Source organism: Phoenix dactylifera, unplaced genomic scaffold (assembly GCF_009389715.1).
Source record: "Phoenix dactylifera cultivar Barhee BC4 unplaced genomic scaffold, palm_55x_up_171113_PBpolish2nd_filt_p 000771F, whole genome shotgun sequence".
NCBI lineage: Eukaryota > Viridiplantae > Streptophyta > Magnoliopsida > Arecales > Arecaceae > Phoenix > Phoenix dactylifera.
This window is the reverse complement of record NW_024068142.1, coordinates 62933-133452: the sequence shown is the minus strand read 5'-3', so window position 1 is coordinate 133452 and position 70520 is coordinate 62933. Positions and strand designations below refer to the sequence as shown.

The window sequence follows — 70520 nt, the reverse complement described above, 5'->3', positions numbered from 1 at the left end:
GGGTACAAAAGGAAAGGTAATTCTGGATCTCTTCACAATATAAGAGCTAAAAGGTGCCGTCCGGTGAGCCGAAGTCCCGTTGACCAGATTGGCATTTATTATCGTAAGAAATGAATGCTCATTATCAAGATTTGTGCTTAGTAAAATATCTAGGGTGTTCATATATATGTGAGTTGAAGAAAAAGTGCTTATGCTCCAAGCATAATCTTTCTGTGTCCTCGTGTCCGTGTGCGCGCGCGTGAGAGAGAGACAACAGCTTGTGATGTATGGCAAGCAAAACATGCACGAGGTCGTTAAGAGTTTTACCCTCTGGAATTGCTGGTCTTCAACCGACATACTGTAAGCCAAGTCGAGAGGGGTGAAGCCGTCGTGGTTGATAACGTTGATGCATACGGTTTTGTCCCGGAGAAGAAAATGCACGCTCCCTTGGTCATTGTATTTAACAGCCGTGTGTAACGGCGTATTTCCCTTGTTATCCTGGTCATTTAACAGCTTCTTGAGATCCGGTCTCTTGGAGATAATTTTTCTGACCACATCTAACTTTCCACTTTCGAAAGCGACATGAAGAAAATTTTTTCCGTCCTGGTCTAATAATTCGTCTGCATCCGGACACTGTTTTAAAATCTGATCAACTATAGTAATGTTGCCCATCATAGCTGCAATGTGGATGGGAAATAAGCCATTGGCATCTGAAAGGAAGGCTGTAGAAGGGTCGTGCTTTAATAATAGCTTCGCCATATCATGATGACCATCTGAAGCTACATAATGAAGAGGAATTCTTCCTGAGCAATCCACACCTTTGGCGAGCATCGGTTTCCATTGCAATATGTCTTCAGTAATTTCTATCACATAAGTATAATGAAAGGTATCGTGAGCACTTGTGTTATACAATGCTCATGGTGCTTTCACAAATTAAAAGGCGGAGCATTGTCTTCCATGCATATGCTTGCTTAATACTATGTTTAGTGCATCTATTAGGATATTTAGTCCAATGGTGAATCATCACAAAAACACTAAAAAAAGAAAAATCAAAGTTTGTTAATTATTTGTTACGAGGGAAGTTACACATGGTGACCGTCAAGGAAACTTGCCAACTGAACCTCGATAAGCCTAAATGGGCAGGCACAACAGAAAAGAAGGAGGCCAAGCTGATTCACTCGATCACATCTGGTCCCGACAATATCTCGGCTATTTTATTTTTGGGCCGATCCCCTAATTTCAACAAAAGCCAGTTGGCAATCTTGCCTCCCTTATCATCACAAAAAAAAGGGCCAATCTCTTAAGGCCTGGGTTCTTTCCAGTGAATAATTGCGGTTCCTAGTTGCTTGATTCCCACTTTCTGGATCTTCTGAGGTTGAGGGAAAGATTCCTAGGTGGCCGTGCTTTTCTTTTTCTGTAGGTAATGTTGCTCTGTTTTGCTAGGTGTGTACAGCGGTTTTCCGTACGTTCCCGAATGGCCTTGTTTTGCTGTATTGGTTGATATAGCTTTCTTATTTCTTTTATATTATGATCATTTGACAAATGAAATAGTGGTTTCACACTTCATATGAAATGGTAGTGATCTACTCACCTTTTCTTCAAAAAAAAAAAAAAAAAAGAGAAGAAAAGAGTGGGAACAATATGTAAGTCTAGCGCTCAATTACCTCGACTCAGAAGGACAGCTGCATGCAACGCCGTTTTCTTGTTAGGGCCTCCGTAAGATGCTGGAGAAGCCTTCTCCGAGGAGGAAGACCGTAGCAAGGCTTTGGCTACATCGAGGGATCCTGCCGCAATGGCCAGATAGAGTGGAGACATGCCAATACTATTTGGCATTGACGCTAGTCCAGCATCTTCCTCCATCAATACTTTGGCCACACTCCTATGGTTATATTTGGCAGCCTCGTGCAAAGCATTTGCCTCATCCCTATTCTTGGCCCTCAGGACTCTTTTTTTTTCGATCTCGCCCTCCCTTGCAAACTGGATGATGAGGGAGACCATCTTGTCATCTCCAGCCCTTGCAGCGCAATATAATGGAGTGTCGAGTCTCGTGTTTGCTGCTACCAAGAGAGAGATCTCTTTACGACAAATCTTCTTGGCAATCTCGAGATGTCCTCGGTTAGCAACTATATGGAGGACCGTGTTCCCCTCCAATGTAACTGAAAGGAGGCAGCTGGTATCTTCTTATATTGGAGCATTCTCTGGTACTGTTATTGTGATCCCCCCACCGAAGCTTCAGAAGAAAAATCTTCTAGTCGTAGTAACTCATCCAGGATTCTTTTGTCTCCTGATCTTGCCGATTTGAGCAATTTAGGATTCATGGGTATGCGACTGGGCTGGATTTCACCTGGAGGAACTTCAAGATCGAAATCTATTTGTGTTGTTTGGCTAGTCATGCTCTTTTCGACCATAGATTCAGCAGCGTTGTGTACTCCAAGAACCGCTCTTTTTCTCTTAATTGAAGGGGCTCGACTATAGTTTCAGCACTTTTGTGTGCTCCAAGAATCTCTCTCTCTCTCTCTCTCTCGGTTGGAGGGGAGGTGAGAAACCCACCCAAATTTATGAGGATAAGTTATCTGCCTTTTTTTTGTATGGTCCCAATATTTTGGCCCCATGTGGCCTAAATTTTCTTGGCCACCATACAGGAAGAGATGCATGGAAGTCTAGCTGGGGCCCGCAACGGAGGAGAGCAGGAAGTTTCGTGGGGGATGACACCACCAACGTGTGCCGCACGTTTCGCGATCTCGCCGTAAGAAACACGGTCTCTCGAGGGGGGTTTCTTGTGTTAGGTGGGTTGGGGGGAGACCTTGACCCCTCTCGGGCCGGAGGCTTTCTTTATTGCTACCGCGGGCCCAGCTGTGAGTGGTGTCACTTATCACCGTAATAGTGATTTTGAATGGAAACGGAGTATCACCTGGTCCGCACCCAGGCCGGAGAAACGCGGTCTCTTTTGTTTCACTTACATAAGGTGGGGTTGGTTATTTTAAGGAGACGTTGACCCCTCTAGAAACCTTGACCCCTCTGTTGCTACTGCAGGCCCGAGTGGTGTCACTTATCAGCATGATAATAATTTTGGATGGAAATGGGTTATGACCCAAACTTGACTCAAATTTTTTGAATTGGATCCATATATATATATATATAGCATCCAAATTTTTAAAATTAGATCTGGATTATACATAAACTCAATCCGATCCGACTCAAATGATCTATTGGATCAAAAATTGTAGCCGTGGCCCTGATCCGGCTAAATCTGATTTTTTATTGGATTGCATCTAGGTTTAAAATTAGGATCGAACAAAGAACTAGGTTGGATTGAGATGATTCGGTCCAACCATTTGCACTTCTAATAAAAAGTACGTTTTGAAAATGAAGGAGAAAGAGACGGAATAGCGAGTGAAAAGGCATTGGGTAAAGTGAAAGGGCATTGGAATTAGCGAGTGCAAGGAAGAGACGAAATAGGTTTTAATTAGCCGGTGCAGGTAAAAGGTTGAAACCAGGGCGCCTGGGAGTTAGGGACTTGGGTAGACGTACGAGCAAAGGAGACATGTGGGGCCGAGTTTAGATACGAAACCCAATTGAGTGGGTTTTGAGGGTGTTTAATTCGCTTGCGATCACTGGTTATCCAACTTGTGGGTGTAAGAAATTAAAGCTAGTGATTCACTGGTTAGCACGCCAGACGAATATAAGGCCGTTTAGAGTTTACCATCCGTCAGTGCAGGAGGCCCTTCTTATCCAACTTTGCGGAAGCCAAGTCGAGTGGGGTGAAGCCGTTGTGGTTGATAACGTTGACGTACACGGTTTTGTCCCGCAGAAGAAAATGCACGCTCTGTAGGTCACTGTTTTCAATAGCTGTGTGCATTATCCTCGTCATTTAACAGCTTCCTGAGGTCCGGTCTCTTGGAGATAATTTTCTTCACCACATCTAACTTTCCCCTTTTGAAAGCAACGTGAAGAAAATTCCTACCCCATTCGTCTAATAATTCATCTGTACCCGGGCACTGTTTTAAAATCTGATCAATTATAGGAACGTTTCCCCTACTAGCTGCAATGTGTATGGGAAATGAGCCATTGGCATCTGGTTGGTAGGCTGTAGAGGGATCGTGCTTCAATAATAGCTTCACCGTATCATGATGACCATATAAAGCTGCATAATGAAGAGGAATTCTTCCAGAGGAATCGACACCTTTGGCGAGCATCGGCTTCCGCTGCAATATGTCTTTAGTAATTTCTATCACGTAAGTATAATGTAAGGTATCGTGAGTACTTGTGTTATACAATGTTCATGGTGCTTTCACAAATTAAAAGACGGAGCATTGTCTTCCATGCATATGCTTGCTTTATACTCTGCTTAATACATCCATTAAGATATTTAGTCAGATGGTGAATCATCACAAGAACACTAAAAGAAGAAAAATCAAAGTTTGTTGTTTGTTACGAGAGAAGTTACACATGGGGACCATCAAGGAAACTTCCCAACTGAACATTAATAAGCCTAAATAGGCAGGCACAACACCAGCAGAGAAGAGGCCCAGCTGATCCACTCGATCACGTCTGCCCCGACAACATCCCGGCTACTTTATTTTTTGGGACGATCCCTTAATTTCAATAAAAGTCGGTTGACAATCTTGCCTCCCTTAACATAAAAAAAAAACAAAGGCCAATCTCTTAAGGCCTGGGTTCTTCCCAGTGAATAATTGCGGTTCCTAGTTGCTTAATTCCCACTTTCTGGATCTTCTGAGGTTGAGGGAAAGATTCCTAGGTGGCCGTGTTTTTTTTTTCTTTGTTTCATTAATTTTTCTGGAGGTAATGTTAATCTATTTTACTAGGTGTGTACAGTGGTTGCCTGTACGCTCCCGAATGGCCTTGTTTTGCTGCATTATTTGATATAGCTTTCTTATTTCTTTTATATTATGATCATTTAACAAATGAAACGGTGGTTTCACACTTCTAAATGGTACTGATCTACTCACTTTTTCTTCAAAAAAAAAAAAAAAAAAAAGAAGAAAAGAGTGGGAACAATATATAAGTCTAGCGCTCGATTACCTCGACTCAGAAGGACTGTTGCATGCAATGCTGTTTTCTTGTCAGGGCCTGCGTAAGATGCTGGAGAAGCCTTCTCCCAGGAGGAAGACCGTAGCAAGGTTTTGGCTGCATCAAGGGATCTCGTCGCGATGGCCAGATAGAGCGGAGGCATGCCAATACTATTCAGCATTGACGCCAGTCCAGCATCCTCCTCCATCAGTACTTTGGCCACGCTCGCATGGTTATATTTGGCGGCCTCGTGCAAAGCATTCGCCTCGTCCCTGTTTTTGGCCCTCAGGACTCTCCTTTCTTCGATCTCACCCTCTCTTGCAAACTGGATGATAAGGGAGACCATCTCGTCATACCCAGCCCCCAGCCCTTGCAGCGCAATGCAATGGAGTGTTGAGCCTCGTGTTTGGTGCTGCCAAAAGAGAGATCTCTCTATGACGGATCTCCTCGGCAATCTCGAGATGTCCTCGGCTAGCAACTATATGGAGGACCGTATTCCCCTCCATTGTAACTCCAAGGAGGCAGCTGATATCTTTTTGTGTTGGAGCATCCTCTGGTACTATTATTGTAATCTCCCCCACCGAAGCTCCAGAAGAAATATCTACTGGTCGTAGTAACTTATCCAGAATTCTTTTATCTCCTGATATTGCTGATTTGAGCAATTTAGGATTCATGGGTATGCGATCGGGCTGGACTTCGCCCGAAGGAACTTCAAGATCGAAATCTATTTGTGCTGTTTGGCTAGTCATGCTCTCTTCAACCATAGCTTCAGCAGCGTTGTGTGCTCCAAGGATTGCTATCTCGCTCTCTCTCTCTTAATTGAAGGGTCTTGGCTATAGTTTCAGCACCTTTGTGTGCTCCAAGGACTTCTCTCTCTCTCTTTCTGTTGGAGGGGAGGTGAGAAACCCACCCAAATTTATGAGGATGTTATCTGCCTTTTTTTTTTTTTGTATGGTCCCAATATTTTGGCCCCATGTGGCCTAAATTTTCTTGGCCACCATACAGGAAGAGATGCATGGAAGTCTAGCTGGGGCCCGCAACGGAGCAGAGCAGGAAGTTTCGTGGGGGATGACACCACCAACGTGTGCCGCACGTTTCGCGATCTCGCCATAAGAAACACGGTCTCTCGAGGGGGGTTTCTTGTGTAAGGTGGGTTGGGGGGGAGACCTTGGCCCCTCTCGGGCCGGAGGCTTTCTTTATTGATAAAAATTTTGGATGGAAATAGGGTATGACCCAAACTCGATCCAAATTTTTTAAATTGGATCCATGTAGCACCCAAATTTTTTAAATTAGATCTAGATTATACAAAAACCCAATCCGATCCGATCCGAATGATCTATTAGATCAAAAATTGTAGCCATAGTCCTGACCCGATCAAATCTGATTTTTTATTGAGTTGTGACTAGGTCTAAAATTAGGACCGAACAAAGAACTAGGTTGGATTGAGGTCACTCATGATTCGGTCCAATCAGATCCATTTGTACTCCTAACAAAAAGTACATTTTGAAAATGAAGAAGAAAAAAAGATACCATACTTTTTTTTTAATTATAGAACAGACAGCCTTTTTTTTTTTTAATTATAGAACATACAGCTTCGTTAGTAAGAGTAGTCTTCAATTTTTAAATTTATTTTTTTAAATTGAGTACTAGAAAAAATATAATAAAAAAGAAGCGCACTCTTTTTTTTTTTCAGTGGATGCCCCATATGATTTTTTTTTCTCGGATGGATGGAAAAACTGAAGCGGCTTTGGAATAGGTAACAGGGGGGTTGATAATTGAAAAGGCATTGGAATTAGCGAGTGCAAGGAAGAGACGGAATCGGTTTTAATTAGCCGGTGCAGGTAAAAGGTTGAAACTGGGGCGCCTGGGAGTTAGGGAATTGGGTAGACATACGAGCAAAGGAGACGTGGGGCCGAGTTTAGATGCGAAACCAATTAAGTGGGTTTTGAGGGTGTTTAATTTGCTTGCGATCTTAGTATTTTCTTCCAAATTTATTCCATCACTAATTGCATGATGAGACAGAAAATGGATAGATGATTTATTTTCCATCTATTAACATTGGTTTTTTTTTTAAACGACCGGCACTTTTTTTCAAAAAATTGGGAGCAAAGAACGAAACAAGCAAGACTCGGTATTTCTTTACAAGAACTTATAAAACAATACGATATAGAAGTTTTTATTTGTTTTATTCCTGTAATTATGCATCGTAATTAAGGCATTGATTTATTCCTTGGGGACGACAAAGAGGCACACGTGACTCTATAAATTCTTAACACCCAAAATATTTTCATATAGCGAATTTTATTTCTTAACACCCAATTCAAGAGGCATAGGTTTTGGTTCAGCGATTGGAATTAATGCTTAGCTCAAAACCGATGTCCGCACGATGCGCGATCACCTGAAGTGCGGATGGACACCACGTAGCAGTCAACTGCGCTAGCAAGGCACAATTCCAACGGTTTTTGGTCTAATCGCATGTCTCACCATGATTTGTTGGTCCTGAATCTGAGAAAACCGTTCTAGTCTAGCTCAAAATCTCTTATTATAGCGTGGAGAAAGAGTTATGATTGGCTATACAAGATTATACTGTCTGATACCTTTTCTCAAATTGCAAAATTGCAAACTTTAGTATGGTTTAATTCTTTCTCAAATCCAGTGAAGCTGTGATCTCTGCTTTGCCGAATAAGGTAGAAAAGGAACTTTTCGTATCCTTTCTATTCACGAGAGAGAAAAAGAACAAGCAATCATTGCCACCTCCATGAAAGCTTCTAAGATATTCTTCTTCCAATAGTTTTAATTAATTTTTCCTCACCAAGAGCATCGGTAATGGCAGAAAGATAGCAGAAGAGACCAATGCTCGAAGCAGTGAAAGAATGATAGCTGGACGGGTAGCAATGCAGAATGAAGAGTTTTTTCAGCGTCCGGGTATATGCATGGTGGTTGGGCAAATCGAACGTCTATAGCCTTGGCTAATTCCTACTGTTTTCAGCAAACTAGTGACGTTATAATCTGGCACTACACCAACTAAAAGAGGGGTTCCGAGAGCAATGATGCATAAAAGAATGCTAGTACTCTTGCAGCTGCGAGCTTACATTGCACATATACCCATCGAGAATGCAGTGGACATGCCACTAAATGCCACCCGTAGACACCACAAAGTGAATGAACGGGCTCGCCTGCGAGTGTGTTTACCAACCATGCATGTTCCTGCGAAGATGAAAAATAATGTGGCTAAGATGGAGCAGACGAACGCGAGGGCATCTGAGACCAGGAACACCTTGAAAGGACACTCTCTCGCTAGAACTGCTGTGCCGCGGTCTGGATGATCATCAGCTACGTACCCCTCGGAGACTATGAAACCAGCAGCAAACGTGACCGTGGCAACCACCGCAGCGTCACAAAATATTAGGGTATATTTAGCTGTTTCTTCAATATTTCTTCATTTCTTTTTCCTCGCCGCTGGATGAATTTTCTTGACCTTACCATCGCCATATGGCTTCCTTTTGTCCTCATCGCGCGGGGTACAACCCTTTCGAAATCATGGATGCGATTCGCTTGGTGAACCAAACAAAACCTTTGTAATTAAAGCCACGCAGTTAAGAATGCACCTTGTTGCATTCTACGGTCCAAGAAAAATTTTAGAAGGGAGGAGGAAAAAAAAAAAAAAAACAGAAAAAGATCGGTTGAAAGATTGAGAACCGTACATGTTCGGTAACATTAACGTCACACCTCTTATGAGTGGGCATCTAGGCTAGTTGATGATAATATTTACTTATATATTAAAAATTCTGATTTTTAGTACAAAAGGAAAAAAGTAATTCTAAAGCTCCCGAAAACATAAGAGCTGAAAGGTGTCGACCAGAGACCAAAGTCTCGTTAACAATTAGCATTTAGGCCTCGTTTGAAAGAGCTCTTGACAGTATAGCTTTTGAAAGTAGAACTTTGAAAGTAGAGATTTTATAAAAAACTGTTTGCTGTTTGGTAACTAGATTTCTAAAATGTTGTGTCACTTTAACATATGTTTGTTAAACAAACTCAGAAAGTACTTTTAGTATGACAAAATAACCATAAAGGACATTGCATATAAGGAAGGCCTAGCTAGTAGAATGCCAACGGCTAGTGAGAGAAGCTCTGGCGTAGTGCGAGAAAGCCTAACGGCTAGTAGTGCGGCGGTGCCCGAGAGGCATCCGGCGGGGAAGTTGGTGCTCCGGCCGGTCGGCGTGGTACTCACAGCAGTCGGGGCTGAGGGAAAGCGCTGGTATACACCCTCTGAGTTTCCTCGGCACCTTCGGCGTCCAGACTGGAGGGCTTGGGGAGGCAGCAAGGGGCGACAACGGGATTCTCGATTGGTCCACTAGGGCCATCGCTCCCGGCGAAGGAAGCAGCCTCCAAGGAGATCTTTGAAGGAGGTCGTCTTGAGCCTGGGGCGAGGTGATCGGGCTTTAGGTAGCCTGCGGTCCGATTCGGCAAACGACAGCGATCACCATGGATCGGAAGGGAAAGCAGCCGGTGGGGAAGGCGACGGAGGGAGCGGCGAGAGGCCACGGTAAGGCATACGGGCTTGGGGAGGGCTCTAGCGCCTGGTCAAGGCCGGGGCCGTGGGTTACTCAGTGGCCTACGGCTGCGGAGGTGGAGCGGCTGAGCCATCGCTTTCCGGACGTCTTGAGACTTCCGGAGGAACCGATAGCAGCGGCTCGGTTGGAGTGGGGAGGGCGGGCGGTGGAAGCTCGCAGTTTTGGCCGCCGTGTTCCAACAGAATGGGTGGCTAAGGATGTGGCTGCCCGTGCCAAACTGAAGGATGTGGTGGTCGTCCCGCTCGCGAACGACTACCTCGCCTTGAGATTCCAGTCGACGGAGGACCGAGATCGGGCCCTTAGCGAGGGCCTGTGGGTGGTGGCGGGGCAGCTCCTCGCCATGAGCCCGTGGATCCCGAACTTCGAGCCCGGGGACGACACCGTGAAAATGGCGATGGTGTGGCTCCGCCTGCCTTGCCTGCCGCCGAAGTACTGGTCGACATCAACCATCCTCCACATTGCAGCCCGGGCGGGCCAGCCGATTGCAGTGGATGGGGTCACCGAGCAACAGCTGGCGATGGGATTCGCCCAGGTGAAGGTGGCGATCGACGCCACCGAACCCCTTCTGCCGGAGGTCTTGATACGGGGGAAGACGAAAGTGCGATGGTAGCCCTTCGTCTTTGAAAACATTCCGGTTCTCTGCCCCGCTGTGGGCAGATGGGGCACTTGGAAGCGGCATGCCGTCTTCTGGCGGCTACCCCAACGACTAGCATCTGCCTCGGTGGTGGAGGAGATGGGGGGCGGGTCTGATCTACCGCCTCCGGGTATCGGGGAGGAGGTCCAAGGGCCAGTCTATGGCCCCTGGATGGTGGCAACGTGGAGGAAACTCCCGCGGGAGGGTCAGCCGCCGCGGCTGAGGGAGACGACCAGGCCCGAACCGGGGCCTAGGTCGTCCTCGACTCAGCCGTCATCTCCAGCAGCTCGCCCGACCTTGTCGGTGTCCTCGGCGGACACGGACGGCTGGCAAAAGACAGCGAAGGTCGCGCGCCGCCGGTCGCCGCTGGTGGGTGGGTGGGACGGGCAATACCCGGAACCCCCCTTCGGCCCTCTCCGGGTTGACTCGGCCAGCGAGCCAGGGGATGACCTGCTCGAGTCAGAGGACTCGGGGCCGAGCCGGGGAATCGCCTTTCTGCAGGCTGACCCGGGGCCCAGCGGTGCGGCTGAGGCTCGAGCCCAATCCCAAAAGCGGCCCAGGCCGCTCGCGGGACTCGACTTGCAAGGGGGCCCAGGTTGGGTGGCCCAGCCGGCCCGCGCAACCCCCGTGGTGGGCCAGCGGGCCACTACTGTGCCGGCCCAACGCATCTGGGCCCAAAGGGCGGGGCGCCGGGTTCGTGGGCCAGCAGGTGTGGCCGAGTGCGCGCCCGCGCCGCGGCAGCGCCACGCGCCAAGATTGTACCGGGCCCACGGGCCCCCAGTCTTGGGATATTGTCCGCGATGCGTGGCGTATTTCGGTGCAAGAGGATGCAATGCAATGGGTCTCGCACAAACTAGAGTTGACCAAAAGGCGTCTTCGTCATTGGAACCACGAGATTGTGGGCAACATCTTCCGGAGATTGGAAGGGGTGGAGGCTACGATTGCTGAGTTGCAAAGGAAGGAAGACCTAGGAGGAGCGCTCCCGGCAGATGATATGGTCGATCTTCGGGGGCTTCTAGCGACTCACCACTCACTGTTACGACAGCATGAGATCTTCTGGCGATAGAAATATTGGGTTCAGTGGGTTAGTGAGGGGGATCGTAATACTAGGTTCTTTCATCGGATGATGGTTATTTGGAGACAGCGGAGCATGATCCACTCCTTGTGAGATGGTTCTGGCCATCGGGTGGACGGTTAGCCTGCCGTCAGATAGGTCTTACTTGACTTTTTCCATGCCAGATGGATGGAGGATGTGGATTCTAGTGATGGAGACCCCTCCCAAGGGTGGATGTGGGTATTGATGACGATAAGAACGCAATCCTAGTCCGGCCGGTGTCGACACGGGAGGTGCAGGAGGCAGTCTGGGCTCTGGTAGCAGACAAGGCCCCGGGACCTGACGGTTTTTCTCCATTCTTTTTTCGACAATATTGGGGTATTATTCGGGGAGCTGTGGTAGAGGCTGTTCAGTGCTTCTTCTCCCGGGCATTAATGCCTGAGGATTGGAAAGCCACCTTTATCACGCTCATATTGAAGCGTCAGGAGGCGGCATAGCCTTGTCACTTCAGGCCCATTAGTTTATGCACAACCTTATACAAGGTTGTGGCGAGAATAATGGTGGGCAGGATGAAGCCCCTTTTGCCTGGCATCATCAGCCAAGAGCGGGGAACTTTTGTAGCCGGTGGAAACATCTCCCACAACGTTATGTTGGCTCAGGAGATGATGTGGGATCTTCAGCAAGCACCGAAGCAGCGAAGCTTGATGGCAGTCAAGCTGGATATGGAGAGGGCTTACGACAGGATCAGGTGGAGTTTTCTTTAGCGGGCACTAGAGGTGTACGACTTCCACAGGCAGTGGATTGGATGGGTTCTGGGGTGTGTCTGGGAGCCAAAGTTCTCTATCTTGGTCAACGACACACCGTCATCTTTCTTCAAGTCCACCATGAGGCTGCATCAGGGATGTCCGTTATCTCCATATTTATTTATTATCTGTGCTAACATTTTGTCTCGTGCCTTGTAGAGTGTGTGTGCCAGCCGAGAGCTGGAGGCCTATGTTCTAGCACCGGGGGCTGGACCTATTTTTCATTTACTTTTCGCTGACGATTGTCTCTTCCTGGCCAGGGCACGGGTTTCTGTTGCACGGGTCCTCCGCAGGGTGTTGGCGGGCTACTGCACAGCATCCGGTGAGAAGGTGAACTTCTTGAAGTCAGCCATTCACTTCAGCCCTAGCATGGAGAGTAGAGTCAGATAGGAGAACCGGAGGATTCTGCAGATACCAGAGCGGGAGGGCATACTGACCTACTTGGGTGTCTCCATCATCGGCCGGAGACTATGAGTGGCAGAGTGTTCGGGCTTGGTGCAGCGTGTCCAGAACAGGTTGGAGGAAAGGAGGGCGGCATCCCTATCCATAATGGGGAGATTGACATTGGTCAGATCGGTATCGGAATCCATGCCGGTATATCTCATGGCCAACACTGTGGTGCCGAAGGTGACTCTGTTGAGGATCGAGCGACTTCTTCGGAGCTTCTTGTGGGGGTCACATGGTGGAGGCCATAGGGTGCATCTATTGACTTGGGAGCAGGCCTGCCGTCCCACTAGTGAGGGTGGTCTAGGGGTGCAGTCCCTCCTAGAGAGGTGCGAGGCTTTCATTGCTCGACACGCAGTTCAGTTCATGTTATAGCCACATAGGCTTTGGAGTCAGGTGATAGCAGCTAGATATGATCGAGGGGGCTCAGAGGTGGCACAGAGCAGGCGCCTAGTCCCCTTCATGTGGTGTGAGATTGGGAGGTACTTACCGACTGTGTCAGCAAACACCAGATGGCTGATAGGCAATGGAAGGAGTATCGATGTGACTGGTGATTTGTGGGTGGATACCCTTCTCCTGAGGAGCTGGCCGACCATGGTTGACACTGAGGCAGTGGAGGGGTTGTGAGTGTGCGATCTCCTAGCGTCAGGTGGGGCAGAGTGGGATGAGGCCAGTCTACGACGGTTGTTTGGTGTACACCTAGCTGAGAGGATCCGGTCTCTTCCGGTACCAGGATATGCGGGGCCAGATGTCAGGGTTTGGGGTACCTCGTGCAGGACCAGTGTTAGATTGGGAGATCTCTCCCGTGTTATCTAGCAGGAGCATGAGCCGGGGCCGGACTGTTCTTGGATCTGGAGGTCCGGGTTGCAACCGAGGGCAGCACTCTTCTTATGGAAGGTGATGTGGAACCGCCTTACGATGAGAGCAGTGCTGAGTAAGCGTGGCTAGGGGATCCCCGCGGAGTGCGGGACATGTGGTGCTGAGGAGTCGATGGACCATGTGCTATTCCAGTGTACATGGGCGAGGTCGACATGGTAGTGGACAAGGATCCCATAGGAGGCATGGAGTGAGAGGCTACGGTTTCTACAGGTAATACGCCAGTGGTTGGCCAGTTCGTGGACATGTCGAGAGGCCATTAGAGCGACTTGCATAGCGCATCGGATCTGGCTGGCAAGAAACGTTCGTACTTTTGGTGCTTTTTAGAAAAGTTAAAACAATTTTCTGAAATTTTTAGCAAACACCCCTATTTCATCTAAAAGTACTTTTCGAGGGCCAGAAAGTGCTTTTTGGCCCTCCAAAAGCTCCCCAAAATGGGGCCTTATTATCATAAGAAATGAATGTTCATTATTCAGATTTGTCTTTAGGATTCATAGCTATGTGGAGGGGTTCGGACTTTGCTCCGAGGAACTTCAAGATTGGAATCTATCTGTGCTGTACTCATGCTCTTCTTGGCCATAGTTTCAGCAACTCACGTGCTTTAAGGACTACTCTCTCTCTCTTTCTCTAATTGAAAGGGTGGCAAAAGCTACCCAAATTTATTGATGGAGGAGTATTTACTTTAGAAGAGGTTACAAAAAAAAGGAAATACAAAAGGTACGCAAAGGAAATTAGCCAAGAGGAAATCTTTTCGATATAAGAGGAGGAAGGAAAGAGCTTCCACCAATTTATTAAAAAAGAATAAAAAATAAAATGTTTACAAGAGGAAGAAAAAGAGGAAATGTAGAGTGATACAAGAACAAAGTTTAAACTCCACCATGGATATATTCTTTCTCATTGCTCTTTAGCAAACCTCTTTATAAAAGTGGTGTTATTTGCTTTTAGGGTTTTTTGCATGGATACCCTTCTAGCTATCGAATTTTGCGTGAATACCCTTTCAAAATTGATATTTGCATGTATGCCCTCGTAAAACTCTGTTATTGTACAAATACCCTTAATAGAATAGTTATTCTAAAGGCGTTAAAAAAAATATATTTATATTAATTAAAAATAAAATAAAAATTTAAAATGATGTTATTATCCTCCCCCTCCCCCCGGTGCCCGGCTTTAGCACACCCGTGCCCGGCCTCCCCTCCCCTCCCCTCCCCACCCCACCCCACCCCACCCCCCACGCGCACCCCCGCCCCTGGTGCCTGGCTTCAGCACCCCCCCGGTGCCCGGCTTCCCCCCGCCCCCCGGGTATCGAGATCCCGATGGCGGGCGTTCCACACAGCTTTTCTTATGCCAGAAGAAGAAGAAGAAGAAGACAGGAGCTCCACACAGCTGTGCCCTGCTTCAGAATCTCTTGGGCCCAGAAGAGAGAGAGAGAGAGAGAGAGAGAGAGAGAGAGAGAGAGAGAGAGAGAGAGAGAGAGAGAGGACTGCTGGTTTGAGTTGGAAAGAAGGTGGCTTGTCTAAGGACCAGAAATAATGCTAAGTAGGTGGCTTTAACAGCACTGAGTTGGTGGTAATGGAAACAGAAAAAGAGAAACAAAATCAGGATAAAGGCTTCACAAAGCCACCTAAAATCCAGCAAAACTCAGAGAAATGAGTTTGCTTTGTGATAACAAGTAAGAGAGTCTCTTCTTTTTTGTGTGTGTGGGTGGTGGTACCATTGGTCGTTTTTAAGTGAATTTATGGCGGGTTTTCAAGGCAGACAGGAAGGAGATATGGGTTTCTTAGGAGCTTGTTAGCTTGCTCCCATGGCCTTATTATTCTCCAAAGGGATGGGAAATGCCAGCCAATGAGGAGGAAAAGCCCTAAGGGGAGTAGGGTTCAAGTGTGGAAGGATAGCAACAAGCATAGGTTCACAGAATCCAAAGGAACCTCGGCCCGTCAGGATTCTCTCTCGATCTATTACACTGTTGATACCTCTGGTGTCTCGGTAGCTGGCTCCGGGTCAGGGAACTCGGCACGTAAAAATTCAAGAGCACTCCATCGCTGCTGCTGCCGCAACTGTCCCTGTTGTTCCTCCGCTTCTTTCTCTCCTTAACAGCTGATGACGCTCGGTTGGTTTCTCCTCCTGGGGAAGTCTTCTTCTCCTCCGCAGCTGAGTTGCCGGCAGCCGATCCTTTCTCGACGAGGTCGGTGAGCGAGAGCTCGTACTCCGACTCCGGGAGGTCTCGCAGGAACCCGAGGAGGTCTTCTCGACCCTTGGCTATCTCCCGCGCCCTCGCTGATAGAGGAGCCACCCCAAAGCCCTCCATCTTTCTCCCTGGGAACCAGAGAGCCGCTGGGCTTGCAGCTGTGGGAGGGTAAGGCACCCGCGGGGGGGGGGGGGGGGGGGGGGGGGTGTGCTGAAGCCGGGCACCGGGGGGAGGGGGAGGAAGGGTGGGAGGGAAGAGTAAGAATAATAAGGTCATTTTAAATTTTTATTTTATTTTTAATTAATATAAATATAATTTTTTTAACGCCGTTAAAATAACTGTTCTATTAAGGGTATTTGTACAATAACAGAGTTTGACGAGGATATACATGCAAATATCAATTTTGAAAGGGTATTCACGTAAAATTTGATATTTAGAAGGGTATCCATGCAAAAAACCCTTGCTTTTATTATGGTTTCAAAGGCATGCGGTCATTTTTTTCTCTTCTTTTCTTTTTTACCATGGTGATGAACTTTTTCATCATTGGTCCACTATTGGAGGCGCCAATTATTTTTAAAGTTAAACCAACAAGAGGTTGGTCTTTTCTTAGTGCTTAATGCATGATACCATGATTATATGGCGTATTGGTGGGATTTTCTCTTATTATGGTTTCATATGCATGTAATTGTTCTTTTTATCTCTAGTAAGAAGTGCCAATTATGTTTAAACTTAAATTAACAAACTAGCAAGTGGCTGATCATTTGTAGTGCTTAGTGCACGATACTATGATTATATAATGAATTGATTTGAATTAGAAGCATTTATGCTCGATGCATTTGACATTGAGGCGGCGACATGGGTACTTTTTTATTATCGAGATAGTATCAAAATTTGGGGCGCCCTTTAACAACTTGACCGCACAATCTCTCTCTCTCTCTCTCTCTCTCTCTCTCTCGGGATGGAGAGAAAGCATCTATGAAGGATAATCGACTACAGTTATATGTTGAATTTAGGGTTGCAACTGGGCTGAGCTTTCATACAACTCGAGCTTCGCCGGGATGTTTTTTCGGGCTTCAGGCTAGGACCAAGCTCAAAAGTTTTTAGATCAACTCAAGGGCAAACTCATGCCTGGCCTGGAGCCCAAATAAGCTTGACCCAAGTCTGCCCCAGTATGCCTAACAAGATGTGGCGCATGAGGGATGACGATGGGCAATTGAGAGAGGAGGATGGGTGGGAGCGAGAAGGAGAAAGAGGAGGGCTATGGGGGGGGGGGGGGGGCACGGTGGGGAGGGGGAGGGGGAGAGAGAGAGAGGGAGAGAGAGAAGAAGGGAGGGTAGAGTGGAGAGGGAAGGGGATAGGCAGGAGGAGGGAAGGGAAGGCTAGGGTAGGCTAGATTGGGGAGAGAGAGAGGGAGGGAGGAAGGGAAGGGGGAAGAGGATTAGAAATGGGGCGTTGGTTAGGGTGGAGCATGGGGTGGGGCCAAGTGGAGTGGGCTTAGCTGAATAGGTCCTCAATTTGCTAGTTCTTGGGTCAAGCCTGATATATATTTGGTTCTACAACCAAAATCCAAGCCCAAGCTACTTTCTCGGACCGACCGCAGCCCAATCCGAAATTGCCCCAAACCGATAGATCTTAGGCTGGACCATGCCCAAATTTCAACCCTAGCTAGATTTGAGAATGATCAAGCGTAAAGTTTGATAGAGGTTGGGAAACATGGGTTAAGTGTTTGGCATATGTGGAGAATTCTAAAGATCTGGATTAGGCATAAAAACAGTCCTTAATCTAGAAGAAACTTTGAATACTTTGCCATTGATAACGAATTCGTAAGCGCTACATCCCGCAACTCAAAGAATACATGGGGATATCTCAGCCATACCTTTTAAAAATGGATGGTTATGAAAAAGAAATTGTACGAAACAAAACTAAAAATAGATAGATAGATAAATTGTTATTATTATTTAAAAAGAAAATTCTAGCTTCTACATGTCTTTAAGACTTACAAACATTCATTGCCACTCAAAGAGAAAATTTTACATGCAAAAAATCCTTGCACGATACACAAACTATTCTTCGGACATCTATTAGCCATGCATGTTGAGTTTTAATTTTTGCTCACCTAGAGCACCGCTAATAGGAAAAAGATAGCATAACAGCCCGGTATTGGAAGCAGTGAACCAATGATAATTCCAAAGTGCAGCAATTCAGGACCAAGACGTTCCTCAACATACGGGTGTATCGTTGGCCAAATCAAACATCTATACCCTTGCCTGATTGCTATTGTTTTCATCAAACCAAACATGTTATGATGTATCACCAAATGTGTTAAAAGAGGGGCTCCAAGAGAAATGATGCAAAAAAGAATGCCGATTTGGTTGCAGCTGGGAGCCAATGCTACATATATACCTCTCGCGAACGCAGCGGACACGCCTACAAATGCCACCGATAGACAAAAGCATAGCCCCCAAAGGGGCTCGTCTGCGAGTATGTTATCAAGTGTCAATGTTCCTGCATTCATGAACCAGAATGTGGCTAGGATGGAGCAGACCAACGCGAAGGCATCTGAGACTAAGAACACCTAAAACTGTACTCTCTAATTGCTAGAACAGCTATTTCTGGATAATTTTAGCTCGTTCTTGATATCTTCCGCCATGACGCTGGATGAGTTTTCTTTGAACTTGTTATCGCCGGATGGTTTTTCCTTGGCCTCATAGCTGGATAAATCTCCTGGACCGAACAGAGTCTTTGTTAAAGCCAAACAGCTAGCAATACAATCATCTGCATTCTAGAGTACAAGAAAAATGTTAGAACAAAAAAAGAGAGATGAGTTGACAGATTGGGAACTATACATGTTTAGTTAACATTTACATTACATTTCTTATGATAGGATGTGATAGATCACATCTACTGGCATGCCCTACATGGCATGTCGTATTTGGATGTTTCACAACCATTTCTCTCCTTGATCGGATGACGTGATGGTTGTCGATATGTATGCAGTTCTATGCGGCATAAAACATGCACCATAGCAGATCCTGACTCCCAAAAAGCGACCTTTAAATAATTTTCTTTCTTCCTCTTACTCAAATAAAATCTGTTATTCTGTCAAAGTTTTAGAGTTGCTTCAGCAAAAAATTATTATATTTTTTATTATTTTGCTTGCAAGTGATGCTTCTATAATATCATGGTCATCTTTGACAAGTCAATTACTCGTAATTTTTGGATCTGTATTTTTGCACTATTGATAGACTGGCATATTTGAATGGGTGACATCTCTCCATCTCTAAAGTAGACGGTTCTCTGAAATAGACTATTGTCATTATTGCACCGTCATGTCTAATGCGGTGGGTATATTTGGATGGATGACATGTCGCCATCTCGATGATTATTAGTTATTGCATCTTCGTGGTTAAGAGATTGATGACCGCTATAAATCTCCAAAATGGACAACATATTGCCTCATTTTATCCTTCATGAGAAGGAATGACACACCTTTCGTACACATTTAACTGTCGGACCATCTCCATTTTGCTTTGAGATCTATGCAGGTAGATGAGTGATGGAGATCAAAGCAGTTTGAAATTCGTGCAGTGGATGATCCTATAGCCGACCGATGGAACGGAAGGATATAACCGCGACTTTCCATGCAAACCACATCGGGGTAGAAATGTGTGCAAACGAGAGATGTTCAAGTTAGAGGTGATCACGGGCCTTCTGGCCCGCCCGGCCCACCCAGCCCGGCCCGAAATTTTTCGGGCTTGGGCATTGAAAAAGAGCCCATTGGTCGGGCCTGGGCAGGAAAAACGGCCCGATCAAAAAAATCGGGCCGGGCCTGGAAACTTTTAAAAATGGCCCGGTTCAGCCCAACCCGACTATAAAACAGTAAAATATAATATATTAAAAAAAATTAAGAAACAAAACTAAAGCCCTAATTCCTAAACCCCCCCTCCCCCTTCCCTCGTTGAGACCCCCCCCCCTTTTCCCTCACTGAGTGCCGCCGCCCCCTTCCCTCGCCTGAGAGCCCCCCCTTCCCTCGCGGAGAACCACCGCCCCCTGTAGCCGGTTTCTACCGGTTTCCCTGTAGCCGCCGCCTCCTCTCGGTTTCTGTCGGTGTCGTCGCCGCCGCCTCCTCTCGATGTCCTTCTCCCCCGGACGGCAACCTCCGCGGCTCCGGTCACCGACTCACAGTCGCCAGTAAGATTTTTCTCCTCCTCCTCCTCCTCTTCGAGCTCGATTCCGGATGAATTTTGCCCAAGCTCGGAAGTAAAGCCCCATATAGCTTCAAGCCCGGATGGAAGAGAGAGAGAGAAAGAGAGAGAGAGAGGTGGGGGGAGCGAGAGAGCTCAGAACTCGGAGGTGGGACTCTGGAGCTTCCCCATCGGGCCGGTTTTTTAGGTGGGGGGGGAGGGGAGAGGGAGGTGGCTACGAGTCTTCCCGTGGGTGGACCGGTGGAGACTGGAGAGAAAGAGGGAGGAGGGATTTGGTTGGCTTGATGCCTTGATGCCTTGATCTTTCATCCCGTGACCCAGTCGAAACTCTGAGGAAGAAAGATCGGGGGATTGGAGATGGACGAGGGATCTTTCATCCCTTCTCTTTTTCGGTTTTGGTCTTCGGACTCCTCCCCTCACATTGCTCCAGTTCCACTGTTCCAGGCTTCCAGCTATAGTTCTCCCTTGACCTGAGATGGGCTCCTGATTTTTTTTTTTTTTTGCCGGTTGGATGGGGCTTTATTTTTATTATGATAAATGCTACTATCCCAACTTCCAAGTAATGAAGGGATGGTTTGTTCATTGTTGATAGGATAATTCTTATGAACTAAATTTTTTGTATAATTAGTTGTATAATTTTTTGATAGGCTTATGTCAATGGCAAGCGAAAGTTCACCTATTCCTGTGGCGGATAATGAGCATGAGGATTGTTATGTCAAGGATGGTAAAGCAAAATCAAAGGTATGGATGCACATGGTCAAGCTTCCAACTGAAGATAAGGACATATTGAAAGCACAATGCAAGTATTGCAAGGAGATTTTTTCAGCTGCTTCTAAGAATGGTACGTCTCATATATGGCGCCACTTAAAAAGATGTTCTAAACGTTTTCATCATGACATAAGGAATTACACTATGTCAACTGAAACCACAACTTCTGGAAGCACATCTTTGCATTTGAAAAATCCCAAGTTTGATCAGGAAGAAGTTCGTAGAGCTATTTGTATGTATTGTTGCTGGTGCACATCCTTTTAGAACTTGTGAGGAACCTGGTTTTAAATATATGGTATCTGTTATGTGTCCTCAATACAAAACCATGAGTAGGCATACTATTAGGAGAGATGCATTGAAATATTACATGGATGAAATGAAGGTTGTGAAGGAGGAGTTAGCACAAGCATCGGGGAGAATCTGTTTGACTTCTGATAATTGGAAAAATGATTACACACAAGATGAATATCTTTGCATCACAGCACATTGGATTGACAATAGTTGGAAGTTGCAAAAAAGAATAATTAGATTTGCAGCCTTAACCCCGCCCCCCCTTTGATGGGCTTTCTATTGCTGATGAGGTCGCTTTATGCTTGGCTCAATGGAAAATTGATAGTAAGGTTTTTACCTTGACATTGGATAATGCATCTTATAATAATACCATGGCTACTTCTCTCAAGATTCGTCTTCTTGCAAATAAATCTCTCTTGCATGGTGGTGATTTTTTTCAAATTCGTTGTTGCTGCCATATTATAAATCTTATTGTGCAAGCTGGTCTGAATCTCATTGATGGTGTTGTTTGTAAAATTAGAAATGTGGCCAAGCATTTGAAAAATTCAGTTCCAAAGAAGAAGAAGTTTTATAAAATTGCTGAACAAAGTTTTCATTTGAATACCAGAAAAAGATTGCGTTCTGATTGTTGTGTTAGATGGAATTCTACTTTTATAATGCTGGACCGTGCTATTTATTTCAAGGCAGTTTTAGATCACTGGGGACAGCGTGATAGAGAATTTGGAATCTTTGCACTTTCTGAAGAAGAGTGGGAAAAAATAGCTATTCTTCATAAGTTTTTGAAAGTGTTTTATGATGTGACTAATCAGTTTTCTGCTAGTAAGTCCAACAGCAAATATTTATTTTAGGGGGGTGTGGGAGATTCATAGAAAATTGATAGAGACTGCTAATGGCCCATATGATTTTATGGTTGATATGGTTAGAGAGATGCAAGTTAAATTTAACAAGTATTGGTCTGAGTATAGTTTGATCTTATCTTGTGCTACAGTTTTGGATCCTCGTTGCAAGTTAGAGTTAGTTGAATATTGTTATTCTAAACTTTATGGGGAGATTAGTGCAAGGGAGATAGTTCAGAATATTAAGAATACTTTGTATGATTTATTTGAGGAGTATATGCTGTGTTCAACTTCAGTCTTTTCTCCCAAGATTGGAACTTCTAGTGGCAGTGATGTTGGTAACCATGATGCAGATAGTTTTGAAGATTATGAATTATTTTTGAGTAAAAAACAAAAGCATGATCATGGGAAGTCACAATTAGATCTTTACTTGGAGGAGCAAAATCTTGGGCTGCACATCGATTTGGATATTCTAGCATATTGGAGAGATGCCTCAGGTCGTTTTCCCGAGCTTGCATCGATGGCTCGTGATATTTTGGCCATTTCCATATCAACGGTCCCTTCAGAGTCTGCCTTCAGTATGGGTAAAAAGTTGATAAATCCTTGGCGAAACTCACTTTCACCAAAGACAATTCAAGCTATTACATGTTATGAGGATTGGTTGCGAGCAAAGGGCTTCTCATTAGGTAATTCTTTAAATCTTTGCTTGTTCTTCTATTTTTTTCTTTAATATATATTTGAATAAAAACTAATTTTCTATTGTTTCATATTTATTTGTTTTTACATTTTTTTAGGACAATCGGGTGTCTTGGGAGCTAACATGGGAGAATCTAGTGAGGATGAAGATGACGAGGAAGAGATGGAAGAGGGATTACATGGTTCGGTCATTTAGATATTCTATTAATAACTCTAATAATTATTCATGTTCAATCAACAATTGCTAATGTTTCAATTTTGTGTTTGTAGGTTTTGAGAGTTAGAAGATGCAAGGATGTTCTACGGTTTTCTATTATGGAAGTGGCTTCAAGAATTATGAACTTTTATGAACTTTTGAATGCACAAAGATGCATGTTTGTTATAATGTTAATGGGACAATGTAATTTGTATTTTGTCTAAGTTTACAGTTTTTATTGTTAGGTTGTAATTTTCAGCTGGACAACACTATTGGCTTGAAGCTGCAAATTTTTTCTTTTTTAATCTTTGTAGATAATCCAAATTCCAAAGTTTGAAACCACCACCAACACTATCTATTTAAAATAGGCTAGTTATATCCTTAACATTAACCAATTAACCAATTTAGAGAGCCCATTAAGCTGTTGGGCCATTTTTGCCCATTTCTAGATTCCAAAAAAAAAAAAAATCGGGCCTGTCGGGTCGGGCCTGTCGGGCCGGTCGGGTCGGGCCTGGGACCAGATTTATAAGGTTGGGTCGGGCCTGGACAAAAATTTAAGCCCGACAGTCGGGCCGGGCCGGGTCTGGGCACAGCCATCGGGCCTAATTTCTGCTGTAGAGCCCGGCCCGGCCCGGATTTTGATCACCTCTAGTTCAAGTCAATGCCATTTATCCCGCGGTTGATGGCCAAAACAAATCGGCTAGGGCAAGTATCTGGCGACATCAGTGGAGGCCAAGTCAATCCCTTTCATTAGCTGGTCCATGGCCAAACCATTCCGGGATAGGTATGCAGCGATATTAGAGGGGGTAAGTCAATGTCGCTTATTAGCTGGTCCGTGGCTTTCAAGCATGTCAGCATTCAGCACTAAGCTTTGGACATTGGTGGTACTTTAATATCACTATCGGATCCCTAAGTAGCCTCATGAACAGAAAGATTCTTGCACAGTATTATGGGTTTAAAGATCTCGCATTCTACAACTGTTTGCTGCAGTAGCTTCAATGTATTATTGCTAATTGGGCTAAGTAGAAAGGTGGCAAACCACCGGAGGGTTGATGCTGCCGTTGTTGGATACTGTAGGGTTGGATTAAGGAGGCATGACACAGGAGAGATGAGATGGCGATACGAGCGAGTCATTCATCGAGGGTCCCAGGAATTTTGGCATCCATTCCGTTCCTCAAGCTAGTGCTCGAGAGAAAGTAGAGAGCACGAGATGGGTCCGACATGTCAATTAATGGGCCAAACCACCCCAGACGCCAGCCAAGGAACTAGGGTCTGGAACTATCGAGCCAGGACATCGGCACCTGGTAGGTCTAACCCAATCCAGGGTTAACCAGACCAAGTAGATTTTTTTTTTTAAAGAATTTTATGCCATACATGATTGGGAACCAAAACTCGAAAGGGCTTCAACATTTTAAGCTCAAGCCTGACCCAAGGACCTCGTGGTTGAGCCCAAGCCTGATTTGTTCCAGACTAAGGCAAGCTTAGCTCGTTGTCTGGGGCATATCTAAAATGCAAGTGTTGCTTTTATTTTGCTAATTTTATTTAATTTTTCTAGGAGAAGTAGGAAGTGAAGAAAAACAGGACCTAGGATTTTTTTTCTTATTAAGAAAACTATCATTAAACGATCCTATTATAAATGCAACCATCCGAGTTAGAGTACAAGAGATCACAAACTTCTATGGGCATAGACGAGAGGAGTCCCATAAGATACAACCAGTATGATTAGCTACATAAAAGGCAAACGAGTAGGCAGCAGGTCGTCTCAAAGAACCTAAATGTTGAACTGATCCTCCAAATATCCAAGAGAAAAGGATAAGCACCATTGATCTAGGTCCCTTGGTTGGATCCAACTGATTGCAGTCCTCAAGTACCCTTCCAGAGCAACGGTAGTTGCTCTCGGCCTAGTAATGACCTAGGTAAGACCTTCCATGCCCCTCTAAACTTTGCCAATAGGACAGTAATGTCGTATAAACAGGAATAGCCCAATGCTGCCAAGGATGAGCTGGAGCTTTGAATTACAAAGCCTGCTCTGCCACTATTCCAAATGCATTTCGTGGAGTATAGTGCTGCTGTATATGTCAAATGCGCTATAGCCAAAGGCTCTCTATTGCATGAGATGCATGGATGGTGCCTGAAGTGTATATGAGTGTCCATGACCCTTCAGGACTTTGGTACATAGATGGTGCCTCAAGTATATGAGTGTCAATGGCAATTCAGGACTTTTGAAGCATGTGTTCTAGGAGCGGAATTCAGGGCAGCGTGGGAGGAGATCTCCTATGCTAGGCGGGTGCTCGAGGCAGGAAGCATCATCCTAGAAGGAGATTCAGTGGATATTATTGAGCGGATTCTACAAGTGGGATCGTGAGAGGCAGACCATTTGCTTCTAATCAACATTAAGAGGCTTTTGGAGGAGTGTGATGCTTTCCAAGTTGTGCATGTCTACCGAGAGGCAGACAGATCTGCGGATTGGATCGCCTCCTTTACTGCTCACCACTCCGGTGAGATTCTCTGGACTCGCCATGCATATATCTGTTCCCCCCATCTCTTAGGTGTATTTTCTCTTTGGACTCTCATGGTAATGCTTATACGAGATTAGTGTGAGCACCCCCCCCCCCCCCCCCCCCCCCCCCCCCCCCCCAGTAACAAAAAAAAAAAAAAAAAAACGTGAAGCTGCAATCTCTGCTCAGTCAAAGAAGGTCGAAAAAGAGAAAAATTTTCTTTTTCTCTCTATTTGCAAGAGAGCAAAAGGACAAACATTTCATTGCCCCCCCCCCCCCCCAAGTAACAAAAAAAAAAAAAAAAAAACGTGAAGCTGCAATCTCTGCTCAGTCAAAGAAGGTCGAAAAAGAGAAAAATTTTCTTTTTCTCTCTATTTGCAAGAGAGCAAAAGGACAAACATTTCATTGCCACGCCCCTAAAAGCTAATATTTTTAGCATACAGACGGAAGATTTTGCATGTGAAAAATAAAAAATAATTAAAATGTTACTCCCAATGCAACTCCCAAGCTATCTTTGGACTTCTGTCAGCCATGCATGCTGACAGCTGCTGCTTCGATTTTCACACACCTAGAGCGTCGCGAACAGGAAAAAGATAGCATCAACGCCCAATGTCACAAGCAGCCAAAAAATGAGACGGGCACCCCACATCAGCAAAGCAGGACCAAGGCGTTCCACATCATGCGGGTGTGTGGTTGGGTAAATACATTGTCTATACCCTTGCCTGATTCTTACTGTTTTCAGCACAACATAGGCGTTATAATATGCCGCCATATGAACTAGAAAAGGGGCTCCGAGAGCAATGATGCAGAAAATAATGCGGATACGCTTGCAGCTGGGAGGCAACACTACATATATAGCCATCGCGAATGCAGTGGACATGCCCATAAATGCCACCCATAGACAACTTATAGCCCCACAATGGGCTATTCTGCGAGTATGTGTATCAACCATCGACGTTCCTGCAATTAGGAGCCAGCATGTGGCTAGGATGGAGCAGCCCAACGCGGTGGAATCTGAGACTAGGAATACCTTGAAGGCATAATCTTTTGCTAGAACTGCTGTGCCACGGCCTGGATGATCATCAGCTATGTACCCCCCGGGGACGGTGAAACCAGCAGCAAATGTGACCGTAGCAATCAACACCGCAGCAATCCAATAATCTTTGCCTAAATCCACCTGTCTCCTGATTTCCTTGTCCTCGATGTTGGATGATTCTTTTTTGAACTTATCATCGCCGGACAGTTTCTCTTTGGTCTCATCACTGGATAATTCACCGGTCTCTAAATGATGCAATTCTCGTGGACTGGACAGAGCCTTTGTTAAAGCCAAGCAGATGGCAATGCAGAATTTTGCATTCTACAGTGCAAGAAAAATTTTAGAACATAAAAAGGGAGATTAGTTGAAAGATTGAGAACACTACATGTTAACATTAACATATCCACTTCTTATAAGCGAGAGCATCCCAGTCCCCAGACTTGATGATAATATTTATTTATTTATTAAAAAATACGGATTTTTTTGGGTATCTTCACAATATAAGGGCAAAAAGGTGCCGTCCGGTGAGCCGAAGTCTTGTTGACAAGATTGGCATTTATTATGGTAAGAAATGAATGCTCATTATCAGGATTTGTGTTTAGAAAGACATCTAGCTCGAAAGAAATGAAGAAAACGTGTTTATGCTCCAAGCATACATAACCTCTCTAAAGAGATTATATATGCTTGTGATGTATGGCAAGCAAAACATGCACGAGGTTGTTAAGAGTTTTACCATCCAGAATTGCAGGCCTTTATCATCCAACATTCGGTAAGCCAAGTCGAGAGGGGTGAAGCCGTCGTGGTTGATAACGTTGACGCATACGGTTTGGTTCCGGAGAAGAAAATGCACGCTCCGTTGGTCGCTGTTTTTAACAGCCGTGTGTAACGGCGTATTTCCCTCGTTATCCTGGTCATTTAAGAGCTTCCTGAGATCCGGTCTCCTGGAGATAATTCTCTTGACCAGATCAAGCTTTCCCCTTTTAAAAGCGGCATGAAGAAAATTCTTTCCCTCCTTGTCTAATAATTCGTCTGTATCTGGGCACTGTTTTAAAATCTGATCAACTATAGGAATGTTGCCCATCATAGCTGCAATGTGTATGGGAAATAAGCCATACTTGGCATCTGCAAGATAGGCTGTAGAGGGATCGCGCTCTAATAATAGCTTCACCATATCATGATGACCATCTGAAGCTGCATAATGAAGAGGAATTCTTCCAGAGGAATCGACACCTTTGGCAAGCATCGGCTTCCGTTGCAATATGTCTTCAGTAATTTCTATCACGTAAGTATAATGAAAGGTATCGTGAGTACTTGTGTTATACAATGCTCATGGTGCTTTTACAAATTAAAAGGTGGAGCATTGTCTTCCATGCATATGCTTGCTTAATAATCTGCTTAGTGCATCTATTAGCATATTTAGTCCAATGGTGAATTATCACAAGAACACTAAAAGAAGAAAAATCAAAGTTCGTTATTTGTTACGAGGGAAGTTACACATGGTGACCATCAAGGAAACTTGCCAACTGAACCTCGATAAGCCTAGATGGGCATGCACAGCACCAGCTAAGAAGGGGGCCAAGCCAATCCACTTGATCGCATTTGGTCACAACAACATCCCGACTACTTTATGTTTGGGCCGATCCCTTAATTTCAATAAAAGCTAGTTGGCAATCTTGCTTCCCTTATCATCAAAAAAAAAAAAAAAGGCCAATCTCTTAAAGCCTGGGTTCTTAATTGCCAGTGAATAATTGTGGTTCCTAGTTGCTTAATTCCCACTTTCTGGATCTTCTGAGGTTGAGGAAAAGATTCCTAGGTGGCCGTGCTTTTCTTTTTTTTGTTTCATTAATTTTTCTGTAGGCAATGTTGATCTGTTTTGTTGGGTGTGTACAACGGTTGCCCGTACGCTCCCGAATGGCCTTGTTTTGCTGTATTATTTGATATAGCTTTCTTGTTTCTTTTGTATCATGATCATTTGACAAATGAAATGGTGGTTTCACACTTCATATGAAATGGTAGTGATCTACTCACCTTTTCTTCAAAAAAAGAAAAAGAAAAAAAGGGCGGGAACAATATGTAAGTCTAGCGCTCGATTACCTCGACTCAGAAGGACTGCTACATGCAACGCAGTTTTCTTGTTAAAGCCTGCATAAGATGCTGGAGAAGCTTTCTCCCAAAAGGAAGACTGTAACAAGGCTTTGGCTACATCAAAGGATCCTGACGTGATGGCCAGATAGAGCGGAAACATGCCAACACTATTCGGCATTGACGCCAGTCCTGAATCCTCCTCCATTAGTACTTTGGCTACACTCGCATGGTTATATTTGGCAGCCTCATGTAAAGCATTTGCCTCGTCCCTGTTCTTGGCCCTCAAGACTCTCCTTTCTTCGATCTCGCCCTCCCTTGCAAACTGGATAATAAGAGAGACCATCTTGTCATCCCCTGCCCTGGCAGCGCAATGCAATGGAGTATCGAGCCTCGTGTTTGGTGCTGCCAAAAGAGAGATCTCTCTACAACAGATCTCCTTGGCAATCTCGTGATGTCCTCGGCTAGCAACTATATGGAGGACGGTGTTTCCCTCGAGTGTAACTCCAAGGAGGCAGCTGGTATCTTCTTGTATTGGAGAATCCTCTGGTACTGTTATTGCGATCTCCCCCGCCGAAGCTCTAGAAGGAAAATCTCCTGGTCGTAGTAACTCATCCAAAATTCTTTTGTCTCCTGATCTTGCTGATTGGAGCAATTTAGGATTCATGGGTATGCGACCAGGCTGGACTTCGCTCGAAAAAACTTCAAGATCGGAATCTGTTTGTACTGTTTGGCTAGTCAAGCTCTCCTCAGCTATAGTTTCAGCAACCTTGTATGCTCCAAGGGCTGCCATTTCTCTCTCTTAATTGAAGGGGCTCGGCTATAGTTTCAGTACCCCCCTCTCGATTAGAGGCTGTCTGGTCGGAGGGATAAATTCATGATTTGGATTTTATTATAAAAATAAAATTAATAAGTATCGTGGGGGCTGACACCACCAACGTGAAATGCGGTCTCTTTTGTTTGTCATCATTTATATAAGGTGGGGTGGGTTATTTTAGGAAGACCATGACCCTCTCGAGGCCCGAGGCTTTCTTTATTGCTACCATGGGGCCCAGCTGTCCGATGGTGTTACTTACCAGCGTAACAATGATTTTGGATGAAAACCGGTTATGACCCAATCTGGATCCTGGACCAAACAGGATTCAAATTTCTTAAATAGGGTCCAAGTTATACTTGGACCCGATCAGACCCGAATGACTTGCTGGATCAAAATTGTAGTCATGGACCCGATCCGACCAAACTCGATACTCTATTGAATTGGGTTTAGGTCTAAAATTAGGATCCGAACAAAAAATCGGATTGAATTGGGGTCAATCATGATCTGGTCCGATCCGACTCATTTGTACCCTTACACAGAATGCACATGGCATTACACCAAACATCAGAGATGCATGGATGTCTAGCTGGGGCCCGCAACGGAGGAGAGCGAAAAGTATCGTGGGGGCTGACACCGCCAACGTTAAACACGGTCTCTTTTGTTTCTCATTTATATAAGGTGGGGTGGGTTATTTTAGAGAGACCTTGACCCCTCTGGAGGCCCGAGGCTTTCTTCGTTGCTACTGCAGGCCCAGCCGTCAAGTGGTGTCACTTATCAGCGTAACAATGATTTTGGATGGAAATGGGTATGACTCGACCTGGACCCGAATCGGATCCAAATTTTTTGGATTGGGTCCAGATTATACATGGACCCGACCCAACTCGAATGACCCGTTGGATCAAAAATTGTAGCTATGGACCCAACTCGACCAAACCTGATCTTCTATTGGCTTGGGTTTCGGTCTAAAATTAAGACCCAAACAAGGAATCGGGTTGAGTTGGGGTCACTTATGATCTGGTCTAATCCGACCCATTTGCACCCCTATAAACCAAGGATCAAGATGAGAAAGAACCAGTTGTATGTTTAATGTTGGCAATGGAAAAGAATGCCTAAATATTCAAATTTATTAAAAAAAATTTTATGTACCTTTTAGCGAGAGGTAAAATAGATAATAAGGCTCTTCAACAACCACCTACGAGGTGTATGATGTTGATGCCCAATTCCGACATACAATGGTACGCCAAAGCAGTAAAATTTAACGTAAGATATTCTAAGGCTGCAAATGGGTCGGGTTGACCCTGTGACCCGACCCAGCCCGATTTGATCTATTTTTAAAGACCCGTGGGGTCGGGTTAGGGTCTCAAATTGGACTTGTTTTATTTTTTAGTTTGTGTCTGGATTTACTAAATCTCGAGCCAACCCGACCCAATCCGTTAGTTTTTGAATTAATTTTGAATCCTTTATCCAACGATCCAATCCAAAATCGGATTATCCATTTTGGGCAGGCTGCGGCCTGCGGGCTTGAGCCCGCAGCCCGCAGGCTTAGGGCTTATCCATTTTAAACAATAAATACAACATATAGTCGTTGCTACATAAATATATCTATTTTCAAATAATTTACATTATTCAAAACAATGGAAAGGCCAACTTCTTCCAGTACGATTAAACAGTGTGTAAACATCACGAGATGCTCGTAGCCTGACAGCAGCCAACGACTGCATCAGGGCCGCATATTTCCAGAGGAATAGGAAAGCTTATAATTAATAAAAAGAAAGCGCATTGCCATTAGTCACATTATATTTGCATACAATGTAGCAGTTGATCCTCTACCTTTGCCCACGGAATGCACATGGACATGGCATTGCAGCGGCCATCCAGGAGAGATGCATGGATGTCCAGCTGGGGCCCGCAATGGAGGAGAGCGGGAAGTTTTGTGGGGGCTGACACCACCAACCCGCCGCACGTTTCGCTATGTCGCCGTAAGAAACACGGTCTGTTTTGTTTGTCACTATAAGCTGGGGTGGGGTATTTTATGGGGACCTTGACTCCTCTCGTAGCCCGAGTCTTTCTTTGTTGCTACCGCGGGGCGAGCGGTCAAGTAGTATCATTCATATAAGGTGGGGGTGGGTTATTTTAGAGAGACCTTGGCTCCTCTCGAGGCCCGAGTCTTTGTTTTCTTTCTTTTTTTTTTTTTTTTTTGCTGCTACCGCAGGGCCTACCGTCGAGCGGTGTCGCAAAAGGTGGGGGTGGGTTATTATAGGGAGACCTTGACTCCTCTTGAGGCCCGAGTCTTTGTTTGTTTGTTGTTTTTTTTTTTTTGCTGCTACCGCAGGGCTTACCGTCGAGGGGCGTCGCTTATCAGCATAACAATAATTTTGAATGAAATGATTCATTTGGGATCCAAATCGAATTCAAATTTTTTAAATTAGATCCGAATTATAAATAGACTCGATCTAATCCGAATAACCTGTTGGATCAAAAATTATAGCCGTAAATTCGATCCAAACAAATTTCATTTTTTATTGAATTGAATCTGAATCTAAAATTAAAATTTGAATAAGAAAAAGGATTAGATTAGGCCACTCATGATCCAGTTCGATCCCAACATTGCGCCCTATGCTGTTAAGAGTGGAGGAAGGCTGACAAGATCACGTGTGCTGTGGGCCTCTTCCGAGCTCTCACAACCATTCCTGTCCAGCTGGGCCCCGCAACGGAGGAGAGCAGGAAGTTTCGTGGGGCCCGACAAAACCAACGTGCGCCGCACGTTTCGCGATCTCGCCGTAAGAAACACGGCCTCTCGAGGGGGGTTTCTAAGGTGGGTTGGGGGAAGACCTTGACCCCCTCTCGACTCTCGAGGCCGGAGGCTTTCTTTGTTGCTACCATGGGCCCAGCTGAGAGTGGTGTCACTTATTACCGTAATAGTGATTTTGGATGGAAACGGACCCAGGCCGGACCCAAACGCACCAACATGCCGCACGTTTGGCCATGTCACCGTAAGAAATACGGACTCTTTTGTTTCACTTATATAAGGTGGGGTTGGTTATTTTAGGGAGACCTTGACCCGTTGTTGCTACTGTAGGCCCAGCTGCCGAGTTGTGTAACTTATCTGCATAATAATGATTTTGGATGAAAATGCAGTATGACCCAAACTCGACCTAAATTTTTTAGGTTAGATCCACGTAGCACCCATTTTTTTTTTAATTGAATCCGGATTATATATAAACCCAGTCCGATCCGACCCGAATGATTTATTGGATCAAAAATTGTAGCCGTGGCCCCGACCTGACCAAATCTAATTTTCTATTGGGTTGTGTCTTAAGTCTAAAACTAGGATCCGAACAAAGAATCAGGTTGGATTAGGATCACTCATGATTCGGTCCAATCCGATCCATTTGTACTTTTAATAAAAAATACGTTTTGAAAACGAAAAAGAAAAAAAATGCCATACTTTTTTTAAAATTTTAGGACGGACTGCTCGGTTTGTTAGTGAAAGTAGTCTGCGATTTTTAGATTTATTTTTTTAGGTTAAGTACCCGAAGAAATATAATAAAAATGCATTCTTTTTTTTTTTCCAGTGCATGCCCCATATCATTTCTGCTCGGATAAATGGAAAAACTGAAGCGGCTTTGGAATAGGTATTAGGATTAGTCGGGGCAAGGAATAAAGTGAAAAGGCATTGGAATTAGCGAGTGCAAGGAAGAGACGGAATAGGTAATGTTGTGGTTCAAATTTGGCCTGAGGGGGACCACACCGGTGGAGTCGAGAGAGCTGCCGGTAATTGGAGGGAGAAGACGGGGGCCACCTTTTGCTCGACGGCCACGGACCTGCACAAAACCTCACCGGTATTTTTGGTGAGGGCCCTCCGACGATTAAGTTAGAGTGGGGTAAAGTTGGTCTAGCCAAAAATTCCATTAGAAATTACCTGACCGAGGTATTTATAGCCTCGGGGGAGTGGCACAGATGGCTAAAGTACTGTCAGCCCTCATCATTAGGGGACGTGGCTCTGAGCCAGATGGCATGCAGCTCAGGCAGTACAACCCGTTCTTGAGAACGGTAGGGTGTTGACAATCACGGCAGGGTATGGCCAGAGTAGTCAAGGTGTCGTCTGACTGCTGTTGGCCGGTTATGGAGACATGACACGGTAGTGTGGTGATGTACGACCACGTAGATGGGTATAGGCCCGCACATGGTGTGGTCATTGGCGAGGCCGAGCTCGTTATGTAATCGCGTTATGTGATTGACGAGGTCGGCTTGGCGGGTACTGGGAGTAGTTTGGCTTCTCGGACTCCGAGATGTGCTTGGTGGAGCGTTCCGAACTCGATGGTCGGGGCATACTGCTGGAGTGGGCGCCCCGAGCTCGGTCGAGGTGGGTCGGCGAATGTCTGGAGGTATCCTGAGCTTGGTTGGGGGAGTCGGCGAATGTCTGGAATTGGTGAAGCTTTCGATGGAGTTCCGAGGACGAGCTGGCCCTGGGCCGAAGTGAAGATTCAGCCAACCGTCATTAACGTTTACTCGGCCGAAACTGGGCGGCTTTTTGGTTGTGGGTTGGACGATCCATTTTTTTCTCCATCATTTTCCCCCCACTTCCGAGGTCGAGCTGCCTTGTGGCTCGGACGATGGAAGTAGTCAGACTCCTGATCGTCCAACACTTCAGTTACATAAGCAAAAAGAGGCGCGTACCGAACTGGATATGCTTCGGCGCACTTCTTAGCCTAGAGCTTGACGTCGGACTTGGGACGTCCAAGCTACTAAATTTTCTGGGATGGAATTTGCCACAGAAATTTTTCAGGGTTCCACGTGGGCGTTCGTTTCTGGAGAGTTGTTGGATCGGGACGAGGAGGGTTTCAACCATTAATTCCCTGTCCCCCGAAGCATTTCATCTGGCGGAACATGAGGAGTCGACCATTAATGCTCCTTTCTCCGAAGCGTCTCATTCGGCGGAAGGCGGGAGGTCAATCATCAATACTTCGAGCTCCGGAGCGCCTTCCATAATGATCAGCAATTAGTGATGCGATTCAGAGAGATTTGTTGAGGCCGTCTTAGGGCTTGCCACATGGCAAATCTTGGGCCGTATGATCATTTAGGTTGCCCGATCGGAGCCGCTGCAGAGGCTTATATAAGGCCTGAAGAAGGGGTCATAGGGTCGTTGCTTGACCCTCCCCCTGCTCCTGATCTTCTTTCCTCAGTCGCCGTTGCCGGGGTGTTGGAGCTTTCTTCCGGGCATTCTTTGGAGCTCTCGACTAGCTTTTGTGCCACCTGTTTATTTCCTCTTCCGGGGGTCATTCTCTTTCGTCGCCTGTCCGTCTTTTTCCGACGAGCTTCGGGTAGGCATTTTATCCCTTCTTTCGGTCGGTCAGAGAGTCTTTTGTCTTCTTCCTCCTTTTTTCTTTAATCTTAAGACCAGGGCAATGGACTCGCCGACGAGGGTATCGAAGTTCGATGTAGGTCCATCGCGAGCTCCAGCTTCTTCTGAGGTGGAAAAGGTTGAACTTGAGGTGGGCCCGAGCCCGTATGAAATGGGTTCGCTCATGACCGACAAGAATTTGGTCTCGGTTCGAGCCTGATTCTTCATTCCTCCGGAGTTCGTGCTTGAACTCCCGGATCTCGGAGGCCGAGTCACCAACCCGCCCAGTGGTTGGGTCGGGGTGTACGTAGATACACTCCAAGCAGGGTTGAGATTTCCTCTGTATGATTTTGTGGATGAGCTTTTGACGGCGTATGGCCTGGTGCCTGCGCGCTTGCCCCGAATTCATGGACTAATCATCGGCTTCCTCGCCCTCCGCCTAGCACACGGCTTCCCCCTGGTAAATATCTTCAGAAGTTGCTTTATATTAAAAGGCAACCCCGTAGATAAAGGGTGGTGGTACTTCTCCCCTAGAGGAAGCCGTAAGCTATTTGGAGGCCTGCCTACTTCCGTCCACAGGTGGAAGGATAATTTCTTCTATATCTCCTCCAAGCGGTCGTGGGGATTTAATCCGACCTGGAGCTTTCCGCTGACCTCAGTAAACAATAGGCTTCTGCAATTATCGCAGTCCGAGCAGAAGACATTGGATAGTTTGCTCGGGCTGAAAGAAACTCCTCGGCTCCCCGATCTGCTCAGTGAGGAGGCCCTGGTAAATCTTGGCCTGGGCTCGGCTCGTCCCAAGGGTAAGAATAGTTTGACTCTTCCTTCTTTCCCTTTTATGTCGGGGATGATGCGGGCAACCCTTCGTCTTCGAAAACATTCCGGTTCTCTGCCCCATTGTGGGCGGATGGGGCACTTGGAAGCGGCATGCCGTCTTCCGGCGGCTACCTGCACCGATGAGGGTCTGCCCTCGGTGGTGGAGGAGACGGGGGACGGGCCTGATCTGCTGCCACCGGGCATCGGGGAGGAGGTCCAAGGGCCAGTCTATGGCCCCTGGATGGTGGCGACGCGGAGGAAACTCCCGCGGGAGGGTCGGCTGCTGCGGCCGAGGGAGACAACAGGGCCCGAACCGGGGCCTGGGTCGTCCTCGACTCGGCCCCCATCTCCAGCGGCTCGCCCGACCTTGCTGGTGTCCCCGGCAGACACTGACGGCTGGCAAAAACTAGCGAAGGTCGCGCGTCGCCGGTCGCCGCTGGCGGGTGGGGGGGACGGGCAGTACTCGGAAACCCCCTTCGGCCCTCTCCGGGTTGACTCGGCCAGCGAGCCACGAGACGACCTGATCGAGTTAGAGGAACCAGGGCCGAGCCGGGGAATCGCCCCTCTGCGGGCTGACTCGGGGCCCAGCGGCACGACTGAGGCTCGAGCCCAATCCCAGAAGCAGCCTAGGCCTCCCGCGGGCCTCGGCCCGCAAGGGGCCCCAGGGCGGGTGGCCCAGCCGGCCGCGCGACCCCCGCGGTGGGCCAGCGGGCCACTACTGTGCCGGCCCAATGCGCCTGGGCCCAGAGGGCGGGGTGCCGGGTTCGTGGTGTGGCGGGTGCGGCCGAGGGCGCACCCCGCGCCGTGGCAGCGCCACGTGCCCAGACTACACCGGGCCCGCGGTCCCAACCTGCGATAGGGCCGTAGGCCCTGGGTACGTTGGGCTAAGGGGACCTGGCCGCGCTGCCTGCTGGGTGGATTGCGAGCCCAAGCCCCTCAAGCCTTGCCCGCAGTGGGCCCACAGGCCCAGACTATTGGGGGCCCATGGACCCAAGTTACGGCGGGCCCAGAGGCCTAGTCGGACTCGGGCCTGAGGGTCCCAGCCGAGCCGGACCTGCAGGGCCACTGCGAGACGATCCTGGTTAGGCCCCCCGAGGCGCCAGAGGAGCCTTTCCATTATAGGCCACCCTGTCCGGGGCTGGTCTTGGGGCAGGGGACCTCCCTGCCCGTTGATCAGGCTCTACTCACACCGGGCATGTTGAGTGAGTCGGGGTCATGGGACGCACCGAAGGGCCTTGGGAGAGGCCCATATGGGGTCTTTCGGTTCGGCCCTCCGCCCTCGACCTCGGATGAGCAGGCGGGGGCTGCCTTAGGTGGGTGCGAGGTCGGGGGCTACCCTATGTTGCACTTGGAGGGGAGTTTGGTCGAGCCACTGTCGCCAGGAGGGGGTACGGACCATCCAACTATAATGCAACGAGTCAGGGCGGCAATCATGCATGTCGTATCCACTACATGCGATGAGGATGAGCAGCGGGGTGGCCCAGGCCGCGAGCTTGTGGCAGGCCCTATGACCCAGGGGGAGGATGAGTCTGAGGCCGACTACGTAGATTGTGATCCATAATGATCTTAGCCTGAAATTGTAGGGGGACGGCCAAACCGTCCCTCATATCCTCCTTTAAGCGGTTAGTGCAGGTCGGAGATCTGTTTTCTTTGCGAGACTCGATTGTCTGGCGAGGGACTCAGACGATTGAGGCGATGCCTAGGGAGGGACTGGGAGACCTATGCAGTTAACTCTCAGGGGTTGTCGGAAGGTATTTTGGTCCTGTGGAAGCGAGGGGTGGCGACAGTTGATGTCTTCCACAACTGCCCCCAATAGGTAGTTATGATCATGTCAGAACCCGACGCTGCTCCGTGGGTGTTGTGTGGTGTGTATGCGAGCATGGATCATAGGGTTAGGAGGTTTCTCTAGCAGGAGATCACCAACCTGGCTGCCCAGGGTATCCCGATGGTGGTAGTTGGTGACTTCAATTGTATCCAGAGTGCGAGCGATAAGAGGAGACGTGCAGCTTTCACGGATATAGTGGATAGGAGGAAGTTTCACGATTTTATGTCGCGAAACGGCCTGGTAGACTTAGGTTTCTTCGGACTACAATTTACCTAGTGCAATAATCAGTCTGGCAGTGCTAGGGTTTGGGAGTGATTAGATAGGGCCTTTGCATCCCCAGATTGGATCCTTCGCTTTCCTACCTGCCAAGTCAATCATTTACCTCGGATTGCATTGGACCACTATCCCCTGCTGATTTCCACTTCATCTAGACCTAGACATCATAGCTCCTTCCGTTTTGAGAAGGTTTAGCTATCGTACCCCCAGTCTTGGGATATTGTCCGCGACGCATGGCGTATTCCGGTGCGAGGAGATGCAATGCAACGGGTCTCGCGTAAACTAGAGTTGACCAATAGGCGTCTTCGCCATTGGAACCGCGAGATTGTGGGCAATATCTTCCGGAGATTGGAAGGGGTGGAGGCTGTGATTGCTGAGTTGCAAATGAAGGAAGACCTAGGAGGAGCGCCCCCGGCAGATGATATGGTCGTCTTTGGGGGCTTCTAGCGACTCACCACTTACTGTTACGACAGCATGAGATCTTCTGGCGATAGAAATCTCGGGTTCAGTGGGTTAGTGAGGGTGATCGTAATACTAGGTGGTTGGAAAACATGGGGTTAGGGGTTTGACATATGTGGAGAGTTCTAAAGATCTAGATTAGGCGTAAAAACAGTCCTTATTCTAGAAGAAACTTTAAATACTTTGCCATTGATAACGAATTCGTAAGCGCTACATCCCGCAACTCATAGAATACATGGGGATATCTCAGCCATACCTTTTAAAAATGGATGGTTATGAAAAAGAAATTGTACCAAACAAAACTAAAAATAGATAGATAGATAGATAAATTGTTATTATTATTTAAAAAGAAAATTCTAGCTTCTATATGTCTTTAAGACTTACAAACATTCATTGCCACTCAAAGAGAAAATTTTACATGCAAAAAATCCTAGCGCGATACACAAACTATTCTTCGGACATCTATTAGCCATGCATGTTGAGTTTTAATTTTTGCTCACCTAAAGCATCCGCTAATAGGAAAAAGATAGCATAACAGCCCGGCATTGGAAGCAGTGAACCAATGATAATTCCAAAGTGCAACAATTCTGGACCAAGACGTTCCTCAACATGCGGGTGTATCGTTGGCCAAATCAAACATCTATACCCTTGCCTGATTGCTATTATTTTCATCAAACCAAACATGTTATGATGTATCACCAAATGTGTTAAAAGAGGGGCTCCAAGAGAAATGATGCAAAAAAGAATGCCGATTCGCTTGCAGCTGGGAGCCAATGCTACATATATACCTATCGCGAACGCAGTGGACTGTGGACACGCCTGCAAATGCCACCGATAGACAAAGAAAAGCCCCCAAAGGGGCTCGTCTGCGAGTATGTTATCAAGTGTCAATGTTCCTGCATTCATGAACCAGAATGTGGCTAGGATGGAGCAGACCAACGCGAAGGCATGTGAGACTTAGAACACCTAAAAGTATACTCTCTTGCTAGAATAGATATTTCTGGATAATTTTAGCTCGTTCTTGATATCTTCCGCCATGACGCTGGATGAGTTTTCTTTAAACTTGTTATCGCCGGATGGTTTTTCCTTGGCCGCATAGCTGGATAAATCTCCTGGACCGAACAGAGTCTTTGTTAAAGCCAAACAGCTAGCAATACAATCATCTGCATTCTAGAGTACAAGAAAAATGTTAGAACAAAAAAATAGAGATGAGTTGACAGATTGGGAACTATACATGTTTAGTTAACATTTACATTACATTTCTTATGATAGGATGTGATAGATCACATCTACTGGCATGCCCTACATGGCATGTCGCATTTGGATGTTTCACAACCATTTCTCTCCTTGATCGGATGGCGTGATGGTTGTCGATATGTATGCAGTTCTATGCCGCATAAAACATGCACCATAGCAGATCCTGACTCCCAAAAAGCGACCTTTAAATGATTTTCTTTCTTCCTTTTACTCAAATAAAATCCTTTATTCTGTCATAATTATAGAGTTGCTACAGCGAGAAATTATTATATTCTTTATTGTTTTGCTTGCAAGTGATGCTTCTATAATATCATGGTCATCCTTGACCAGCCAATTACTCGTAATGACATCGTGTATGAGTTTTTTTTTTTGCTTAAGCCATCCCGTATGAGTTTGGATCCGTATTTTTGCACTACACAGAGACCGGCATATTTGAATGGGTGACATCTCGCCATTTCTAAAGTACACGATTTTCTGAAATAGGCTGTTGTCATTTATTGCATCGTCATGTCTAATGCGGTGGGTATATTGGATGGATGACATGTCACCATCTCGACGATTGTTATTTATTGCATCTTCATGGTTAAAAGATTGATGACCGCTATAAATCTCCAAAATGGACAACATATTGCCTCATTTTATCCTTCATGAGAAGGAATAACACACCTTCTTTCGTGCCCATCAACTGTTGGATTATCCCCATTTCGCTTTGAGAGCTATGCAGGTAGATGAGTGATGGAGATCAAAGCAGTTTGAGATTTGTGTAGTGGATGATCCCATGGCCGATAGATGAAAGGGAAGGTAGGTGTATCCATCTTTCGCGTGAAGGATACAACCACGACTTTCCATACAAACCATATCGGTGCAGAAATGTGTGTAAACGAGAGACGTTCAAGTCAATGCCATTTATCACGCGTCCATGGCCAAACCACACCGGCCAGAGCAGGTATCTGGCGACATCACTGGAGGTCAAGTCAGTGCCTTTCATTAGCTGGTCCATGGCCAAACCATTCCGGTATAGGTATGCAAACCACATCGGGGCAGAAATGTGTGGAAACGAGAGACGTTCAAGTCAATGCCATGTATCACGCGTCCATGGCCAAACCACACCGGCCAGAGCATGTATCTGGCGACATCAATGGAGGTCAAGTCAGTGCCTTTCATTAGCTGGTCCATGGCCAAACCATTCCGGTATAGGTATGCAAACCACATCGGGGTAGAAATGTGTGGAAACGAGAGACGTCCAAGTCAATGCCGTTTATCACGCGTCCATGGCCAAACCACACCGGCCACAGCACGTGTCCGGCGACATCAATGAAGGTCAAGTCAGTGCCTTTCATTAGCTGGTCCATGGCCAAACCATTCCGGTATAGGTATGCAGCGATATTAGAGGGGGCATGTCAACGTCGCTTATTAACTGGTCTGTGGCTTTCAAGCATGTCAGCATTCAGCACTAAGCTTTGGACCTCGTTGGTCCTCCAATGTCACTATCGGATTCCTAAGTAGCCTTATGAGCTGAAAGATTCTTGCACAGTATTATGGGTTTGAAGGTCTCACATTCTACAACTGGTTGCTGCAGTAGCTTTGATGTATTATTGTTAATTAGGAACCAAAACTCGGAAGGGCTTCAACATTTTAAACTCAAGCCTGACCCAAGGACCTGATGGTTCAGCCCAAGCCTACTTTGTTCCAGACTAAGACAAGCTTAGCTCGTTGTCTGGAGGCATATCTAAAATGCAAGTGTTGCTTTATTTTGCTAATTTTATTTAATTTTCCTAGGAGAAGTACGAAGTGAAGGAAAACACGACCTAGTTTTTTTTGTTTTGCTTATTAAGAAAACTATCATTAAACGATCCTATTATAAATGCAACCACCCGAGTTAGGGTACAAGAGATCACAAACATCTATGGGCATGGACGAGGGGAGTCCCATAAGATACAAATTATATGATTAGCTACATTAGAGGCGAATGAGTCGGTAGCGGGTTGTCTCAAAGAACAAAAATCTTGAACTGATCCACAAAATATCTAAGAGAAAAGCATGAGCACCATTGATCTAGGTCACCTGGTTGGTTATCCAACTGATTGCAGTCCTTGAGTCCCCTTCCAGAGCAACGGTAGTTGCTCTCGGCCTAGTAATGACCTAGACAAGACCTTCGATGCCCCTCTAAGCTTTGCCAATGGGAAAGTGATGTCGTATAAACAGGAATAGCCCAATGCCGCCAAGGATGAGCTGGAGCTTTGAATTACAAAGCCTGCTCCGCCACTATTTCTTGACATGCATAGATGGTGCCTGAAGCGTATGAGTGTCAATGACACTTCAGGACTTTGGTACATAGATGGTGCCTAAAGTATATATGAGTATCGATGGCAATTTAGGACTTCGATAGTGAGGGCGAAACCCCTTTCCACGAAATTTGGCTTTTGAAACCCATTTAGATGGAGAAGGTGATTTTCCAACTTGCTGACATGCAGTATGCATTTGCTGGGCTCATAAACAAATTCGAGAGTGCAGGCATGCAATCTCCTTGATTGCATGGCACTTTGCTTCCTGAGTACATACATGGAGACGAAAGAAGTATGAACCATACCTCTCTGCTTCGCTTCAATGAGAGACATTGCTAATCTATAATTATTTTTATTAAATCTTGCATCATGATCTATTTCAGGCAAGACATTGGGTTACCGAACATTAGATGTATTTGGTTAAAGTTGAAGCACGTAGAGGCCTCTTTGGAGAAATGAACTTAGAACTGGCACAAATCACTTCTTTCTAGGGCATATTTAGTTGGTGACGGGAATTGGAATGATTGAAAGGGGAATTGGATTGGACATATCCTTTAATGTGTTTGGTTCGTGACTAGAATTAAAATTCGAATCAGAATGAAATTTGAATACTAGGAAAGAGTAGGGATTAAATTTTGAGGGATTAGGGCATTCTCGTTCTCTCTGCAATTGGAAAGAAAATGAGATTTCCCCCAGCCAAATGGCTGAAATGGGAGTCACGGATTCCCATTTCTATTTCAGAATCCAACTCTCCTCAACCAAATAAGCCTCCAATTCCAATGTCATTAGAGCTCTCTTTGCACTAACTTGGCCGAATTCGGAGAAATTATGGCCGAATTTAGCTTAACTTTTGTGCTTTTAAACTTCCTGCAAGATTATTTTCTGCAACAGCAGAATCTTGTGGAGTTAATTAGCTGGGCCGGGTCTCCATCGAATGGCTAATAGGCTAAGACGGAAAAGATCTATGCAAAAGTACATCCTTGACCAGCGGCTGCTATAAGGGTTTTGTTCCCTTAAACTGGCACAAACCCAGGGTCTTTGGTCTAATTACATGTCTCCTGCCACCCATGTGCACGATGACTTGTTTGTCTTGAATCTGAGCAGACCATTCTAGTCTGGCTCATTGCACAAGATTTAGCATGGTTCTCAAAATCATTTGTTATGGCATCCGGAGTTATGATTTGCTATATAACACTATACTATCTCATACGAGCCGTATCAAACCATTTGGATCAGTTGTTGAGATTCCATATCTTCTCCATATCGAGTGCTGGTATCAAAATATATGCCATACTGATAATCAGTATGGAATATACTGGTTGACTATTCGTAGATAATCCGGTACCAAGATTGTAAACTTAATTCAGTGCTGGCCTTCATCATTTAATCCTATCTCAAAACCAAGTAAAGCTGTAATCTCTGCTCAGTCAAAGAAGGTTAAAAAAAGAGAACATTTTCTTTTCCATTCTATTTACAAGAGAGCAAGAGAACAAACATTTCATTGCCACGTCCATAAAAGCTAATATTTTTAGCATAGAGACAGAAGATTTTACATGTGAAAAATAAAAAATAATTAAAATATTACTCCCGATGCAATCCACAAGCTATTTTTGGACTTCTGTCAGCCATGCATGCTGACAACTGCTGCTTCCAATAGTTTCGATTTTTACACACCTAGAGCATCGCTGACAGGAAAAAGAGAAGATAAAGGCCCAATGTCTCGAGCAGCAAAGTATAGAGACGTCCACCGGGCGGCAGCAAAGCATGACCAAGACGTTTCTTATCATGCGGGTGTATGGTTGGGCAAATACATTGTCTATACCCTTGCCTGATTATTACTGTTTTCAGCAAACTAAGGAGGTTACAATTTGCCACCATCTGAGCTAAAAGAGGGGCTCCGAGAGCAGTGATGCATAAAAGAATGCTGATACGCTTGCAGCTGGGAGGCAACACTACATATATACCCATGGCGAATGCAGTGCACATGCCCGCAAATGCCACCCATAGACAATTTATAGCCCCCCAAAGGGCTCGTATGCGAGTATGTGTATCAACTATCGACGTTCCTGCATACATAAGCCAGCATGTGGCTACAATGGAGCAGACCAACGCGGTGGCATCTGAGACTAGGAATACCTTGAAGGCATACTCTTTTGCTAGAACTGCTGTGCCACGGCCTGGATGATCATCATCTATGTACCCCCCGGGGAGGGTGAAACCAGCAGCAAATGTGACCGTAGCAATCAACACCGTAGCAATCCCGAGATTTCTGGCGAAATTCACATGTCTCCCGATTTCATTGCCCTCGTCGCCGGACAGTCTCTCTTTGGTCTCATCACCGGTTAATTCACCGCTTTCTAAATCGCGCAATTCTCGGGGACTGGTCGGAGCCTTTGTTAAAGCCAGGCAGCTAGCAATGCAAACTTCTGCTGTATTCTACAGTACAAGAAAAATTTTAGAACATAAAAAGGGAGATTAGTTGAAAGATTGAGTTTAAAAAAATATCGTAAGAAATGAATGCTCATTATCTAGGGCGTTTATATATATGTGAGTTGAAGAAAAAGTGCTTATGCTCCAAGCATAATCTCTCTATGTTCTCGTGTCCATGTGTGCGCGCGCGAGAGAGAGAGACTACAGCTTGTGATGTATGGCAAGCAAAACATGCACGAGATCGTTAAGAGTTTTACCGTCCGGAATTGCAGGTCTTTATTATCCAACATTCCGTACGCCAAGTCGAGAGGGGTGAAGCCGTCGTGGTTGATAACGTCGACGCATACGGTTTTGTCCCGGAGAAGAAAATGCACGCTCCCCTGGGCACCGTTTTTAACAGCCGTGTGTAACGGCGTATTTCCGTCGTTATCCGGGTCTTTTAACAGCTTACTGAGATCCGGTCTCCTGGAGATAATTTTCTTGACCGCATCTAACCTTCCACATTTGAAAGCGACATGAAGAAAATTATTTCCCTCCTTGTCTAATAATTCATCTATATCCGGGCACTGTTTTAAAATCTGTTGAAGTATACGAACGTTTCCCTTACTAGCTGCCATGTGTATGGGAAATGAGCCATCGGCATCTGAAAGATAGGCCGTAGAGGGATGTCGCTCTAATAATAGCTCCACCGTATCATGATGACCATATAAAGCTGCATAATGAAGAGGAATTCTCCCCAAGAAACCGACACCTTTGGCGAGCTCTGGCTTCCGAACCAATAAGTCTCGTGTAATTTCTATCACGTAAGCATCATGAAAGGTATCGTAAGTACTTTGTGTTATACAATGTTCATGGTGCTTTCACAAATTAAAAGATGGAGCATTGTCTTCCATGCATATACTTGCTTTATACTCTGCTTATGCATCTATTAAAATATTTAGTCAAAAGGCGAATAATCACAAGAACATTAAGAGAAGAAAAAATCAAAGTTTGTTATTTGTTACGAGGGAAGCTACACATGGTGACCAAAAGTTGGCGACTGAACCTCTATAAGTCAAAATGGGCAGGAACAGCACCAACTAAGAAGGGGGCCAAACCGATCCACTCGATCACATCTGGTCCTGACAACATCCCAGCTACTTCATTTTTGGGCCGATCCCTTAATTTCAATAAAAGCCAGTTGGCAATCTTGCCTCCCTTATCATCAGGGGAAAAAAGGCCAATCTCTTAAGGCCTGGGTTCTTCCAAGTGAATAATTGCGTTTAGTAGTCGCTTAATTCCTGCTTTCTGGATCTTCTAAGGTTGAGGGAAAGATTCCTAGGTGGTCGTACTTTTCTTTTCTTTATTTCATTAATTTTTCTGTAGGTAATGTTGATATGTTTTGCTGGGTGTGTACAGCGGTTGCCTACACGCTTCAGAATGGCTTTGTTTTGCTGTATTGTTTGATATAGCTTTCTTGTTTCTTTTGTATTATGATCATTACAAATCAAATGGTGGTTTCACACTTCATATGAAATGGTAGTGATCTACTCACCTTTTCTTCAAAAAAAAAAAAAAAAAATGCGTGATCAGTATGTAGGTCAAGCGCTCAATTACCTGGACTCAGGAGGACTGCTGCATGCAACGCCGTGTTCTTGTTAGGGCCGGCGTAATATGCTGGAGAATCAATCTCCATGGAGAATGATTGTAGCAAGGCTCTAGCTACATCGAGGGATCCGATCGCGATGGCCAGATAGAGCGGAGACATGCCAGCTTCGTTCAACATAGATGCTAGTCCGACATCCTCGTCCATCAGTACACTGGCCACGCCCACGTGGTTATATTTGGCAGCCTCATGCAAAGCATTCGCCTCGTCCCTGTTCCTCGCCCGCAGCACTCTTTCTTCGATCCCTTTCTGCTTTGCAAATTCGATGATGGAGGTGACCACCTCGTCATACCCAGCCCTTGCAGCACAATGCAATGGAGTGTCCAGCCTCGTGTTTGGTGCTGTAAAAAGAGAGATCTCTCTATGACAAATCTCAGCAATCTCGCGATGTCCTCGGCTAGCAGCTATATGGAGGGCTGTGTTCCCCTCCAGTGTAACTCCAAGGAGGCAACAGGTATCTCCTTGTCGTAGTAACTCATCCAGAATTCTTCTGTCCCCTGATCTTGCTGATTGAAGCAATATAGGATTTATGGCTATGCGAAAGGGTGGGACTTCGTCCGGAAGAACTTCAAGATCAGAATCTATTTGTGTTGTTGTGCTAATTATGCTCTCCTCATCCATAGTTTCGGCAGCTTTGTGCGCTCCAAGGACTGCTATCTCTCTATCTCTTAATTGAAGGGGCTCCAAAAACTACTCTCTCTCTCTTGATTGAAGGGGAGGCGATAAATTCATCTAAATTTATTTGTGGAGAAGTATGTGTAAAAGGCAGGCAAAGGAAATTAGCTTGAAAAAAATATATCTTTTTGATGTGATAGGAGAAAGGGAAGTAGACCAACGTGCCGCACGTTTTTTACGGTGGCATCACTAAATGTGCAGCACGTTGGTGGCATCAGCCCCCACGAAACTTCCCGCCCTCCTCCCTTGCGGGCCCCAGCTGGGCATCCATGCATCTCTCCTGGCTACATCGAGGGATCCGTATTTTTACACTACAGAGAGTCTTGCATAATTAGATGAGTGACATGTCATCATCTCTAAAATAGATGGTGTTTTTGCACAACAAAGAGCATTGCATAATTGGATGGGTGACATGTGGCCATCTCTAAAATAGATGGTATTTTTGCACCACAAAGAGTCTTGTATAATTAGATGGGTGACATGTCGTCATCTCTGAAATAGACGATTCTCGAAAATAGACGGCTATCATTTATTGCATCATTGTGCTTAATGTAGTGGGTATATTTGGATAGGCAATACGTCAACATCTCGATGGTTATCATGTTGTGTGTGTCTAATACAGCGGGTTAAAAGGTTGAGGACGGTTATAAATTTTCAAGATGGACGATATATTGTCTGGTTTTATGCTTCATGAGAAGGAATGATGTGCCCATCAACCGTCGGACTATTCCAATTTCACTTTGAGAACAATGCAGGTAGATGAGTGATGGAGATCGGAGCTATTTGAGATCTAGGCAGTGGATGATCCACGGTCGATGGATGGGCGGGAAGGAAGATGTATCCATCTTTCGCATGAAGGATACAACCGCGACTTTCCATCAAACACATCGGGGCAAGAATGTGCGCAAACGAGAGAAACCCAATTAGGGAATTGGGTAGACGTCTGAGCTAAGGAGACATATAGGGCCGAGTTTAGATGAGAAATCCAATTGAGTGGGTTTTGAGGGTGTTTAATTGGCTTGTGATCTTAGTATTTTCTTCCAAATTTATTCCATCGCTAATTGCATGATGAGACAGAAATCGGATAGATGATTTATTTCCCATCTATTAACATTGGTTTTTTTTAAACGATTTTTTAAAAGGATCCCGCTAACCATCGCCCCCGGGCGATAGTTAAGGAATATTAATTAGTCTCTAACTACCTTCACTACATTTTTTCCAAGAATTAAAGTAGAATCTTCATTTAATGTAATATATACTTCCAATATTATATTAAATGGAAAGAGAAAATAAAAATAATAATCATAAAAGTAACTAGTTATTAAGAGAGAATAAAGAAATACTCCCATCTTTTTTCCATTTCCTGCTCTGCCCATTAAGAGAGAATAAAAATAAAATAGCAAGGTTCAGTGCATACCACCATGACTGCTTTTGTGCCTACTCTGCCCATGGTGACATGATGCTATTTTAGTAATTTTTAATTAACAAATGGAGATACACCATTATAGCCAACAAATACTGTACTAATAACTTTTCCACTTTAAAATTTCAATCAAAAAGCAGAATCAATTAAAATCCAAACATGGACTAGTAAAATTCAATATCTTTATCAACTACTCAAAATGATCAACCTTGAGTTTGAAAAATGAAACATATAATTTGAATCCCACTAATCATCCCGGGTTAAGGGATAGAAAATGTAATCTCTAACCACCTTTATTACATTTTCTCCCCGCTGCTTTTTAGAAGCAATTAATATCCTTGGAACAAACTACCTTTTGGAAACAATTAATATCCTTGGAACAAGCTGCCTTTTGGAAGCAATTAATATTCCTGGAACAAGTTGTCTTTTGGAAGCAATTAATATTTCTTAACCATCGCTCCCCGGGGCGATGGTTATCATTTGCCTTTTTAAAAAAATCAGGAGCAAAAAATAAAACAAGCAAGACCCGGTATTTCTTTAAAAGAACTTATAAAATAATACGATATAGAAGTTTTTATTTGTTTTATTCCTGTAATTATGCATCGTAATTAAGGTATTGATTTATTCCTTGGGGACGACAAAGAGGCACCATGATTTGCAAGGCACAATTCCAACGGTTTTATTCCTGTAATAATACGTAGCAGTCAACTGCGCTAGCAAGGCGCAATTCCAACGGTTTGTCGTCTAATCACATGTCTCCCGCACCATGATTTGTTCGTCTTGAATCTGAGAAAACCGTTCTAGTCTAGCTCATAAACAAGATTTAACATGGTGCTTGTTGGGGGAATAAGATTTTTCCCCAAATGACACAAATGCCCCTAAGAAGCCACATAATCACCGACCCTGGACAGCCGAAGTCGGCGTCCGACCTCGGAACGCCCGACCTCAAGACGGCCGACCTGGAGGACTCCGGTCTGGGAAAACCTTGATATTCAAAATCTACTCTTGTCAGCCACCTACTACGGTCATACCCCCCTGAGGTCCGGCCGAGGACCATACCCTGACGCCCCTCCGGCATTTATTGCGTATGGCTACTGTAACCCTCCGGTTCACTCCACAATTAATGCGAATCCCCGGCTTACTCCACAATTAATGCGGATTCCCGGCTTACTCTACAATTAATGCGGATCCCCGGCTTACTCCACAATTAATGCGGATCTCCGGCTTACTCCGCATTTAATGCGCATGGCTCCTATCATCTACGGATTCTCAGCTCTCTACGGCAAATTAGCCCAGCAGAGTCTAGTCGACTGTGATAAGTCTCTGATCTCGGCCATACCTCCGACACCGACGCAATAATTCGCCTGATCGTGCGTCGACCTGGACAGCATGCCGAGCCGTACTACGGCCTCGCCCCGTTACATCACAGGTACACCGACCCCCGCCTATAAAAGGGAACCTTGGCTTCTCAGGCGGGGGGTTGGAAAAATTAGATACTCTAAAAACACTTTGGCTCCTCTTCAACATAATTTGCCCCCTCCCTGACTTGAGCGTCGGAGGGCCGGCGCCGGAAGACCCGGCCACCGGCTTGTTTGCAGGCACCCTAGACGGAGGACGCCGCTCGCCGACGGATTGCCGCCCCGCCGTGTGGACTTGCTGCTCCCTCTCTCCGACCGCCCCAGAAGGAGGGCGCCGCCCGCCGACCGGTCGCCGTCCCGCCGTAGTGACCCCTCGCCACTCCCTCTCCTCGACCGAAGATTGCCTCCGGGTCCAATTTCCAGCAACAGTTGGCGCTAGAGGAAGGGCCCGAGTAGCGATCATGAAGTTGAGAAGTAAAGGAGCCTCCAACGTCTCCCGGCGCCCCCCGCAAAGTCCTGGACGCTCCGTCCAGAATTCTCCAACTCCGGCTGACCCGATTCCTCAGGTCCAGCCGGAACAGTTCGATGCCCTGGTACAGCAAGTCCAGGCCCTGGCCGCCGCCGTTCAAGGCCTACGGCGCGAGGAGGCCTTACCTATACTTCCCCCGCGGGCCCAGGTCCCGCCGGAGTGCCTCCCCAATGGCCCGGCCTTCCCAAGCCAGAACCTGCATGGCTCCTCCAGAGCCAACAACGGAGAACGAGCTTCTCCCCGGAGGGAGCTCCCGGGGGAAGACTTCGACCGGAGGCTCCAGCCTTCTGAAGCAGAATCAGCCCCAGGCCACCGTGAACCGACGCAAACCACAGCGACGATCCCATGGGTGGGGGAGCTCGACCGAAAAGTTGAGCATTTGGAGCGCCAGATTGCGGCACTCCACAGCAAGAAGGCAAGACAAGAGGGGGATTTTGAGTTCACTATCAAGTCCCCCTTCTCCCGCCAGATCGAGGATGAGCCGGTTCCCGCGAGGTTCAAAATGCCTCAGGTGGAACCCTACAGCGGAATCACCGACCTTCTCGACCACTTGGAGAGTTATAGGGCCCTTATGGCCCTACAAGGGTCCTCGGAGGCCATACTTTGCAAGGCCTTCCCAGCAACCCTCCGAGGGGCCGCTCGGCTTTGGTTCTCTGGACTGAAGCCGAACACGGTATCCTCTTTTGAGCAGCTCGGCAGGCAGTTCGCCACCAACTTTGCTGCCAGCCGATGCCAACGACAGACGTCAGACTCCCTCCTGGACATCAAACAGAAGGAGGGGGAGTCCCTCAAAGAGTACCTGGACCGCTTTACCGCCGCCACCTGGGAGGTGCGCGAGCTCGACCAGTCGATTGCCATGTCGGCCCTGAAGACAGGGGTCCGCTCCTACCGATTCCTCTTCTCCATCGAGAAGAGCTTTCCGGCCGACTTCACCGAGATGTTGGCCCGAGCTCGGAAGTATGCCAAGGCCGAGGAGGCAGTCGCCTCCAGGCGGGGAGCAATTGAGCCCGCCTCAAAGAAGCAGAAGAAGCGCCGCGAGGAGCGCGGCCGACAAAGGAGCCGATCGCCCCGCCGAGAGAAGAATCTCCCCCGACTGAGGAGCCCACCACGGCGGCAGGAGCGACCTCGGCAGAGGACACCTCCCCGACCGAGGTCTCCACCACGGCCTCGGACGTACCCAGGGAGGTACGAGAACTACACGCCTGTCAACGCTCCCCGGGCTGAGATCCTGATGGAGATCGAGGGTCGGGACTTCTTCCGACCCCCGCCCCCAATGCGAGACACGGAAATTCTCCGAAATCCCAGAAAGTACTGCCGCTTCCACCGAGACCGTGGGCACGACACGGAAGACTGCTTCCAGCTCCGGGACGAGATAGAAGCACTCATCCGACGGGGAGTACTCAACCGGTTCGTAAGGAACCGACATGAGGAGAGAAGGCCGGCGGAGAACACTGTACCGCCCGAAGATCCGGACGACAACAGGCCTATTGCCGGCACCATTAACATGATCGGGAGGGCCTCGGCAGGAGCAGTCGCCCAGGAAGCATCCCCGAAACGCCCCCGCACTAATGAAGTCATCTCGTTCTCGGACGAGGACTTAGAAGGGGTCGAGACTCCTCACGATGACGCTGTGGTCATCTCAATGGTTGTAAATAGGTTTGATGTAAAGCGTGTCCTAGTTGACAATGGAAGCTCGGCCAACATTTTGTATTATCATGCCTACCAAAAAATGGGATTGACAGAAGGAAATCTCCGGAGAATCAATGCCCCGCTGGTGGGGTTCACCGGAGATTCGGTCCCGGTTGAAGGTGAGGCCAGCTTCCTTGTCACAGTTGGCCTCGCCCCCCGGGAGAGCACTGTGAGGACGGACTTTCTGGTGGTCCGTCTACCCTCAGTCTACAACGCCATCCTTGGGCGGCCAGGGCTAAATGCCCTTCGAGCCGTGGTTTCAACCCGCCACTTGCTCATGCGGTTCCCCACCGGCCAAGGAGTAGGCGAGTCCCGTGGAGACCAGCTGGTCGCCAAGCAATGCTACGTGGCGGCCCACGGAGTAAAGCAATCAACCGAGGCGGCGACCCAGCCAACAGGCCCTTCGCTGCCCATAGAAACCCTCGATGCGAGGGACACCCTCTGGAAGAAGCAAGTAGAGCCCGGTGAGCTTCTTGTTCAAGTTTCATTACAAGAAAATCTCCCCGAGCTAACTGTGCAGGTCGGCTCTGGCCTGGGCGCCCGCGAGAGGGATCGCCTCGTTAGCTTCCTGCGGGATAATGCTGACGTCTTTGCCTGGTCGCCCGCGGACGTCCCGGGAATTGACCCCGAGGTCATGGTCCACCGACTCCGGGTGAAACCAACTAGCAGGCCTATAAAGCAGAAGAAAAGAGGCTCCGCCCCGGAACGACAACCAGCTGCGGCTGAGGAGGTGGACAAACTCCTCGGAGCCGGCTTCATCCGGGAGGTCTCCTACCCGGACTGGCTCGCCAACGTAGTCCTCGTCAAGAAGGCCAACGGGAAATGGCGCATGTGCGTGGACTACACCGACCTGAACAAGGCCTGCCCGAAAGACAGCTTTCTCCTCCCAAGCATTGACCAGCTCGTCGACTCCACCTCGGGGCATCAACTGCTAACCTTTATGGACGCCTTTTCAGGGTATAATCAAATCCGAATGGCGCCAGAAGACGAGGAGAAGACGGCCTTCATCACTGACAAGGGCACCTACTGCTACAAGGTGATGCCCTTCGGCCTGAAAAACGCTGGGGCCACCTATCAGAGACTGGTCAGCCAAATTTTCAAAGACCAGATCGGCCGGAACATGGAGGTCTACGTGGACGACATGCTGGTGAAGAGCCGAGCGGCAGAACACCACATAGCCGACCTCAACGAGACGTTCTCCAAACTCAGGAGGTAACGAATGAAGCTCAACCCAGCGAAGTGCGCGTTCGGGGTCACCTCGGGCAAGTTCCTGGGTTTCATAGTGACCCAGCGCGGAATTGAAGCCAACCCGGAGAAAATCCGGGCACTGCAAGAGATGTCGCCTCCAAAGACAGTTAAGGAGGTGCAGCGGCTCGCGGGGCGGGTTGCCGCCTTGGGAAGGTTCGTCTCTCGGTCAGCCGAGCGCTGCCTCCCCTCCTTCAAGAGCCTCAAACGGCCGAAAGACTTCCGGTGGACAGAAGAATGCCAGCAGGCCTTTGAAGAGCTCCGGAGCCTTCTGGCCTCTCCCCCGCTACTCACCAAGCCTCAAAAGGGCGAAGTCCTTTATTTATACCTGGCCGTCTCCCCTGCTGCAGTAAGCTCAGTCCTCGTCCGGAAAGAGAACAAGCTCCAAAAGCCGGTTTATTACACCAGCCGGATTCTCAGGGATGCCGAGACCCGATATTCTAAGCTCGAGAAGACCATCTTCGCCCTCATTATCTCGGCTCAGAGACTCAGGCCTTACTTCCAAGCCCACACAATAGCTATATTGACCGACCAGCCCATGAAGCAAATACTGCAAAGGTCAGATCGTGCGGGGAGGATCGCCAAATGGGCGGTCGAGCTCGGAGAATTCGACCTCGAGTATCGACCCCGGCCGGCTATCAAGGCTCAGATACTCGCCGACTTCATCATGGAGTGCACCCTGCCGGACGACCCCGAGTTGCCACCCGTATCCGCGGAGGAAGCCCCGAGGCAGCCATGGGTCCTGCACTCGGACGGGTCTTCAACCTCGGGGGGTAGTGGAGCCGGACTCATCCTCACCAGTCCAGACGGAGTGGTGGCCAAGCAAGCCTTGCGCCTCGAGTTCCCGGCTTCGAACAACGAGGCCGAGTATGAGGCCCTCATCGCCGGGCTCAAGCTGGCGAAAGAACTGAAAGTGGAAGACCTGACGGCCTTCAGCGACTCCCAGCTGGTAGTGAACCAGATTCAAGGAGACTTTGAAGCTAAAGAGCCATCCATGCAAAAGTATCTCCAAAAGGTGCGGGAACTCACATCTACCCTGAATTCTTTTAGTATTCAGCACATTCCCAGAGCGGAAAACTTCAGGGCAGACCAGCTGTCCAAATTGGCAACCTCTCGCATGAGCAAGCTTTCCAAGGGAACAACGCTCGAGTACCTTCAGATCCCCAGCACGGAGGAACCCGAGCCCACCATGTGCATCGACTCTGAGCCGAGCTGGATCGATGGGCTCGTCTGCTACCTCCAAGACGGGACTCTACCTCTTGATGAGATGGAAGCTCGCCGAATCAAGCGCCAGGCCCCCCGGTATGTCTTGTACGAGAATAGACTCTATCGGCGATCATTTACTTCTCCCCTTCTCAGATGCCTCCGCCCCTCCGAGGCGGACTATGCCCTCCGAGAGGTCCATGAAGGGATCTGCGGAAATCACCTGGGGGGTCGGGCATTAGCCCATAAGGTCCTGCGACAAGGATATTATTGGCCCACACTCCAGAAGGATGCAACGGATTTCGTCCGGAAGTGCGATCGGTGCCAACAAAACGCCAATATCCAGCACCGACCTTCAGCCCTGCTGACCTCCATCATCGCCCCCTGGCCGTTTGCCCAATGGGGGATCGACATCCTGGGGCCCTTTCCCCTGGCCACCGGACAGAGAAAGTTCCTGGTCGTCTCCATCGACTACTTCACCAAATGGGTCGAGGCCGAACCCGTCGCCCGGATCACCGAGCAAAAGATGCGGAACTTCGTGTGGAAGTCCATAATCTGCAGATTCGGACTACCCCGTATCCTTATATCTGACAATGGTCGACAATTTGACAATGTTCATTTCAGAAAATTTTGCTCTGAGCTCGGCATTGATCACCGTTTCACCTCGGTCGCTCACCCCCAGACAAACGGAGAAACTGAGGTAACTAATCGCACTATTTTGCAGGGACTCAAGGCTAGGCTTGATCGGTCCAAAGGACAGTGGGTCGAGGACTTGTACAATGTCCTTTGGGCGTACCGGACCACGTTCCGACTGCCCACGGGAGAGATCCCCTTCAACCTAGCATACGGCACTGAGGCCGTCATCCCGTTGGAGATCGGCCTGCCTTCTCCAAGGGTGGAGCATTACGACCCCGACACCAATTCCTCCCAGCTCAGGAGCAACTTGGACCTCATCGAAGAGACAAGAGAGGTTGCCCGGGTCCGCATGGCGAGATACCAACAGCGAACGGCCCAATACTACAACTCCAGAGTTAAACCCAAGCTCTTCAAAGTGGGGGACCTCGTCCTCAGGAGAGCCGAGGCTTCTCAACCGACCGAGCAAGGAAAGCTCGCCCCAAATTGGGAAGGGCCGTATCAAATCGCCCGGGTGCAACGACCAGGGGCGTATAAATTAAAGTCCCTAGAGGGGACCCTGATCCCGCGAAGCTGGAACTCCGAGAATCTACGAATGTACTACCAGTAAAACCCCTAGGGGTTCAAGACAATCAGGACAATGGACTCAGTTCCTTTTCTGCAAATAATTCTCTTATCTTGATGACTGTAATTCTCTTCTAATGTTGGGCCGTCTGTGATCCTCAGATTCCCCGGCCAAAATCGGGATGCCTCGAGACTCGACCGTAGAGTCCCAAACTCCCTCGACCTCGAGAAGTATCGGAGGACGATGAAACATCGGCTTGACGCAAGGATCCCTCGACTAAGGTCGGGATGCCCCGAGGGTCGACCGTAGAGAATCAGACTCCCTCGACCTCGGGAAGAAGCCGTGAGGGGTGGAAAGGGTGGTTCCACCCGGGGCGCCACAAAGTGGACCCCCGGGAGCGGTCAACGATCCCCGATCCCCGAAGCGGACAATACTTTCCCTCGACTAAGGTCGGGATGCCCCGAGGGTCGACCGTAGAGAACCAGACTCCCTCGACCTCGGGAAGAAGCCGTGAGGGGTGGAAAGGGTGGTTCCACCCGGGGCGCCACAAAGTGGACCCCCGGGAGCGGTCGACGATCCCCGATCCCCGAAGCGGACAATACTTTTCCTCGACTAAGGTCGGGATGCCCCGAGGGTCGACCGTAGAGAACCAGACTCCCTCGACCTCGGGAAGAAGCCGTGAGGGGTGGAAAGGGTGGTTCCACCCGGGGCGCCACAAAGTGGACCCCCGGGAGCGATCGACGATCCCCGATCCCCGAAGCGGACAATACTTTCCCTCGACTAAGGTCGGGATGCCCCGAGGGTCGACCGTAGAGAACCAGACTCCCTCGACCTCGGGAAGCGTCGCAGGTCGGTAGAGCGTGTCCAGACCCGCCGACCTGACAAACGATCCCTCGACTAAGGTCGGGATGCCCCGAGGGTCGACCGTAGAGAACCAGACTCCCTCGACCTCGGGAAGAAGCCGTGAGGGGTGGAAAGGGTGGTTCCACCCGGGGCGCCACAAAGTGGACCCCCGGGAGCGGTCGACGATCTCCGATCCCCGAAGTGGATAATACTTTCCCTCGACTAAGGTCGGGATGCCTCGAGGGTCGACCGTAGAGAACCAGACTCCCTCGACCTCGGGAAGCGTCGCAGGTCGGTAGAGCGTGTCCAGACCCGCCGACCTGACAAACGATCCCTCGACTAAGGTCGGGATGCCCCGAGGGTCGACCATAGAGAACCAGACTCCCTCGACCTCGGGAAGAAGCCGTGAGGGGTGGAAAGGGTGGTTCCACCCAGGGCGCCACAAAGTGGACCCTCGGGAGCGGTCGACGATCCCCGATCCCCAAAGCGGACAATACCTCCTGGAGCAGAGCTCCGCCACTGAGCTGCGCGCGCATCCTACTTCGGTAGAGCGCCCGCAAACCCGCCAACCTGGCGCAAGATCCCTCGACCAAGGTTGGGGCGCCCCGAGGTCCGACCATAGGGTCTCAAGCTCCCTCGACCTCGAAAAGAGCTACAAATCAATAAAGCCTTCCCAGATCCTTTCAACTTCGGCGGGTGCCGTCGGAAGCTCGAGCCCCCTTTACAAGTCAAAAATGACTCCGGAGGTCGACGAAGGAGTGAAGCAGCCTACTCCGCCATGTGAAGCACAACTCTTGAGAAGGCAAGAGGTACATCTAACTCGACGCCCTCCCTGTCAAATTTTATCTACATACTGCTAAGCGGGATCTCATCCAACGTTGGAGTCTTATCTCGCCCCAAAGCCGGGCTACCCCAACAGGTTGGCTTAAGACCGATCTCCTAACTACATTATGCATGCTCCGCCCGCCGAGTCCCCACAATTTGTTCGAAATCTTCATAAATTAGGGTCCAACTCGGCCCCCATACACAGACTCCGATGTCTAGCTGAGAAAGTGGTCTCAGCCACGAGCATACCAGCCGAACACAGATACTAAGGCGATCTTTAGAGATTCCTGCCTTACTCACCGAAATCTCGGTAAATTCCGAGAACGATAACTATGGAAATCTTCGGCAATAACTTAATTATCAGCCCACGTTCCCCACGAAGGGTCCGGAGTTGAGTTCGGAAACCCGACTAAACTCCCCGAATAGCGGCACGGACAAACCGACCCCGGTCTTACTCGAAGGGCTAAGGCCCGACCTCGATGCCTTGGGATTTTCCCGAAGGCCGAACGTGACGACTTTCGCAATTCTAAGATCCGAGTTGTGGGACTTAGAGAAATTTGTTAGAAACCTAAGCTCGGAGCTCCCTTTGGTCGGAATGACTAAAATCCGAGAAGGCCAAGATATAACTTGGGAAAAAGGGCAACTTCGTTAAGCAGCCCGAAAACCAAGATACAAAGTTAAAGGCGATTAGCTAAGGCTCTAGCCTTATTCACGACGAGAAAGGGAAAGACGAGCACAGAATGATGAAAGTATTTTTTCATTGACAAAGGGCCGGAGGGCCAATTACAAAATTGGAAGTCGGCCATTTAAGAGCCGACCTCGGATACAATGAAAAAGAAAAAATACAAGTCTCAAGCTGCGGGGGCGACATCCGGGGGGTCGTCTGGCACAGTAATAACCTCAGCCGGCACAGGCTCAGGGTCGGGGGCAGGGGCCTCGGGTGCCGCCTCCGGGATGTCATCCGTCTCGGCCGCCGTCGTCGAGGGCTCGGCAGGGTCTTGTTCGTACAATCCTGCCTCGGACGTCAAAATGGCAGGAAGGTCTTGCATATCGGACCCGTAACCCAAGTCCATCCTCGGACGGACCGTTGAAAGGTCATACTGGGGGCAGTACCGGCGCATCTGCAGCCGGAAGTTCTCGAAGCCCCGGAGGAACCCGTCCACCGTCTCCTCCTCGAGCATGTCGCGGAACTCCTGCGACCCTTTGAAGAGCTCCACGGCGTGATCAGCCCGCTCAAGTGCCCTCCTCTCTCGGGCCTCAAGCTGCTCGATTCGGAGGCGGGAAACCCCGTCCTCATACTTGAGGGCCGCGACCTCGGCCTGGACCTCCCCCAAGCGCGCCTCTGTGCCGCGCAAGGCCGACCTGGTTAGGGCGTGGGCGGCTTTCTCCTCCCTGAGCCCTTCCGCCATAGCGAGGCGCTCGGCCTCGGTGGCCGCCCACCGAGCCTCGGCCTCGGCCAACGCCGCCTCCAGCTCGGCGACTCTTTTCTTGGCCGGTTCCAACTCCCGGCAGACCCGCCGGGTCTCTTCCTGACAACCCTGGGCGATAAACACCAGGGCGTCGAGCTCGTGAATATGCTGTAAAGAAAAAGACAAAATAATCGTGAGTTGAAAACATATGGACTCGCTGACGACCTTAAGGAAATCGAGAAAAAGAGCTTACCCGGGCGGTGTAGCAGTAAGCACTGTCAACGACCACCTCCAGCGGAATGTTCCGGAACTCGGCCCGGTCCGCTGGAAGCATCGCACGCCGAAACACGGAGCGTGCGACCTCGGCGTTATGAATGGCCGAGCTCCCCTCGGGAATAGGGGAGTCCGGCTCGACTGACTCCTCCCGGGAAGCTCGGGAAGGGCCCGGCATGCCCGAGCCCGAGGTCCCGGAGCCGCTCGCTTCGGGGCCTCGAGTCGGCTCAGGTCCCGGGCGCTGCTGCCGGATCGTGGACGGCTCCCCCCGCTGGGCAATGGGGGCAGGGCAAGGAGGGGCTGATGGGCCCACGTCGCTGACGACCCGTGCCCGCCTCGGGTCGGCTGTGGAGGCCCCCGCCCTCGGGGCCACTCATCCCGGCCGACGTCGAGGCGCCGTCTGACCTCGCCCTCTTCCGAGGCTGAGGCATAGCTCCGCCGGCCTCGGCCTCTCGCCTCCTCAGGCGGGAAAAAAGCGATGTGTTGCTGGTCGGCATGAAGGGAATGTCTGAACGAAAATTTCACTAAGTGTCAGACCAGTAGCAGTGAAAATAAAGGACAAGGAAAGAAAGTAATATAACTACCCTTACCCTCGGGGCGTGCCGAGCTCAGACCCACGCTCGCCAGGGCGCCCTCCTGCAGGAGCTCGGTCAGGTTGTTGCCCCTCCCGAGGGCTCGCAGAGAGTCTAGGGTCCTCAGCTCCCTCCCCGACGGCTCGGAGAGCTTGTTGAGGGCCTTCAACCGAGGGTGTCCCCACCTCGGGTCGAACCCCCAAGGCGCCTCGGACGCCAAGAAGAAAAACTTCCCCTTCCACTCATGAATCGAGGAAGGGGCGCCCTGAAAGAGTGACATACCGCCCCGAAAGGCAAAGTATAGCCACCCTGCGTCCGCCGGGTTCTTCTTCAACAGAAAACACCGGCGGAAAAGACCCACTGAGATCGGGATCCCGTGCCCGAGCACAGGGACAAGAACCCGATTATCGTCCTCCACGAGTTCGGAGCCAACTGCGCCGGGACGAGCTGGTACTCGGCCAGCAGGTTGTTCACGAACTCGTGAACGGGAAACCGCAGACCAGCCCAGAGCGTCTCGCGGTAGACCGCGATCCGACCTGGGGGCGGCTGCGTCACCCTGTCCTCCGGCCCCGCGGTTTCAAGGCGAAACCCGGGCTGGAAGAAGAAGCGGGAGCAGATCAACTCCAGCTCCTCCTCTGACAGACTCGACCCTACCTCCTCGGGACCCAAACCCATTTTTACAGAAAAATAAAGGGGAACTGAAGATAGGGGAGGAAGAAAGGAAGGAAACCCTAGTTAAAACAGGGTGAAAACCTACTGGACATCGCCGGAAATCGCTCCGGGCACCAACGGCAAGGTTCGGTTGAAGAAGGAAGCAAGGGAGAAAGACAACAAAAATAAGAGGCAGCCAAATAAAACCTTTAGGGCAACCTCAAGGGGTTTATATAGACCCCCCTGACGGGCCAGATCAACAGGGTCGGTTCCCATCCCCCGACCGGGTCGCGCCACGTGTCGACCTCGGAGGCCGAGGCACCATATTCACTCTGGATCAATAAATTGGGTACGAAATCGAAGCCCTGTTCCATCGGATCCCGGGGCCTCATCATGGGTCCACAGAATCGAATCGCCTTGAAGAACGAAGCGGACGACACCCCCGCTCCCCTCATTTAATAAGATCTGGGACACGTGGAGCCCCGATGTGGCCTCCACCTCCCCGGAATTATGATCCAGTAACACGAAATCGGAAGCGTCCGACCTTAGGTCAGGCCGCGTGTCCGTTTTGGACCCCGTAACGGCACACTCATTGATGAGCGAGGGGTCTCGATTACGGGATCGAGGCACCGCCTCGACGAATTCGAGGACCCCCATCATTGATCCGCCGCACAGAGCGATCTTGGCGAGCCAAGAGACGCCACCCCCGCTTCGAGAAGCGTAATGATACGAGCTTCATCATAAGCTCGCTGAATAAAGCAACCTCGGGGCGCCAAAGGGCGCAGGTTTCGCCATAAAAACTCCGAGAAGCGCAAGGGCGCGGACAAGATTCGCCCCCCCCAACTTTAATGATAAACTCTACTTCCCACGTCCGAGCCCGCAAGTCGCTCGAACTCGGAAGTCGGGGGGTAGTGTTGGGAAAATAAGATTTTTCCCCAAATGACACAAATGCCCCTAAGAAGCCACATAATCACCGACCCTGGACAGCCGAAGTCGGCGTCCGACCTCGGAACGCCCGACCTCAAGACGGCCGACCTCGAGGACTTCGGTCTGGGAAAACCTTGATATTCAAAATCTACTCTTGTCAGCCACCTACTACGGTCATACCCCCCTGAGGTCCGGCCGAGGACCATACCCTGACGCCCCTCCGGCATTTATTGCGTATGGCTACTGTAACCCTCCGGTTCACTCCACAATTAATGCGGATCTCCGGCTTACTCCACAATTAATGCGGATCCCCGGCTTACTCCACAATTAATGCGGATCCCCGGCTTACTCCACAATTAATGCGGATCTCCGGCTTACTCCGCATTTAATGCGCATGGCTCCTGTCATCTACGGATTCTCAGCTCTCCACGGCAAATTAGCCCAGCAGAGTCTAGTCGACTGTGATAAGTCTCTGATCTCGGCCATACCTCCGACACCGACGCAATAATTCGTCTGATCGTGCGCCGACCTGGACAGCATGCCGAGCCGTACTACGGCCTCGCCCCGTTACATCACAGGTACACCGACCCCCGCCTATAAAAGGGAACCTTGGCTTCTCAGGCGGGGGGTTGGAAAAATTAGATACTCTAAAAACACTTTGGCTCCTCTTCAACATAATTTGCCCCCTCCCTGACTTGAGCGTCGGAGGGCCGGCGCCGGAAGACCCGGCCACCGGCTTGTTTGCAGGCACCCTAGACGGAGGACGCCGCTCGCCGACGGATTGCCGCCCCGCCGTGTGGACTTGCTGCTCCCTCTCTCCGACCGCCCCAGAAGGAGGGCGCCGCCCGCCGACCGGTCGTCGTCCCGCCGTGGTGACCCCTCGCCACTCCCTCTCCTCGACCGAAGATTGCCCCCGGGTCCAATTTCCAGCAACAGTGCTCAAAATCTCTTATTATAGCGTGAAGAAAGACTTATGATATGCTATGCAAGATTATACTGTCTGATACGAGTTGTATCATACCTTTTCTCAAATTGAAAAATTGTAAACTTTAGTATAGTTTAATTCTTTCTCAAATCCAATGAAGCTGTGATCTCTGCTTTGCCGAACTCGCATCCTTTCTATTCACGGTAGACCAAAAGAACCAAACATTCATTGCCACCTCCGTGAAAGCTTCTAAGATATCGTTCTTAATGCGATATACAAGCTTTTCTTTGGACATATATTAGCCATGCATGCTGACAAGTGCTTCTTCCAATGGTTTTAATTTTTCCTCACCAAAAGCATCGGTAATGGCAAAAAGATAGCAGAAGAAAAATCATCTAGTTGTAGTAACTCATCCAAAATTCTTTTGTCTCTTGATCTTGCTTATTCAAGCAATTTAAGATTCATGGCTATACGAAAGGGTTGGAATTTGTTTCAAGGAACTTTAAGTAGGGGTGGCAAAATATGACCCGATTCGCCAACCCGACCCATGTTTGACCCGCCATAAATAGGTTTGGGTTTGGCCTAAACAGGTTCGGGTCGTAAACAGGTCGACCCGTTTAACCTGTTTATTAATTGGGTCGGATACGGATTTTAGATGTCTGACCCGTTTAAACCGTTTAATCTGTTTAACTGTTGGGCAGGTTAAACAGGTCTAAACAGGTTAAACGGGTTAAACAGATCTAAACAGGTTAAACGGGTCTAAACAGGTCGGGTTGGGCAGGTTAAACAGATTGGGTTAGGCAGGTTAAACGGGTCGGGTTGGGCAAACAGGTTAAACAGGTCGAGTCGGGTTGGGCAAACAGGTTACATGTTTATTAAACAGGTTAAACGGGTCGGGTCGGGTTACCTGTTTAATAAACAGGTCGGGTTCAGGTTGTAATTTCTGACTTGTTTAATAAACAGGTTGGGTTCAGGTTTATGATTTTCTGACCCGACCTGCATGTGACCCGACCCGTTTATGACCCGACCCGATTGCCACCCTTAACTTTAAAATTGGAATTTGTTTGTGCTGTTTTGCTAGCCATGCTTTCTTCGGCCATAGTTTTAGCAGCTTTCTGTGCTCCAAGGACTGCGCTCTCTTCAACCCTTTTGAAATTATGGATGCGATTCGCTTGGTGAACCAAACAGAGCCTTTGTAATTAAAGCCAAGCAGCTAAGAATGCACCTTGTTGCATTCTACGGTCCAAGAGAAATTTTAGGAGGGAGGAGGAAAAAACAGAAAAAGATAGGCTGAAAGATTAAGAACCGTACATGTTTAGGTAACATTAACGTTACACTTCTTATGAGTGAGCATCCTAGCTAGTTGATGATAACATTTACTTATTTATTAAAAATTCTGATTTTTGGTACAAAAGGTGAAAGTAATTCTAAAGCTCTCGAAAACATGAGAGCTAAAACGTGTGGACCGGCTACCAAAGTCTCGTTAACAACTAGCATTTATTGTCCTAAGAAATGGATGTTCATTATTAAGATTTGTCTTGAGGATTCATAGCTATGCGAAGGGGTTTGGACTTTGCTCCGAGGAACTTCAAGATTGGAATCTGCCTGTGCTCTACTCATGCTCTTCTCGGCCAGCAACTTCATGTGCTCCAAGGACTACTCTCTCTCTCTCTCTCTCTAATTGAAGGGATAGCAAAAGCCATCCAAATTTATTGATGGAGGAGTATTTACATTAGAAGAGGTTACAAGAAAAGGATATACAAAGGGTACACAAAAGAAATTAACCTGCAAGGAGGAAATCTTTTTGATGTAAGAGGAGGAAGGTAAGAGCTTCCACCAAATTATTAAAAAAGAACAAAAAAAAATGTTTACAACAGGAGGCAAAAGAGAAAATATAGAGTGATACAAGAACAAAGTTTAAACTCCATTTAGAGGCTTTGGATATATTCTTTCTCATTGCTCTTTATCAAAGCTCTTTATAAAGATGGTGTCATTGCTTTTATTATGGTTTCATAGGCATGCGGTCTTTTTTTTTCTTTTTCTTTCTTTTTTACCATGATGGCGAACTTTTTTATTATTGCAGCACTATTGGAGGCACCAATTATGTTTAAACTTAAACCAACAAACTAGCAAAAGGCTGATCTTTCTTAGTGCTTAGTGCATGATACCATGATTATATGACGTGTTGGTGGGATTTTCTTTTATTATGGTTTCATATGCATATAGTTGTTCTTTTTATCTCTTTATATCCAACCATCAAGGTGCCAATTATGTTTAAACTTAAATTAACAAACTAGCAAATGGCCGACCTTTTCTTAGAGCTCAGTGCATGATGCTACATGATACTATGATTATATAATGAATTGATTTGAACTAGAAGCATTTGTGCTTGATGGACTTGACATTGAGGTGGCGACATGGGTACTTTTTTATTATAGAGACAATATCAAAATTTGGGTCGCGATCTAGGTGATCCAACTTTGGATAGCATAATTACATAAGTGTTCTTTTACATTATTGTCTCCGTCAGCTTTATATTGCAATATAATAATTCTATTATAATATATTTATTATATTATTATAATACTATTATATTATAATATTATTATAATGCTAGTATAATATATTATATTATTATAATATAAAAATACTATAAAATTGTTATAATTTTAATAATATATTTATTAAATAAATAATTTAATAATTTTTATTTATTTAAGAATATTTTATAATAATAACTTTTGATAGTATCAATAGTTAACCAATTGAAAATATTATATATGCAAATTATATTTTGATACTAACTTTCTCAATTTGGTTCCATAACAGATTTAAAGTTGCGTAGCACTTCAAAAATGTAGTTATCAAATAGTAGATAACTTTTTATAAAAAGTTAATTTGCACAAGTTTTACTGCTCAAAACTTTACAGATGAAAACTCTACTAAATGTGACTTAAGTAGCTACCATGCCGTAGCAATTAGTACTCCCCCATAGTATAGGTGAAAGAGAATTCAAACCATGCCAAGGGAGGGCCTAGTCTATTATGACCTCCACCATTTTGGCCTTGATGTTTCTATGGCTCTGCTCTCATTTGAAGTTTTTTTATTTGATATTAATGTTTCTTGAGCTCTGACAGTCCTCTGCATGTTCACTTGTAGCTTGCTTTCCTTAAATAAATATGGGTTGGTTCCTGCATTCATGAAGTAGAGGAAGCTACTTATATTTTTCTATATATCCTGCTGGCATCTTAAGCAATTGTAGGATTTCTTTAGAAATAAATAAAATAGAGGAATTGTTCCTCATTCGTTTCGTCTTTAGGGATACCTGGAGATTGAAGAAGATCCATAAAAAATTCAGGTTGGGCTGGGACATTTTAATTGTTGCCATCAGTCGGGCTGTCTTCCGGAGACGCCCGCGATGGTCAAATCCGCACAGCGTAAGATACCAAATGCCTGTCATAAGAACAATGATTAATCTGGCAATTACGAGACACCACAAAAAAAGGGTGGGATTCCAAATTATCAAAATATACAACTTGCCTTTGATAGAAAACAAACTAAACAAAACAACTTCTCTTTGTCGAAAGTATTATGGAAGGCACGTCATCACATTTCTGCAATAAAAGTTAAAAAGAGGGGAAATATCAGGCTATAAGCTTTGAAGGGGGGAAAAATGAGGAGATATTTTCTTCTTGCAGTCTCACCCGACGGAACCTCGGTCGTCAATCTGGCCATTACCATCGACGGTGAAAGCAGTGATGCCTCTGAATGTGATCCAACTAGTGGTATTTTGGGGAGGTCCACAATTTGTCAGGTGCCACAACATTTCCTTCGACCTGCGAGAAAACTTTCCTCATGTCAAAAAATTAAGAAAAGCCAACTCCCGTTGCCAGCTCTATTGAAATCCTTGCCCAATGTCTTCAGTTAAATGTATATTATACCCGAACATGGACGCTGGCGTAAAGACAGGGGCCTTCGAATGTCAATGGGCTCAACAGGAACGTCTTTCCGGAAGGGATGAGAATTGTTGGCCACCCAGTGCTAAATATGCAGGCAATCGTCCAAGCCTTCATGAACGCCTAAAAGACGCCAATTTACAATAATTCAGTGCGCAACTACTGGTACGTGTGCAATCTGACATGGATCTACGTGCATAAATTTATTCCCAGTAATGAATAAATACAGGGAAAAGGTTTAAAAAACTCGGTTAAGAAAACAACCTAATTACAGCCCTAACTGCAAGCAAGTATGACATAATCCTGACTATAATGAACAAATAAAGACATAATCTAATTCTCCAACCAAAAAAGGAAAAAATTCTAATTACAATCCCAAGATTAAAAATAAGAAAAATATAAAAATTTTGTCCGTAAACAAATAAATTTTAATTTTTATTTCATTTTTTTCCTTAAAAGTGCTTAATATGTTTCCCGTAGCTAGTTAGTTAATATAACACATGTTTCTATAACACCTTTATTTTTCTCATATATACCATTGCTGTAATAAATGCAAAGCTAAGCTCTAAATTTTATTTTCTAAGCATATAACGGTCCATTGCTGCACTATTAATGGTTTTGGTCATCGCATTTTACGGACATAGACAAAGCCACATTCTATTATATCTCGGGAAGATTAATTTTGGAAGATTTTTAAAAGTTTTAGCAAATTTTAAGATCATTAGAAGAATAAATCGATAGCAATTTATTGGGAGCAAGACTTGCATAGACAGGGAAAAATAATACAAACACACACACACACACACACACACACACACACACACACACACACACACACACACACAGAGAGAGAGAGAGAGAGAGAGAGAGAGAGAGAGAGAGATCTTTCAAGGCATTGGGATGGAGCTCTTATACCTGGAACTTGAAGAATGATGGAGGAAAAGTAGAAGCAATTAAAAAAAATGATGTTATTGCCAATGATAAAAAAGACACAAAGCTATAAAATAATTTTTAATTAAAAAACATTTCATGATGCGAAAAAACAATTCCCTTACAGATCCAGCAAACAAGATGTTGAAAGCTATTGCATGACCATGTGAAGAAGCGAAATGGGATTTTGACGAAAGGGCTTCAATAAAATAAAAGAAGGGAAGAGCTATTGACATTCACTACGATATTCTTCAAGCAATGTATGGATTCCTAGCTATAAACCTATGAGATCTGTGCTCTATATAACCCCCTCCCTCCTTGGAAGCTACTATCTAAAATATTCAATTAATAAAATCCTGACACCAATATCTACGATAAAATATTCAATCAAATGGGAGCACCAAGAGATGGGCGCGGACATGGGCAGCATATCTCGTCACATTAAAGCATCTTTTTTTTATCGAGAATTGGTGCAAGATCCGACGGCTATGGAGGCAACCGAATTTGCCTCCAGATCCGATCGAGCTCTCTCTCTCTCTCTCTCTCTCTCTCTCTCTCTCTCTCTCTCTCTCTCTCTCTCTATATATATATATATATATATATATATATATATATATATATATATATATATATATATATATATATATATATATATATATATATATATATATATATATATATATATATATATATATATATATATATATATATATATATATATACACACACACACACGTGTCACATGTTATATATATATATATACACACACACACACGTGTCACATGTTATATATACACACACGTGTCACGTGTATAACATGTGCAAGACATTAGTCTTTGTTAGAGATAGTTGGAAAATTAAGCTGTATTAGAGCTTGGTTGGATGATTGGGCTGAAAATTCCGTAGGATTCGAGGGCCAGTATAATCAGAAAAATCAGACTAAGCTATACCTATATTTATAAATATCCAAAATAACTTTATAGTAGGCCAGCCTGAATTCTATAGGGAGAAAAAAAAAAGACTTAGTCTATCCATTTCTCGTCCAATATGATCAAACATAACCTATCTTCTATCTTCTTTTTGATCTAACTAAAGATTTTCTACTTATTTCTTGTCATGAGATATTAAACAAAAATGCAAAAATGAGTTTTTTCAATAAAAATATGAAGCTTTTTCTGCATAAAGTGTCGTTATAACTTGCCATGACTGGTTTTTCTCGGCTAGACGTGCTGCGTTCCGGGATTAATTGAAACCTGATATAAGAAGTGTTTTTTGGTGAAAAACAAACTAGCGTAAGCAATCAGCATGCCTCGACTAGTTGAAACCCTCCATAAAAAAGTTTCTTTTTCAGAACTACAAACTGAAATGTTAGATTTTAAAATGCTCCCCCGTCTGGTTCTAATGTTCGTTTTCTAGAATGTTTGGTAAGAAAGGAATTAAAGATTTTTTGTAAAAGGAATCCACTGTATTTTTTCCCTCCTCAAGGACTAGATCACTTATGGCTTCTCCCACTATTGCAAAGAGTCTATAGTTGTTTTCCCAGGAGCTAGGTGTTCGATCTAGTTCTTCTTAGTATCTTCCTGTACGTCTTTTCTCTCTAGCTATTTCCTCTTCATTCATATCCTCTTGTTGATCTCCTCTCCTTTGTCTTGTTCCTTTTCCTTTTTACTCCATTTTTTGACTAATTGCTGTTGTAACTCTCAAAGATAGTGATTAGAATTGGCCAATCTTTTCTCAAAATAAAAGAAAAGATAGAAGCAACTAAAGATACAATATTTGTAGAAATTCATTTCTCAAATAGAAAAAACCAGTTATCATATAGACACTACAAGATGATAAAAGCTATTGCATGACAAGGCTGAAAAAATAGGTCAAGAAACCATTTACACTTTGATACAAGGGTCTTCTAGCTAGAAAGCATCAATATAGCAATAAGATCAAAATTCTTTCCTAAAAAAACGCAAAATCAAAGTTAATCATTTTGGGAAGGTCATTCTTGTTTTCCTACTCGAGAATGCATGGGTAAAATAATAACTGGTTAACCACTTAAAAACTTACCTTCAACATATCTGCTCGCGAAGACCTGACGAGGAAGTACATCACTCCTAAGTTTTTAGTGGACACTTGAGGTGATTTTGAAAGGACTCTACCGATTTTGGTCAACGAAAAAAAAATCAAGACAAAGTTCCTTTAATTTTTATTTGCTAATATCCTTTTTCCCTTTTGCAATGACGAATGGTTAAGGCATAAGTATTCAGTTTTTTTTAGCATCAATACCTATTTATATTTGAAAAACGGTTACCTATGCTAGGATGGAACTGAGGAATCTTAAAAGGCATAAAGGCATGTTTTTATTAGCCTTATTTATGGAAGTTTGTTGATTCAAAAAAAATCACTCCACAAAGTCTCTCAATCGTCTTCCACCCATCACTTGGTACATCGTTAAGTAGCACAGTTCAAGATGCCAATTCAACGGAGTGACGAAGGTATTACGAGAAACTCAACAGCACTATTTCTGAATAACTCGAGTAAGACCACCTTTTTTGCACTATTATGGATGGTAAAATAATACCAAAGATTAGATTCTATTGTCTACTACTCCAATGAAAAATAGAATTGACGATGGATTTGAGCCATAGCACATGGTTTCATAAAATCCATATGATTTTTTCGATCTAAATCGAGTAGGTTTTACATAAAGATTTTGTTTAGCATATTCTATTCGATACGGATCGGAGAAAAACTTAACTCGGTATTATTAGAAAAAGAAGGTAAGCAGAACTAAGTCAAGATAATATGGATTGCCCCTTCTTCTTGCGCCAAAGATCTTATATTTTCGAAGAAACTTGAGCTACATTTATTTCAATTTTCATTCAAGAGTTTCTATGTGTTTCCATATCCTTTTTTTGAGACCTCTAAAAATAATAAAATGGATAAATTCCTTTTCTTAAAAACATATACAAGAACAAGGATAACGGTAACCCTACCATTAACTACTTCATTTTTATTTATTAATTTAATAGTAATAGAAATACAACTCCTATCGGATCATATAAATATCTCTTCAACATAATATAGGTCATCAAAAGGATCTCGAATGACTCACTAAAGCATGAAAGCTAGGTCGGAAATTGATTTCCATTTGAAGAGTGCATAACTGTATGGATAAGCTTATGCTAACCCGTCAATTTTGGATCCAATTCAAGATTTTTCTTGCGAGGTATTGGGAAGAAATTGGAATGTAATAATATCGATTCATATAAAAAAAGGTTCTCTATTGATTCAAATGGTATACCTATAGAATAGGGACAGAGGAAAAGGAAAAAACTAAAGATTTCACATAGTACTTCGTTTTGATCGAAAAATCAATCTGATTGATTTTGTGCTCTTTGCTCATGAGAAAATGGGTCAGATTTTACAGGATCAACGAGCCTATGGGACTTAAGGAATGATGGAAAAGAATAAAAAAGAAAAGAGAGGGAAAGAAAATCGAAATGAAATAAAGAATAAAGCAAAAAAAAGTAAATAGAAAAAAATAAGTAAAAGATAGAAGAGCTCAGATCCAAATGAACAAATTCAAACTTGAAAAAGATCTTTCTGATTCTCGAAGAATGAGGGGCAAAGAAGTTGATCAAGAAAGATTTTTGTTCTTATTATAGAATTGTGATTTGATCCACATATGTTTGGTAAAAGGAATAATCTTTTCCTTTGATCGTAAATGGAAAAGTGTTCAATTAGAACATGAAATGTGACTGAATTGGTCTTAGTTACTTTTCAAGACGTAGTGGAAGAAGGGAGGAGATTCTCGAATGAAGAAAAGGATCTAATTACTTTAAAAAAATTGAACGAAGAGCCATATGAGGTAAAAATCTTATGAACGGTTCTATAGAATGACAGTGAGGATGACCTATTTGTCAACTTTTTTACCAACACTTGAGATAGCTGTGACTAAATATAAATGAACACTCATGATGGTTCGCATGCATACTGTCACGCCCCCGCCTCTGCGAGGCACGTGAGGCACCCAGTGCCCACGTGGGGGCCATATGAGGGGGGAACACGGGGCTCCCCTGCCAGATATTGTCCGGTTCTGGGGCGCAAGCGTCCTTCACCCCTTCCCGGTTTTGTTTTCCACCCAAAACACGTCTGCAGGATTAAGAGACACCCGCCTCATATGCCCAGGCTCTGGAACGAGTCTTTCCGATGTGGGACTATTGGGCCTCACACCCTTCCCACCATCGGACAAGAGCCGTCCTCGGCTCTGATACCACTAAATGTCAATAGTCCCACATCGGAAAGACTCGTTCCAGAGCCTGAGCATATGAGGCGGGTATCTCCTAATCCTGCAGACGCGTTTTGGGTGGAAAACAAAACCGGGGAGGGGTGAAGGACGCTTGCGTGAAGCCCCAGAACCGGACAATATCTGGCAGGGGAGCTCCGTGGTACCCCCTCATGTGGCCCCCACGTGGGCACTAGGTGCCTCACGTGCCTCGCAGAGGCGGGGGCGTGACATTAGTGGTATCAGAGCAATAGGTTTAATAAAGGGT

At 46.5% G+C, this 70520-nt stretch overlaps 3 protein-coding genes and 2 long non-coding RNA genes across 6 annotated transcripts in view; all 5 read right to left on the bottom strand.

Moving 5' to 3' along the window:
• LOC120107129 (protein ACCELERATED CELL DEATH 6-like) overlaps nt 1-5160 on the bottom strand; it is a 6314-nt gene extending 1154 nt beyond the window's left edge. Inside the window, exons 1-3 of the mRNA XM_039120298.1 lie at nt 3825-5160; nt 1644-2160; nt 307-842 (exon numbers count right to left, since the gene is read on the bottom strand). Coding sequence (XP_038976226.1) covers nt 307-842; nt 1644-2160; nt 3825-4175 — 1404 coding nt within the window. The 5' untranslated portion in view covers nt 4176-5160. The remainder of the gene's footprint in view (nt 1-306; nt 843-1643; nt 2161-3824) is intronic.
• Nucleotides 5161-25638: 20478 nt separating this feature from the next.
• Nucleotides 25639-28981, bottom strand: LOC120107128 (protein ACCELERATED CELL DEATH 6-like). Its single transcript, XM_039120297.1, has 3 exons — nt 28201-28981; nt 26840-27381; nt 25639-26427 (listed from the first exon to the last, which is right to left on the bottom strand). Exons 1-3 carry the CDS (start codon nt 28979-28981, stop codon nt 25639-25641), a joined length of 2112 nt encoding a protein of 703 aa, XP_038976225.1.
• A 13756-nt stretch (nt 28982-42737) lies between these two features.
• Nucleotides 42738-46014, bottom strand: LOC103696466 (protein ACCELERATED CELL DEATH 6-like). Its single transcript, XM_039120287.1, has 3 exons — nt 45294-46014; nt 43955-44493; nt 42738-43703 (listed from the first exon to the last, which is right to left on the bottom strand). The coding sequence occupies exons 1-3, from the start codon at nt 45961-45963 to the stop codon at nt 42942-42944; spliced, it is 1971 nt and encodes a 656-aa protein (XP_038976215.1). The 5' UTR covers nt 45964-46014; the 3' UTR covers nt 42738-42941.
• A 17921-nt stretch (nt 46015-63935) lies between these two features.
• Nucleotides 63936-64540, bottom strand: LOC108510719. The gene is made up of 2 exons (XR_001878893.3): nt 64413-64540; nt 63936-64278 (listed from the first exon to the last, which is right to left on the bottom strand). It is a non-coding gene; the product is annotated as an uncharacterized LOC108510719 (long non-coding RNA).
• An 81-nt stretch (nt 64541-64621) lies between these two features.
• On the bottom strand, nt 64622-69974 carry LOC103696463. 2 transcript variants are annotated; one of them, XR_005509061.1, is made up of 4 exons: nt 68032-69974; nt 65029-65166; nt 64792-64923; nt 64622-64701 (listed from the first exon to the last, which is right to left on the bottom strand). It is a non-coding gene; the product is annotated as an uncharacterized LOC103696463 (long non-coding RNA). The 2 variants fall into 2 exon arrangements; XR_001878892.3 differs by lacking the exon at nt 68032-69974 and having other exon boundaries at nt 65029-66527.
• Nucleotides 69975-70520: the final 546 nt, after the last annotated feature.

What these genes read in the sequence shown, in the direction of transcription:
- LOC120107128 (XM_039120297.1), bottom strand. Translation starts at nt 28,981, where the DNA reads ATGGCAGCCCTTGGAGCATACAAGGTTGCTGAAACTATAGCTGAGGAG. An exon ending in AGCAGTCCTTCTGAGTCGAG is followed by an intron (nt 27,382 to 28,200) that starts GTAATCGAGCGC and finishes CTTACGTGATAG; the next exon opens with AAATTACTGAAGACATATTG. An exon ending in AAGGCCTGCAATTCTGGATG is followed by an intron (nt 26,428 to 26,839) that starts GTAAAACTCTTA and finishes CTTGCACTGTAG; the next exon opens with AATGCAAAATTCTGCATTGC.
- LOC103696466 (XM_039120287.1), bottom strand. Translation starts at nt 45,963, where the DNA reads ATGGATGAGGAGAGCATAATTAGCACAACAACACAAATAGATTCTGAT. An exon ending in AGCAGTCCTCCTGAGTCCAG is followed by an intron (nt 44,494 to 45,293) that starts GTAATTGAGCGC and finishes CTTACGTGATAG; the next exon opens with AAATTACACGAGACTTATTG. An exon ending in AAGACCTGCAATTCCGGACG is followed by an intron (nt 43,704 to 43,954) that starts GTAAAACTCTTA and finishes CTTGTACTGTAG; the next exon opens with AATACAGCAGAAGTTTGCAT.